The sequence below is a fragment of the Rhamphochromis sp. 'chilingali' genome, assembly GCF_963969265.1.
Source record: "Rhamphochromis sp. 'chilingali' genome assembly, chromosome: 16".
Lineage (NCBI taxonomy): Eukaryota > Metazoa > Chordata > Actinopteri > Cichliformes > Cichlidae > Rhamphochromis > Rhamphochromis sp. 'chilingali'.
Window position 1 is genome coordinate 9129087 of NC_137943.1, and position 70865 is coordinate 9199951.

Sequence of the window (70865 nt, forward strand, 5' to 3'; positions counted from 1 at the left end):
GAGCAAAACAACAACAATATAACATAAAAAGATTATTACAGCACGGTGCATTACCACTGTATTTATCCACAGAGTGTCACTGCATGCGCAAAGTAAGAATTAAAAGAAGTCTTGATGTAATTTAGAGGAGGCTCCCAGTTTATATGAAATTTACTAGCAGAGCCATTTAGAAAACATCTAGCTCTGTTCTAATTATGACCTTTTTTTTTTTTGAGTGCATGTCAGATTTATTGTGTATGAGACAGAGGAGCCTTGCAATAAGATTACATGTCTTTCTATAAGAGAGAAACAGGGAATAACCTTCTTCACATGGGCGGGGAGCATGAAGCTATTTACAGCTCTACCAAAAATGGCGATTGAGGGTGATGGGAGGAAATGTTATGGCCAAGCTTGTGGCATGCATACAGCCTCCTTTGATCTTAAGTGGGCTGAACAAGGAAAAAAAAACCTGTCTGCCACTGTAAAGACGTTTAACTACATATTTAGTCATATTTAATATTAAAAAGTGCAATTTCAACAGTGCATCTCAGTTTTTCTGCACGATGAAGAAATGCTGTAAATGAAAGAAATCTGTCAGCACAAATCAATAAATGAGTAAAATTGCAGAAAAAATTCTGTTAGCTCATTGCCCAGGTGAGTAATTCACATTCATTCACAAAAAACGGAAACAGGAACTTCTCTGTGTTTTAAACATCTTTATTCACCTATTGATTAATTACTTTGGTGCAGTATGAATGGCGGTGGAGGAGGTCTTAATCAGTAACATCCATTGGATTGGATGACTGCCCCCCCCCCCCGGGCGCTATGTTTGACACCCATGGTGTACAGAACCATGAGTGGAGTGAATGATGGACGTGTGAAGAACATGTGAATGATTAGAGCTGAGGATTACATCTGTGTTTGAAGATATTCTAGTCAAGTTTGCTCTCAAGAAGCAGCAACTGTGTATTAATTCAAATTGTGTAAGTACACATCTTGGGGATATGTAAGATTAGTGACAGAGCTAATATGAACCATAATTAAGAACTTTACAAAGTATTACAAAATGTGCCTTGATAGATATAGGAACAAACAGCAAAACTCAGTCTATTTTATTTAAATATTTATTATGTGTGAGCAGGCTATACACAAATAAGATGAACTTATTTTAAATAATTCTAAATGAATCAGTGGTGTGAGTTTCTTGGTCGATTGCTTTTTTTTCTGTTTTCTGTTTGTTTGTGGGGGGGGGGGGGGGGGGGGGGGTTTAAGATAATGAATTTCGCAGCTTTCACTGAACCAGTTTGCACACAAAGGTTTTTACAGGTACATTTTAATGATTTTTGTAGGTTAGGTGTAGTGAACTAGCAGAGCATGAACGCTGCCTGCATTTGATAAGAGACTTGTAACAGAGATAGATTATAGGAAGAAGTTTTAAATGAGGACCGGTTTCTTAACCTAGTCACACAACTTCATACAAAGGCAACTAAGAGTGCTGAATAAATCTAAATGTATGTAATTTGATTAAAATAAAATAAAATAAAATAAAATTGTAAGATTAAAAAGGCAAGATATATGTGACAGTCATTTTGCAGTTTTATCTTTCTTTTAAATGTGAACGAATATTCGTTTAGGATTTTATGTGCTGCTGTCTGTCACTATAGAGGCTTGTTAATATTAATTAGCTATTACCGACAGGAATTTCAAAGTTTTGAAAAGGCGTTGTTTCCTGCCACGTAATGACGCATGCGCATCAGTTCGCTTGTCGTTTGGCGACGTGTACCCGGTGAGTGGAAGTACTAAGGATTCTTAACTCGCTGGGTAACAAGCGGCCTTAAACCAAACTAAAAAGGCCTTAAAAGAGCAAAAGTATGGGTGGTTCGCAGAGTGTGGAGATACCGGGAGGAGGCTCCGAGGGATACCACGTCCTCCGGGTGAGTTTGTAGCTTCTATAGCCTGCTCTTAGCTCTTAGCTTAGCCTCCGGTCTGAGGCGAAGAATTCCCGGTTGTATGTGTTGACTTGAGGCCGGGGATGACTGCCGGGGCCTCCAGTCCAGCAAACCACCACGTCTGGGAAATGTGTAGTTTAAAGCTGTGTCAACCCAACACGCATCTTTAATCACGGTGTCTGTGTATGCCTGCTGCTCAGCTAGTTAAATATGCTTGCTGAAAGCAAAGAAACCGTAGGGCTAGTTGATGCTACGTCGCTAATTTGAATGACAGCTGCCAAGCTAGTTTTAGTAATAGACCCGTTATCAGACACTTATCTTGTGCACAGGGCTTTTTACCCTGTTTACATATGCTTAGCCTTTGATTAATCGACCAGTGAGCTAAAATGAGCGTTTAGTATTTGTCGTCCAGTAGTGGTAACAGTGATATCAAAATGGCAAACACAGAGGCTAGACTTGATAGCATGAGTGTAGGATGAGTAGGATTGACCCCCATCCTGATTATGGTTTTCACACAGTGGTATTTGTATACAGGGTAACTCAGATCAAAGGCTGATTTGACGTCTTTGTATCCTAGAAGTTGCTCATTTGTAAGCCAGTTGAGTCATGACTAGTTTGCATGTTGATCAGCGCGATTTATTTGGAGGAAACTTGAATTTCAATAAAGCATCACAGCCTAGCAGCTGAGGATATCCCTCATTTTCATACAGGTTCAAGAGAATTCGCCTGGGCACCGGGCAGGGCTGGAGCCTTTCTTTGACTTCATCGTCTCCATCAACAACACCAGACTGGTGAGAAAATGCAGCACTTGCAGCTGGCAGGATGAAATAAGAGCCTTATGGAAGGCTACAGTTCACCGTTGCCCCTTTCTCTACTTATGTTTGTTTCATTTTCTGCAGAACAAGGACAACGACACGTTAAAGGACTTGTTGAAAGCCCATGTCGAGAAACCAGTGAAGATGCTAGTTTACTCCTCAAAGACTCTGGAGCTGCGGGAGGCCACGGTGACCCCCAGCAACCTGTGGGGGGGTCAGGGCTTGCTCGGTGTCTCCATTCGCTTCTGCAGCTTTGAGGGAGCCAATGAGAACGTGTGGCATGTCCTGGTAGGTAGCCACAAAGGTTGTGTGTTGCATCATCTCCGTCTGTGTGATACAGCAGTAATTTTTCTATGTCTAATAGGAAGTGGAGCCTAATTCCCCAGCAGCCCTTGCTGGCTTGCGGCCACACACTGACTATATAATTGGAGCCGATACTGTTATGAATGAGGTTGGTTACCCATACTTATCTTGGTTCTTGCTGCTTTCACTCAATGTTACTAGTTCCTGAAGATTTACCTTCTTGTCCTCCTGTTTCTGCAGTCCGAGGACCTCTTTTCTCTAATAGAGAGCCACGAGGGGAAGGGCCTGAAACTGTATGTGTACAACACAGACACTGACAACTGCAGAGAGGTTGTTATTACACCTAACACTGCCTGGGGAGGAGAGGGCAGGTAATACACAGACTCCTGTTGGAATTTGTGTATTTTCAAAATAAGCGTCCTATTTATTTGCATCTGACATGATTAAAAATGGAAATGCATAAATATTATCAGCCAAGTAAGGTCAGCTATTTTTATTAATGATGATGTCCTTGAACAAATGAGCCAAAATGAGAATAAATAAAAAGGCCGATTTAAATCTCTTTTTAAAACATGAGCATAAAGGTGGTAAATTAAAGGTCTCAGACCAGGTGGATGTCAAATGATTTTCACTGGGGAACACTTTAGATTCTCAGTGTTCTTTTCCCCTTCTCTAGCCTTGGCTGTGGGATCGGCTATGGATACCTCCACAGGATTCCCACCCGGCCGTTTGAGGAGGGGAAGAAGATCAGTTTCCCTGGAACTTCTTCCAGTGAGCCTGTCAGTCCACTGAAAGACGGATTTACTGAGGTCAGAATGTACACATTTATTTAAAAAAACAGGGCAGTTTAAAGCTGCTTAAGTATGACTCTGTTGAAACTTTTTGTACCTGTGTCTTGGAGTTTGTGGGGCTATAAATCGATACCCACTATCAATCGCTTAAATTACTTGGTCTATGTGCAGGTACGGCATTGGAAGGGTTTGAGTGTTTGTTTTCATTTAGCATGCACACAGCCTGTTGGAGAGAACAGTTATGTTTTTCAATAGATTCAATGAAAATGTCTACCTTCTGCAGGTGCAACTTTCAGCAGTCACCCCTCCTCCTGCTGCACCTGCAGTTCCCTCTGGCCTTGAAGGGTCACTGTCTGCCCTGTCAATCAGCTCCTCAGCCCCACCCACCATGCCCAGCGAGCTGCAGACAGGTATGTCTGCACTTTCACTCACAGACGTTTGTTAAATCCACCAGTTTTAAGTTTGATACACGGCAGGAATATTCTCATCTAATGTTTAATGTCTCTCTTCTTCCAATTCAGGTTTGCCTACAGTCCCTCTTCTGCCCACCTCCACTAACCCCTCACTCACCCCTCTGCCTCCGCTGAATCCTGCCACTGCCGGCTTGAACCCAGCCACCACGCTACCAGGTGATTTCAGCAAGGTTCACACCCTTCCTCAATAAAGACACAAGTCTTTGTGTACACATTACACACATTCAGTGAATATATTCATGTTGACGTTTCCCACACTCAGAATGACTTTCCTTTACAAAGCCTCATCAACTACCCCCTGCCCTTTCTTCTCCCCTGAGCCTTCTTTTTTTTTGCTCACATCAGTGGCAATGGTGCTTTGTTATTTCTTTTGTTTTTTTAGTTGTGATTTGTGCCTAGTTTTACCTTTTAGAGTGGTTTACTGCATTAAAGCTGCACGCATTCTGAAGAGCAGTGTACATAAGACTGAGGAAGTCTAAGAACATGAATGATTATGGTGGTTGTGTGGATGTGTTTGCATTTCTAGGTCTGATACCCCTCCCAGGTAGCTTAACAGCGCTCCCTAACCTTCCCAACCTGCCAGTCCTAGATCTCAGTGGTGTGTCACTAGCAGGCGGCAGCACCTTACAGCCACCAGCAGGGATGACAGGTGGGTAATGAAGACTTTACTCCAGTCTTTGCTTTTAAGCTTATGGAATAAAGGATCAGTTTAGTTTTTGAAAATGAAATATTATTTAATTACTACCAAACCAGGGAAGAAGTCTTGTGGGTAAACTGCTTCAAGTCTGTTCAGTGAGCAAAACGCACTGTTGCATTTAGGCAGCTGAGTGTGATCAGGAGATGGTTTGTAGTCAGATCGTGATGGTAAAAACATGTTCATGCCAGCGTGTGTTGTGACCCTTTATTTCTCCAAATCTCTACAGAGCAGCTAAAAAGAAGGTGAAGTGAAAATGTTCTGTGTTTGAAAAGTTAACTTGAGTTTAAAAAAAAAAAAAACTAACATGAAGGAGGCACCTCAGTTATCCTCTCTTATCTGTCTTCAACAGTCCCATCTCTGGCTCCACTCCCACCCCTGAACCTTTCAAACCTGGCCACGTTGCCTCCTCTGCCCACCATGCTGCCCTCCCAGCTGCCTCCTGTCCTCTCTCAGGGTTTGACTCCCATGTTGCCAACTTCCACTGCCGCCCCTCCAGCTTCAGTTACTGTCACAGCAGCACACATGATTAATCCAGCCACCGAAGCCACAGCCCCCACAGAGGCAGGATCCACGAGCACCACGGAATCTCCAGCACCTACGGAAACAACACTAACGTCGTCATAACGTGGGAAATATGACTCCACTTCCCGTCAAACTTAAACACACCTGGTTTGGCTTATCCTTCCATCTGTCATTCTCCGTGTTTTCTATTTATTTGGCTAAGAGTGAACAGACGCATCAGTTCAGACACAGAGGTCAGCATGCTCACGGGCAAGGAAGCTTGTGTGGATGCAGAGAACGGAAAGCGCCTGTAGACTGGTCTGACTGCTGTGTCTGTATTCCCTGATGGCCATAACGCAGAGGAACTGTTAGCACTGCAGCTTGCCTAAGCTACTGCTTGCGGAAGATGAAGTCTACTCATTCATTTGTAGTTTACTTTTCACTTCTGCAGTTAGACAAGGCAAAGACCTCTGAGATTTCCGCCTTTCTTGTATGGAAAACCTCTCTGTTTAAGTTTTATATAACAATTTATGTTAATGGATCTGGATGATAAACAGTTTATTGAATTGCCAACATAATAAAGATAAAAACCGGGATTACAGCTGGAAGTAAGATGTTAAATGAATTAGTCCAGTCCAGAATGGAACTCACCATACTGGAAGAAATCAGACCATAAACCCAAGAAAAGAAATGTTTGTGCTGCTGAATAAACAAGTAAACAAATCCTGAGTGTGATCAACCAACAATTTCCTGTATCTTTTTTTTTCTTATTAGTTAATAGAACCACCAGTCAGTAGATTAATTTGAGTCATATGTATTCATTTTTTGTTGCTGTATGTCTCCACCCAATGAATGAATCTGCATTATTTTGCACCACCTTTGTGTTTTAAAATTTATTCCCCTTGTGTGTCTCCTTGTATATCCAAAATCTGTACTTCATACCATCTCAACAACACCGAGAACAGTGAGAGCCCGAAGGCCGTGCCAGAGGATACAGAGGTTTACAGAAACACGAGCTACTGAGTAGAGTGTGCACTTGCTGCTGGATACATTAAACTTGTGAGAGGTTTTTAATGCAGAGCATATCTCCTGGCATGGTCTGAGTGGAGTGGCAGAGCTGCAGTATGGCCACAAGGTGTCACTGTAACAGAACTTTCTGAGAATATCTGCAGTATGTACAGGGCACGCAATAAAGCCAAATTAATTTTAACAGCTGCCTTTGTGTGTCAATTTATGTTGTGCAATGTTTGTTGCTACTAGTGAAAGCTACTTTGCACTTTCAATGTCCCAGATAGACAAAAACAACATGATGAAGATGGCCAAAAAGAAAATACAAGAACAAACAAGGTATTATGGAAAACTGGTGCAGCAGGGCTTGTGTATGGGAAGCTAGAAGATTCAATATTCTGCATCTAAGCAGCATTTCAGAAACCCACAGAATAAATATTTGGGGAACAAAAGAAATTTACATCTGCCTAATAATTCAGTTGTAAAGCAAACATATACGAGGTGCTAAAGATTGCAGTCACCAGAAAACATGTCTTTCAAAATTTGATACACTTTTTCATAATTTTTAGACAACACCACATCGAAACAGTTTTCACATCATACACACAACCTGGAAAAAAACAAACAAAAAAAACACTACTTCTAGTTCATCACACACCTCATCAGAAAATAAAAAATGTGAAGTCTGCTCAGCCTTGTGTGGTCGTGTCACAGTGATCAAACAGTCTTTTTCATATTTCAAAAATGTGAAACATCTGTATACAGTAAACATTAAAGATTCTCCTATTAACACTGTACTCTTTAATAGCAGAAAACGTTATGGTGACCGCTGGGAATCTGATGTGATTGGGTTGTACTTTTTATCCCACTTTTCTCATTTTCATTTGAAAAACAAGACAAAAGCACAGTCCTTCCAGAAGCAAGTCTTACCACTCAGCAACTGTTCTGAAACACCTCTGGACAGTTATGTTGAAGCATGACTTAAATTAGCTTTAATTCAGTTATGGAGACATAAAAACAGAACATTTTTAACAGAGCTCATCGGCAGACCAACATCATCAGGCTATACCAGCTGTTTGCTGATCTATCTGTATCGCCCTTTATAAGCATTTAAAAGTGAAAAGATAAAAAGAAAGGTGTTGATGTTGCACAGTTTGTTCAGTGCAACTGGTATCAGTGTTAAAACTGTATAAGTTGGGCTCTAGTATTAAATCCCCAATCAAAATGCTTAAAAACAAAACACACACAGACACACAAAACTTGCTAATTGCATCAAAATGAAGTTTTAAAAACCTTTTCCACCTTTTTCAAACATCTACTGGTTCAAAATGTTCCTGTAAATTCTTCAAATAGCACCTCTCCTTCTGATAATATACATGTTGAATATGCATTGCATTGCTGGTCTCATAAGACTGCAATCTCATTTGTTTACACATTTTACAGTCTTGTGCAACGTAATTATAAGAATTAAATTTAAAACATCTTTACTAGAGCAATGCATGTGTCTTATAAGACTTGCAAACACTTGGTATTGGGAGGGGAAATGGAAAATTCTTCTAAATGAAAACACGTCTGTGAAAAAAATGGATACATCAACAAGTTACATTTCTGCTGAAATTTTTTAAAAACATCTATAAAACATCCCTCCTCTTAAGTTCTTGATGTTGATCTTCAATTCGCCTTTGAGTCTGTGCGTTCTGATCCAGCTCATACCATCACACCATGAGCCACAAGTGTGAGCAACCTTGATTCATGTGAAAGGAAGAAAAGAAAACATCCGTACTGTAAAAATATTTTGATTCTGCCACCTGTGGTTTCTGTTGTGTATCACAAGTACAAAATGTGTTGCAGTGAGTAAGAATGTGGTTAGTTTTGCAAAAGGAGCACATGAGCGTGGGGAATTGTAAGTAAACAGAGGATAATTATTAAAGGCTTTGCTAAAAGAGAGACTGACTGAATAAATAGGCTCAGGCTACAACATTTCCTATAGATAATGAGAAATTTGTGTTTGAGAAATGCAGAAAAAAGCTTTAATAAAAGCCTGAAAGTGAACAAAAACTCCAAATGTGTGAAAATAATGGCAAAAAAACAAAGTGAATTGAACTTCCTCCAGGTCCTTAATTAGGGGGAAATGACATCAGTGGTTATAGACGCTGCAGATGTATGTATACTGGTATAATACTCATACCTAAAATACTTATATTTTTAATATATATAAGCAATCACATACCCTATTCTTATGTGTAGTGATTACTAAAAACCTATTTTTGGCATTTAAAAGCGACTGTAGTTAGAAGTGACAGTAATTGTGGAGTGGAAAAGAGATCCTGCACATGCTTGAAACTTACCGAGCTGGAGGTTTATAAAAGGCAACGATACACAAACAGAGCTAATAAATCTGATGAAGGACAGCATGTTCTGTCTTTGTGGATACACACACTTTTTAGTTCTGTATGTTCAGTTTTATGCACCTCCCCCACTGATGCTGGGGGCCAAGATTAACCTAAGACATTCTCAAATTAACCTTGTAAAATTCAAACTGATGGCCTTCAAAATAAATTGTATGAATAAAATATCCATATTACTACAATCCTTTCTTCCCTCCATACCTTTTAACCACATTCAGGTGAGATTGTAATTGCACACTGTAACACAAGCCTGCTACAGCATTAAAATACACTCACCGGCCACTGTGTCGGGTACCCCATGTCACCTGCTTCTTTATCGGTTTTCTGCATTTTATCTGGGGGGGGGGGGGGGGGGGGGGGGGGGGAGGAGATCATATTTGATAACTCCAAAATCTTGTATTGTCCTACAATTGAACTGTAGGATTGAAATTTTGAAACAAAACTGAATTGTCAGAGGTCAGAGGATAATGGACAGGCTGCTTTGTGCCGATGAGGAAGTCAGATAACCACAGGTATGCAGAGAAGCGTCTTTAAGCACACAAAACACAGAACCCGGAGGCAGATGAGCTACAGCAGAAGAAGAACACACCAGGTGTCACTCCTGTCAGCTAAGAACAGGAAACTAAAACTTCACACGTGGCTTACCAAAACTGCGAAGCAGAAAACTGCAAACACACTGCCCAGTCAGAAGAGCCTTGATTTCTGTTGCGACGTTCGGATGATAGGCTCTCAATTTGGCATAAAAAACATGAACGCATGGGTCCATCCTGCCTTGTACCAGCAGTTCGGACTCAGTATCGACTGCTGAGTCGATACTTGCCTGTATATCATTACTGACCATGTTCATCCCTTTTATTACCAGTGTATCCATCGTGCCTGTATAACACACATCGCAAAACTCAATCATCTCAAACTGGTTTCTTGAACATGACAAGCTCGCTGTCAGCAGATCTCAATCTGTTTGGGATGTGGTGGAACAGGACATCGTCATCTTGGATTTCAGCCAATAAATCTGCTGCAGCTGTGATGTCATCATGTTAATGTGGACCAGAATCTCTGAGGAATGTTTCCAGCACCTTGTCAAATCCATGCCACAAAGACTTAGGGAAGTTCTTAAGGAAAAACTGTCTCCATTAGTGTAACTAATGAAGTGACTACCAAGTTTTTATATCTATCCATCTATCTATAGCTACGCATACATAAATATAAATATCGCACTTTCTTTGGCAATTACCACATGGGTGTTATCGCCTTCCTCCAGTCTCCATCTTGTTGCACTTCCACCAAAGTTACATAACCCTCCACAGGAAATATGGGTCGCACAGCAGGAACTAGTTCTTGTCAGGCAATCTTTTAACGACGAAGCCTAGCATCAGATTCCAAACATGATATGGCTTTTACTTTACTAATGGATGTATTTCTATTAAAACATGTTTTGCTGTGTGTACCTGATATTTCACACCGTTCTGTTCAGCAGATGAAAACAGAGGGCGGTGTGTTTGTTTCTTTTATTAAACTTGAAACTTGTTATTCCACTTCCTCACTTGCTTTCACTTTCACACAAGCCATGGGAGCTCCTCTCCTGCACTTTAATGCTCTTGTAATGTTTCTGAATTGATGTTGAGTTTCTCTGTTTGTTTTTTACCCATATGACAGCTAACATTTCAACAATCAATTCAGGATAAATGTTTAAATTAAAGCATTATTTTTATCAATCCCCTTATCACTTGCGGCACATAAAATTCTTACCAATCCGGGATCCACGTTGCCTACATTTGTGAGGGCTTAAAAGGCACAAAACCATACAGGTAAGTGTTTTATTTAGACAATGACAACATTTGGATATATCCACTCAAACTCTAGCCGCAGTAAATCTTGCTGCAACCGCAGCCAACCTGGAGCGTGCACACTTCTGCTGGCATGAACATTTCTCACTACACAGCGCACTGGGCCTTTGCTCTATAGGTCTGTCGGACTTTTACATCAAAATAATCAAAAAAAAGTTTTGTGGGTGGGAAATAGACCAAAAAAAACAAAAACACAGAGGCTGAATGTTGGTGGCAGAAGAATGTGTTGCATTCCCTTGAACAGCACAGCGGGCGTCTTATTTTATAAGAACAAACAAAAAATCCTCTTAACACAGTTCAAGTATGCACATATGCGAGGTGAAAATCATTCACAGACGTGTTACAAACTAAAAGCGACACTTATAGCAGCAAACTGAGAACAGCTTTCAGGAGGAGATACAAATTAAATGGAGCTAAGTGGTAGCAAGGAAAAGCCTCAATATTATTGATCTGCTAATGATTGACGTCTCCTGCACGCGAAATCTACAACCAATTCTGCGTCCTGATGACAGCAACAGCTGATCCAGCCCCCCGCCCCCTCTTCTTCAGGAGAGCTGGTGGGCGGGCGGGGGGTACAACATGACGGATTTTTTTTACCTGAACAAAAAACGATTAAGACAGATTCACAGATCCACTTCCTGTAGACCTCAATTATGTTGTAAAGCAACAAAAAGGAGGATAAAAAAAAAAGTAAATGGAAGTGAAATTTGATGAAGCGGGAATAAAGCCCACATTGCAGTGCTAAAAGCCAGCTAGGAGACCAGATGAAGGTAATCTGGATTGGAAACGCAAACTGAATCCAGAAATATGTAATTTTTTTCCTTTTTTTTTGTTTTTAAACATCAAGTCTGATAAAGGTTACGTGGTCACTTCAGAGTCCTCGTCTCAGATCACTTTTTAAGTTAATCCCTGTGGGGTGCAGATAGGAGGCTACAGGTAAAGTCATTCGGGCGTCTCATTAAAATGAATTGCAGGTCGCCTCAAACACCGGTGCCTCCTCTGCGTGTCCGTTAACCCCCATCTTCTGACCCCTGCTGGTCAGCGCCCTCATTAGCATCGAGACTGTAACTGCAGCGTTATGTTGACGTGAGTTTTAGCCACCTCATGAGGTGTTTTATTACGTGCGTGTGTCTACATGTAGATGTATATAGAGCTACGAGAAGGGAGCAGGTCATTTAATGTCTTTTAAGGAGTTAATTCCTTAAACAAATCCTCTAGATTCATCGTCGTCATCTGCTTTCCGCTCTTCTCCCCATCTATTCCTTCGCTTTATACTCCGTCTCCTCTCTCACGTAATTGAGTTCAAGAGCATGATCAGCCTTTACTTCCTCTCATTTTTCCATCTTTTCTCCTGTTCTGTTGCTAATGTATCCATTTTAGCAACAGCTCAGGTGGAGAAAAAGAAAAAACAAAGATCCACATCTACTAATCGATGAACATTCCTGCCTCAAGACTGGCCAGACGGTCCCATCAGAATGTTAGTCAGTAGGTGGGAAGAGATGAGGCGGAGGGCTGCAGAGAGCCGGAGGAGTTTGAGCGTCTCATGTGAGGGAGGAGGTAGGTGTCCGAGCACAGCTGGTGAACGTCGTACCTATCCTCCTTGCGATAGGCCAGACAGCGGCGGATAAACGCCTGCAGAGCACAAAAGAGCACAAATTAAAATGATAGGAGACATATGCTACTCTACCTTTTGTTACTGTTTGCCACTAATTTAGATCCTATTTATGAAAAGGCAATATTATCAGCTGCTTCTCCAGTAAGTCTCTCACAGGTGAACTGCGGGTGGCTGGGTATTCTTATTCTGCTTTTAACATTTCTCCACCAGCTATAGGCTCTCATTTGAGTGTCACTCCAGCTTGCAGCAAATTTTCAGGCCAGAACACAGACTACTGTCAGCTACTTCAGCTCTGAAATTTGTAGTCGGAGTCTAGTGTAGGACGAGATCCTCTCTGGAGAAACAGCTGAATGATATCAGGGTAGGAAACAAGACGTGATAAAGGAAGGGGCGTAGCTAGCAGCTAGCTAAAGAAATACTAAAATGAATCATGTGTGTCTGGCTGTCCCACCCAACTAAAGTCGAGGAATAGGAAACTACTGGTTGCAGCTGACTCAGATGAACGAACATGTGTCAACGTGTCGCTGGACTGCCAAACTAAATCTCTGTTAATTATTAACACATTAGTGTGCAGCTGTAGCCAAAACTGCAACACAAGTCTCACCCTGCTTACGCTTAAAAAAAGAAAAAATCATCTTGAAATGTGAGAAACTAAAACCAGTGAACTTTTCTGATTTCTTTCACACCACAGACAAATAGGTCATTACATTTGTGTTAAAATAATATAGAAGTTTATCTCTTCAACTACACAAGGTTTGCCTCGATTTAATATCTCTAAATTTCGCCAGATGTGATTATTTACTGATGGACTGTTTCATGTCACTTTGGGTTTTACAGGATTTTGCATTACTGTCAAACAGCAGATCCATTTGTCAGGTATTGAATTACCTGCGCCCAAAACAGACGTCCCAGCATGGTTATTAAATCTATGGATATTCCTTTTAGATGGGTGTAAAATATAGAAGATTTTATCCACAGCGCCCTCTATTAACTCACCATTAAGATGCTATGTGGTTAAAGGTCATTAGGAGATGCCATTTACAGGCTACTTTTCAGTCCCGAGTTTCAGCTTTATTGCATTAATGTTGAAATATTGCATCACTATGAACATAATGTTCGTGCAATTTGAGATATCGAGCAACAGGAGTAAAACTAAGCGCAAGCAGCATCCATTTTATAGCAGCTGTATCAATAAAGGTGATGTAAATGCCCTCGTGTGTCTGTAAACGTGTCTGTGTGTGCGTTACCTTTGCCTCTGTGCTGGCCTGTGGTTTCGCTGGGAACTGGACCTCTGTGGCTTTGAGGATGGTGTTTTCCTGGAGGATGTCCTGCTGTGACTGATTGTGACCAAACGGCTGTAAAAACAAAACACAAGATTCAAATTCAAAATGTTCATGTCACTTCATCTGACATTGGATGTTGTGGTGCATGGTGTTACGATGCGGCACCTTGCGTCCATAGAGGCACTGGAAGAAGATCACTCCCACAGACCAGACATCCACCTTGTTGGAGATCTTAGGTGGTTCCTTCCCCACCACAAAGCACTCTGGAGGAAGGTACCTAAATACAAGATTAAGCAAACAGATTTTTAAAAAAAGGACATCGGCTATCAGATTAGAACTATATGACATTATCTTTAAAAAACTGAATTGAGCTGCTTCCATACGCGGGCAGGTCGGTAGAGGTGTGATCTCTCCTGGCACAATCTACACACTCAGACATACCACAACTACACACTTGCATACAGAGCACCAGCTGTTCGACAAGAGGCCAAAATTTGGGGCTTTGTGCATTTTTTTTGTGCTGCAAATTTATTTATAAATAAAACTATACGCTCTGACTTACAGAGGACTAAAAGTGCTAAAATGAATTTTCAATTTGTCTCATTAATCTCGACCAAACCAATTTGCTCAGGAAGACAAAACAGTAAAATCAATAAGACATCACTAGTCAGTTAGAACATAGGATAATTATATAACCATTCACTGAGTGGTGAGGGTCAACAGGGGTTTTGAAAATTGTGTGCCTGGAGCAGGCTTTCCTTAGTGGGTACGATGCATTTTGATCATTCGGTCAGTTAATAGCTGGCTTTCGCAATGCATTCTGGGATACCTGATGGTCCACATCACCACTCCCATCAGTCCATTATTTGAGACATATGCAAGGTAACCAATCAGACGTTGACGAGCTGTAGCGACAGTTTAAACGATTTCATGCTGCACTGCAGCACACGAATCAGGAAATAATTACAGTGAAATACTTCAATGTTTTTAGATAATAAACAAATATTTTCAATAATTATTGATAAATTTATTTATGATCTATTTATTTCCTTACTTTCAATTGAAATTCATTTCTGACACATTTACATAAATAAATACATCTGTGAATAATTATTTCGGCACTTTTAGCCCTCCACTGTTTCCTTCTATGCGATAGCATGCTGCATGTGACATCTTTGTTATTGTTCTTCTCATGTGGGTAAGTTCAGGACTGTAACCTGTGCAGATCCATACTTGACTCTATACCTACCATATTTCAGTCACAATTCACCGTACAGCTTATTAGTAGCGCAGAGACACAATTTATACACGACATACGCCCACAGATTTAGTGCGCTGTCTCTTTCAGGTAATCTGCAATCATGGGTTTAACCTGTCTGTCAGTCTGGGAAGAGTATTAGCGTGTGTGTGTGTGTGTGTGTTACCAGTAGGTGCCCGCTCCCTGTGATGTGAGATCCATGCCGTCAACACCATAGTTGTCATCGTCCATTATCTTGGACAGGCCAAAGTCTGTGATTTTGATTTCTCCACATGCTGTACCATCCACCAGCAAGATGTTACCTAATTGCCACAAACGCAGGAGATTCAGTAAGTGTTTAACAATCAGATATCCTGCTTTAACAGTGAAACACTAAAAATCGTTAGAGGAACAACAATTGACTTTGATTTCATGTCAACCAGGAGACTAACCAGGTTTCAGGTCGTAGTGGATGATGGGGGGTTTGATTTCATTGAGGTAGCGCAACGCGCTGACAATTTGCATGACAATGGAGCGTGCCTCTTTCTCTGACATTAGCTTGTTTTGTTTCAGGTAGAAGTCCAGGTCATTTCCTTCACAGAACTCTAACACCGTGCAGAACCTAACAAAGACACATGCACATGGTTACATACAGAGGAAAACAAACAAAAAAAAACAACAACAAAAAAACCCGATGAACAAACAAGACGAGAACAGTCTTTGCAACTTCAGCTTGTCATCAGTTTAGTGATCCTTAAGTAGCTAGATACACTGATTAACCAGTATACCTTTCTCTCAGGAGATGGAAAGCCTAGAGGCTAAGAAGAGACATTTCCTTCCCCCATATGTAGGTCAGAGGTCAGGGTCAGGACTTTGTGCTATTTAATGAGACCGATCTCAGTTTCCAGCCATGTAAGCGAGCTGCTTAGTTATCCAAGGAACACTTTGCAAAGTCGGTACAATATGAGCAAGAGTAACCTCAGAAATATTTAAACTGTCTTTCTGGACAAACATATAATGCCCTCATTTAGGTATGTGAGACTGGCTGCCACTTCCTTTAAGCACCCTCCGAGTCTGGGTGACTACAGCTCATGTGCTGAGTTAACACCCACAGACAGAAGTTAAACCTTCAAAAAATAACATCCATTGTCAGAGCACGTTAACACTGAATCATACATTCCACTGTGATTTTCTAATCTGATACCACCCTGAACTGGAGCCTCGAGGCACAACACAAACAATTCATGCATTATTTGAATATTTACTGGGTTTGGTCTTTGAGAAGCTTCAACACTAACTAGTGTGCACCATGCTGGTTTACAGCCATTAGAAAAAAAAGTTTTTAACACAGTGCTAAGAGAGGCGCATCCTGAGGATATGTGAACCCAGCAGGGCAGCAGCTGGCAGATGTCACAGGTCACTCACGTGTCAGTATCCAGGGAAAAATAGTCATACAGTTTGACTATTCTGGGATGGTCCAGCTGCTTGTGTATCCGGTACTCCCTGCATGCATGCCTAGAAGGGAAAATGTGTCAAAACAGCATGTGTAAATAGGGAAACATGTTGTCTTTGTGGACCTCAATTATTTTGTGTCTGTGGATGAGACCTACTTGTGGTAGTTCTCCTTTTTCTCCTCTCTCCAGTTCTTGTTGAGCTGGTGGATTTTAACAGCAGCATAGCGCTGCTCAAACAGGTCAAAGGCCTGCACGTGAAAGGAAAGCACACTCAGACATTTTGTCTGTAAACATACATACGCCCAAAGAGAAAACAGGAAAAGCGCAGTCCTTCCACAAAGACAATACCTTATAGACTTCACTGAAGCCGCCCCTGCCCAGCAGGTGCAACAGAAGGTACCTCTCATTCAGGGTGGGATGGTCTTTAAATCTGAGTGAGAAAGATGCTTAGTGAGCAAAAAAAATTAACACAGCATAAAAAAATACTAACCATTCATACATTCAGGATGTGTGAAGTTTCTATTATATCATCTGCCTTGTGATACAGCAAGTTTCGGTGCCAATGAATGAGGAATTAACCTAATGAGTACACAGCTGCTCAAGGCAATCACCAACTTCTTTGTGATTTATATTCATTATGTGACCACTTGATGATTTTATTACACATTAATTTTGTTTTCATTCATCGGCTCTACTAAATGACCACTGTGGAAAATAATACTAACGCTCATCCACAGTCACGTCTTAACTGTCAGTAAACAAGATCCTTCAGCGGGGTTGCCGAGTACACTTACGCTGAGCTGTCCTCGTTGTTTATCCTCTTCAGCTCTCTGATATGAAGGTTCCTCACCCTCTCCAACCGCTCCAGCTCTGCTTGGATCTCTGCCTCCTCCTGGACAACCATGAAATTCAAACATTTTACAGTTTAAAAGCGTTTCACTCATAGTTATGGTCAAATTCTGCTTTTAGCAGAATTTTAACAATGTTTTCACAAACAGTTGGTTTATTAGCTGATGCTTTTTTTCCTTTTTTTTTAACACTCACCTTCTTCAGATGTCCAAGGCGGAGCTTAAAGATTTCCTCCTGCTCGTGGTACTCAGCGAGGGTCAGTCTGCCAAAACACATAGAAATCGAATTTTCCTAATTCCAAATGACACCACTGCTAACCACGGCTTTCAGTAACTTTAAAAAAATAAATATTCAAAAGTGAAAGTTAAAACTACCCATAGAAAACAATGAAGAGAAGTTTAGTATCATTCTCACAGACAGCATATACTTATTTCATTGTACTCACAGCTGGGGCAAGGAGGGTTTCAGGAAGGGGTCAGAATCGTTGCCGTTAACCACCTTCGTTTTGCGCTGCTTGGGCTCAGATGCGGAGGCCACAGAGAGGGAGGGAGCTGCAGGGTTTGGAGGCTTCCTCTTTGCCAGCAGCTTCCTTTGGCGCTCTATGTCCTCTCTCTGCTGGTTGATGCCCTCCTGCTGCCTGTGTAGAAAGAAAGGCACAAACAAGAAATGGATCATACGGCAAACACTAAGGCTGGATATAGACAACTCATCGCTGTTTATATTCTTGGCTGTGAAGTGAAGCTTGCACAGAAAAATCACTTGTGAAAAAAATGGTTTTTTTTCCACAAAGAATCCAAACACAGTCAACTATAAATAATAGTTGACTGTGTTTGATTTAAAAACAAAACAAAAAACAACACATCACTTGATCAGGTTCTGGAATGCGTATCCGTCAGTCCACTGCTCTGTGTAGGATGCTCCGTGTCTGACGGTGGTGAAGTGGCCGAGACGGAGGCGATCCTGCATGCTCTTCTCGCGACATGACTGCTTCTCCTGAGTGCTCTGTGGGCAAAAACAAAAAACACAACAAAAACAGGCAGGCACACAGTTAGAACAATGGCTCTGTTGTTGAAGTATCTTAGCTGAGGCTTGATACGGTTTTCAATTCAAGCTAAGGACTCTAGCAAAATATTCCAGTGATGAACCCTGATCAATTACCATGCAGACTAAAAGCAACGTTTAAATATTATGAAACAACACAACTCTGAACTAAGAGAGGTTGTTTAAACACCAAGTCCTTCCACCACTGTGATACTACATTTATCTCAGTGGAATCCAAATGAGAACAAGTGGCTGGTGAAGATGTTCAAAAACCTACCAACCGAAACACGCTTTTCTTTCTCTCAGCAGCTGTACAACCACAGCAAAGCTAAAACACCAGAGAACACTGGACTAAGAAATGTATTTTTCTTTAATGTCGTCACCTTTGCAAACAATAAGCTTCACGTTTACTCAGTAAACATTAGCTAATACATGGTAACACACTCCTGCATCATCTCCTCTTTCACATGTTAAAGAGAAACGATCAGCTTTAAATGTAGCATGTTGTTTTTTAGCCAAATGTATGTATGTGTATGAAAACACACCTTTTCTATGAGCAGCTTCTTGCTCATGGTGATGCACTTGTTGAGTCTCTCCTTGTATTTCTCCAGGAGTTTTTGCTGTTCATCAATCTGCCGTCGCAGGTCACAGTTAGCCTGTTAAAAAACAAAACAAAGAGGAACACAATGAAAGACTGTTTACATGTAATATAAACCTAGTGTGATTTTGAAAATCTTGGTCCACTACAATCATGCCTACTTGCCAATCAATCAACTGGACATGGCAACAAAAACCTTGACATATGGTCTAGATTATTTAAAATGATGCTAGCCAGCCAGACCAACAAGTTTAGTTTGGATCCATCTTCATGTAAACACTCAGTCAACATAAATGTTTTACAAGTCAGAGCCAGGCACTAAAGGCACTTCCTCTCCTTTGAAAGTAACCCTGAAGATTAAAGCATACTGGCCAACTGACTGATATGGAGACTACAGCCCCATGCGATCTGAACAGCCGTCCATCCTTCATCAACTGCTGATCAACACGGAGATCTAACTCACCCTGAGCAGGTCATCTATTCGCCCTTCTTTCTTTTCCAGGTCCAAACTTTTGTTGCTCTCCAGGGCAGCGAGTTTTAGGCCCGTCAGTTCAGTCTAAAAAAAGCCAAATAAACAGACACCAGTAAGAGACGACAACTGCCTGAATAAAAATTTAAAAAGAAGCAGAAGAAGAAGAAGGAAAAGGAAAAAAGCCTCATCATGTCAGTGTGTAATTCTTACCTGGACACATTTGCTTGAGGAAGCTTTGAGATTGTGCTCTCCAAAGCACAGACTAGTAGGTGAGGAGCTATTCTGCCGGATCTACGCACACAAAAGTTTTGTTATAAATATTAAATTTACAGACGTTTACTTGTACACAATGCCAATAATCGATCAAGTAAGTCTGATCCCTGAGCAAGACTTTTAGAGGACACATGCTTATTTGCTTATCATATTGTTTTCTTAAAGTGTACTAGAGTAGCTTTGGAGAATTCACAGTGCTAAATAATCCTTATTTGGCTGACACTCGACTTTGGTGAAGCCCCAGTTCATCCCTCAAATACTCACGATGGAGCCTGGGGCAGAGTGTGAGTTCTGCGGAGAGCGGCGAACTGATGGGAGACCTCTGACTGGACTGGAACCATTTCCACCCTGGAACTTTGAACAGAGGATAAACTTAAGACTTAAGAAAGAGGTTCGAAATGATAAGAAGAAAGAGCAGTTTTTGTAATACTCACATCAAAATAGTCACTGATCTTGGGCCCACGTGTCGAGGTCTTTCCTGCAAAAACAGAACAAAACAGTTCAAATTCAATGTCAGCCATCAATAACCCCCCCCGAATCATGCTGCTTTAACGCAGACATCCACCATACCTTGACTACTCTCTGAATAGGTATCAGCTTTCCTTTTTCTCCCTCTGGACGACTCAGAGTGCTTCTTCTCCGGAGTCTGTAAATAGATATGAAACAAAAAAGAAAAGCATGAATCCCCTGTGTTTTATCTAACAAGGCAGGATCTTGTGGTGGTGTTCAGCAGGAAAGAGCAGCAGGAAGGAAGAGTACATACTGAGTAGGCAGGAGAGCTCCCTCTTTTCAAATCAGAGTTCTAGAAAGAGAAAAGAGGGAGAGGTGGAGGTAGCAGGAGAGGCAGAAAAGAAAGAGTGGGCAGTGCAAGGAAAACACTGACAATATGGCTATGCTTATAAGCACATATTACTGTGCATCTCTTTATTAAGTGGTGTAATATGCTCTGACTGTATGTGAGTTTCACCTCTGACTCTTTGTCACTAGATGATCCCAGACTTCCATAGCTGTGGTTAGAGGATTCATTAGCCAGACCCTATTCAGAGCAAGAATTCAAACACAGAGAACAAGAGAACAGTCAGCACAAGTCAGCTATTCAAGTTCTATAATGATCACTAAACGTAAACAGCAGTAAAACAAAAGCTGAAGGCAGGCGACGCGGCTGGCTCATCTGACAGGAATCTAGTCTCTGCAGTCCTAAGGTGTGTCACTTGGATCTCTTCCAAATCATGAACATTTCCAGGAACTATGACCTCCTTTTTAGGAAAACAGGAACTTTTTTGCCTGCTTTTCCACTAGCAGGAACACGTGTTTGATTTTTACTTCTGGGATTGTGACGTAGCGCTTTTTGGCAACTTCTGATCATGGTGGGAGTTAGCCATTGCTGCTTTAACTTCCGTAAAGCATGTTTTCTACAGCTAGCAAGTACCAATTGTCAACTAGATTGGATTGGCAGTTTTTTTCCCCCTTACACACTCAAGCTAATTTCTCATGTAGCTCCTACAGTAGGGAAAAACAAAGGCATTTACAGCTCTGTAACGAGTCAAGAAACAAAGACACACAAAGGGAAATTTTCTGAAGAAGTTTTTGTGCACTAGCTAACTGTTTTTGAGCAAGACATATGAAAATGGAGGCTTTATTTATTTATCTCTTCTTCTGTACTGTGTTACCTTAGCACCGCCGCTCATGCTCCCAGTGCTGCCTCCCGTGTTGCCGCTGACAGCTCCTGTAAACCTGGCCTCCAGCAGCTCCTGTCTCCTGGGGTCCAGGCTGTGCAGCTCCTCCATTGGGCCTGGAATGACGACAAAAGCACAATACAGTGAGACGCTTATATTATCACCCATAATCGTGCTATACAGAATTAGAGCAGAACACACTGCTGTGAAAAAAAAAAGAATAAAAATACCCAAAAGGAATAAAAACGAGCGCAGGAAAATACATAAGCCGACAGTATCAGGGATGGGATGAGGAAAAATTAGAAGGAGAATAAAAATAGAAAAATGCATTTCATTCGACTGGGAAGGAGGCAGCCCTTCAAAAGACGTGTTTGCAATATATATGCTGGAAATTACAGCAGCTGAGTGACACTGTAAGTACAAACAGAAAGCATGGAGGTCATTTTACACCTAGAGAAATGGGACGAGAACAGACCGCGCTGGCTTGAGTCTGCCAACACAAAAATTGTCAGCTGGCCCATCTACAGTATTGTTTCTTTAAAAGTTAGCCTGTCACACATCCTCATTGCACTGTCCTCAAGCAGTTTAACATTTCAGGATTTCAGTACTTCTGAACATTTGCAGATGGAGGAAAAATAACAAGTTGCTACATCACTCAAAAAAGAAGCAGACGGCAGCAGTGTGTCTAATTGAAATGCTACACGTGTGCATCAGTTCTCCTCACCCTGTTGAGTAATAAATATATATATATATATATATATATATATATATATATATATATATATATATATATATATATATATATATACATACATACATACACACACACACACACACATATATATCTCACACACGCTCAGTCAGACTGGGCCTAGAACAACCAGTTTCCCAAGTGAGAGGAAGGCTGGTCTTCATACTCCCTGCTGTATGCTGCAAGTGTTTGTTTCCTTATTGGACATTTCCTGGCTGTCATCTTTACACAGCTTCTGGCACAGGGGCAAGCCTTAAAAGGCATAATGGACATTATGAAACCTTTGTGCAGTCAAACTGGGAGCACAACAAAATATCAATAGTGTGTAGGGTTATTTTAGGACAGACAACATTTGGGTTAAGTGATCTATAAAGCTAGACCTTCGTGTTGGGAGAATTATTTTGTCTATTTGGACATTATTGTTATTGGTCTTGCGTAAAAAAAATATTTTAATAAAAAAAATAGTCTTGAACATGTATCCTATATCGGTATGGTACCTATTACGCATATTTTGATACGCATATTCGGACTAACTTCGTAACATCGTCGCTGTCTCAGTAATTTTCCTCTGCCCTATAACTAATGGCCTTAGCTGGAAGAGTCTAAACGATTGCTGATATTTGCCCAGTTTTGTCACATTACATCCAGCAACTCCGAGTCACAAGTAAATAACATCACGTCAACAACATAGCAAAAGACGTGGAACAACAAATGCGCCCAAACTGGTTTAAAAAAGTGCAACCCACGGCCTGTTTGGCAGTTCAAAGTAGCGGGGTCATGCATTACAGCGCATTAATGGATGCATGCATAGCTGCGTTGTTTAATATTCCACTAGAAGCTGTTGACAGGATGTTACAAACTGCTACAAAAACACTGTTTTCGGATCGACGGCGATCGAGTGACAAGAGATCACGAAACATGACAGCGAAACAAAACGAAACAACAAGCTAGCACTGCCTTTGTGCAAACACGATAGCCCGTTGCTACTTAGACTGGCCATCAACTGAACTGACAGCTGACATTTGGCTTCCAATTCACGGCATCACTGAACTTGACATCCATTTTTTTTTACTTGAACAAACGCTAGCTCGACACGGCCAAAATAATCCACTTCTCGGGGGGGAAAGAACGCACTTTGGGGAGAATGCGAGCGGGTCGTGCACTTGGGTGAGCTGGTGTACCTTCCTTGCTCTTTGCGGTCGCCGTTATTTGTGGTTGAGAAATCGTTGGGGACGAGGAGAGCTGCGACCAAGATGGCGTCGCCTCCAAACTTCCACCACCACTTCCACTGTTACTTTGGACACTCATGAAGCCACTTTACCGCCGTGAGGAGCCAGCGTACACACTGCCGTTCGCGGAAATCCCGAACTCGCGTTCATGGTTCTTGACACCTGCCGTCGCCAAACGGGCCGGTAAACGTGAGTAACTCCGTGGCTGTCGGAGTCGCTAGACGTCTCGCATTTTGTGCTCCGTGCGGGTCCTGCGGAGGAGCGGCTTCTTTCGAGACTCGTTGAAACCGATCCAACGTAACCTTTGCATGATGACCGCACGCGCGCCTGTCAGCATCCAGTTCGCGAGCGGAGCTTTGATTCTGGTAGGCGAGGCTATCGCGAGGCTCGCGCGCGCCTAGCTGCGCGGTGGGGGGATGGCGTGACACCGAAACAGACACTGATCTGGGATCATTTTACCCTCCTCCAAAGTAGCCCGAGGTTCACCGGAAGGCGCTGCTCAGCGTCGACCTGAGAACAGCTCCTTGTTTTGGTGAAAACAACAAGCACCCAAAAAAAAAATGGCCGAAAGTTCGTGTCTGCTTAGATAGAAGGAAGGGAAAGATAAACGCGCAGTAGGCTTTATGTACACACATAGTCATACAAACTGACTTTATGTTCGTAGATATGCGCACTACTGTAAGTAGTACGTACAGTGTGCCAGTTTAATTAGGCAGCAGGGAGTGAGCGTGTGGGTCTGTGTGATGACTGAGTAAATGTGTTACAGTAGGCAGGGCTGTGGTCTTGATATACTGTTGTTTCAGTCTTGAACTAAAAGTTGCGGGGAGGAGGAGGGAAGGAAGGTATGGGGGGGTGCAGGTGGTGGGAGGATAGTGATGTGGTCTGGGCTATAAGGTCTTTTGTTCCAAAATTGGTGCAGTGCATCAAAATGCCTTTGCTGTGTTGTAAGGCAGCACACACACACAAAACTCTCTAACATTTAACTGTCTGGCCTACATCTCCCTCGGATTCCTGTCTAATACATTTATGTAACCTCGACATGTGCAGCTGGGAGTCAACGACTGTGCGGGGAAGCTTCCTAATCCCTAATATTTCTAGTGTTTTTAATCTTACGGGTTCAGATAAACATTCAAAGTGATAGTAAACACACCGCAAAACGGATTTTGTGTCTGTCAAACCCAGCTTCCCCTTGCAGTCATATTGCATCAGGCAACAGACGGAGCCACAAATGATCATACTGCACCTCATATGCACCTGCCCATGGTAACCTGATTTTTTTTTTTGTCACATGGTTTCCATGGTAACAGAGCAATCGTCTTGACAGGCAATCAGGAGGTTGTATAAGCAGTGTACTACATTACGCTACACTATGTATGTACACACACACACACACAGAGTCACTCAGCCGTTATGATGTAATTCCAGGTATGAAACTGGAGTTGTGTTATGAGGAAAGGGCTGACGGCAAGCTGATATTCAAGAAGCAGCCACGACATTCCAGGAGCATCAAATGCCTGATGGAAAACCGGGAGTGTTGGCTGACATTTTACAAACTGCCTCCGGCTTGCCTATACTGCACACAGCTAAGGCCTGCAACAATAATGGCCTTTCAGAAAATAAGAAAAGTTTGACAAAGCAGAGGAAGTGAAGCGGAAAAGAAGTAGCCGCACAGTTGCAAAGGTATGACTTTTTATAACAGCTCTGGCATCCAACAGTCCAACTGTTAAAAATAAAAAAAATATAAAACAAACAATTTTCTGTTTAAAGTATTTCAATTATTTTCAAGCATAGAAAAACTCGATCAATTATAAGAAAATAAAGAAACATTTAAAATACCTTGATACACGTTCAAAGTCCAGATAAAAGTAAGACAATTTAGGATGCAGTCCATGCCAACATCCTTCTTTCCTTATATCATTTTATGATATATGAATCAATCCAGTAATAAAAAAGCAGGTAGACTTGGAATAAAAATTAATGTACCTATGTATTGAAAATATTGAAATATAGTATTAGTAAATATATGCATCTGCAGTTATGTAGCATACTGTAGGCGACTACTCAATAAGGCTAAAAGTAGTAACAAATATGCTCATCAGAATATTTACAAGACAATCAAGAATCCTTCTGAAAAGGGAAAAACTTTCAAATCTCGCATCGTATGAAGATGACCATACCTCATGGACTAAAATGATTAGTTTAACTACAGATTCAAGAGACATTAGAAATAGTAAAAAAGTAATAGTAGAATCATATGAATAAAGTTTACTCTATAATACAATCTCAAATGAACAACATCACACAACATTATTATAATGAGTTATTATTTATTTAACATTAAATAAGCCAAAATGCAGTGTGTGGAAACACTAAGCACACCCTTACTGCTTTTATAGGAATTAAGAGGGTAAGTAGCAGCTAAGTGCTGCTAATAAAATGTACTTGATTCCTCAGAAAGTGCTGGCACCTCTGTAGAAAACACCTCATACCAACTGTGATGCACGGTGGAGGAGGGGTGATGATTTGGGCTTTACATCATGAGCTCATCTGTATACCAAAGTATTCTAGAGTCAGATGTGTGGCCTTATGTCCGACATCTAAAGCTTAGCCAAAACTGGGTCACGCAGCAGGACAATGATCCCAAGTATAGCAGCAAATCTACCACAGAACCACCGAAGAAAGAAAAGAATTAAGGTGTAGCAATGGCCCAGTCGAAGTGCAGACCTCAGCCTGATTGAAATGTTGTGGCGGGACTCTGAGGTGTGCATAAATGACTGCTTGAAAACTTTACTGAGCTGAAGTAATGCTTTAAAAAAAGAGTGAAGCAAAGTTCCTCTACAGTGATGTGAAAAACTGATAAAATAATATGGAATACGATTACTTTGGGTTATTAAGTTATTGGTAGTGTTGTTATACAAGTTACTGAATCACAGGCTGTCATAGTTTTTCATGCACTGCTTCTGCATTTAGCTTTTTGTTAAATAATAATAGTAATAATAATGACACAGTATAATATGTCATTATTACCTAACCATACTGACCTAACTTTAAGACCTAGCAAGGACTGAATGTCTCGATCAGTAAAGAATAGTTTATCAGTTAGTTTTTTCCCTCCCTTAACAACAATCTGGTCTATTTTAGGCCACAGGCTTATTATAATGTTCTGGTTTGTTGCATAAAACACTACAAAGCATGTGAAGATTAACAGTTTGTTAACATGAATTTCACATATCCTAAACGTATTAATGAAAATGGAAAATACTTCCATGCACAAGGGTTCCTGTTTGTGAAAAGGGAGCTGCGTTTTAATGCAAGTGCACATATTTCTTGGTGAAAAGTGGGTTTTTAAAAATGTTTTATTTTGAAACTGATGGGAATGTGCGCTAAAAAAAGCTGTGTTTTAAAATGCAAGACATAAGAAGCAGCAGGGAAATGTAATCAGTGTTTTGTGAATTGCAAAATTTACTGTTAAATGTTAATCATTGTAGGAATAGGACACAGTTGGACGTCATAGTTTAATGCCATGACAGTTACATGAATGTCAGAGGAAGTCGTGGACATGCAACCGTTTCTTCACAAAACAGAATTTTACTGCATTTAAGGCGATAACAATGGAAATATTATAGTTTGAATGCTTGTTCATTAGAAAGAATTGTAAATGCTAAAATCTAAATGTACAAATTGATGAGTTTGTATTTTTAAGGATACAAATACATTCCTATAGAGACATTGGGCAGGAGTACATATAATCCACAAAGGTTAAGTCTATACTTCTGCCAGTGAAACCTTAAGAAAATATGCTCTTCCTGTGATTAAGGGGGGCCTGCCTTGCCTTTTCATACATGCTGACGTAGGATCTGAGGAGGTCTTCGATCGTGTGGGCCTGAAAAAGAAAAGAATGATTCTTTTTGTGCAAATCTTTCACATCATATTTTATTCTCCTTAACATTTATTGGCATTCATTCTAAAGGAAATTCTGTGTTTTGTCATGCATCAAAATACATTCAAAGCCCGTCACTCACATTTGGGGTTTCACAGACAAAGGTGATGCCCCTGAACATGGTGCCGATGGTCATCTGGAAGGAGTTGCCTTTGCTGAAATATTCTGTGATGCGGCTGAACTCGTGCATTATCATTGTGTCCTAAAAGAGTTTCAAGTAATGCAATGTTATTTGCAAATAAGCACAAATGACCTTAGGCTACTGTAAAAATATAAATATATTGTGCTTTTTATTGAACATACCTTTGTTTCTGGGTCTACTAAGCGAACCCCTTGCTTATTGATGCCGATCAGAAGTATAGCTGGGTAGCTAGATTCACATGTTTGCTGCAAATGAAACAACGTAACATCAGTTTCCTCAAATTCTTGCGGGCCAGTGTGTCTGTCACTTACTCCAGCTAACTCACTTTAACTTCAAAGAAGGCACAGCCAAAGGTTGGCCAACTTGAAATGATTTTTAGGAAGTCGATTTTGGCTTCGTCCACTGTGATGCCACTCTGCTGCTTGTATGAGGAGATGATGTGCTGCAAGAAAAACAATAAAGCATAAAATAGCCTTACACCGGAGCTCCAATCCCATCTTCTGAGACATGAAATAGACCATTTGGGGGGTGCTTCTGTACAATTTGTTCTTTACCTTCTTCCATTCATCAGGGGACATGATCTTTTGCTGGTCAGCAGGAACCAGGTCCTTCAACATTTTGGGGATCATGACGAACTGTGACATGTCTGATTCTACTTTGACTCTGAATAGGAGCCCACCCAGGGTAATCATGTCTTCTTTGGTGCAGTCGTGGTATCCCCGCAGGTACTTCGATCGTTCCTGCAAAGAAGCAAATTCGAGGTAAGATATCGTGACAATTATTCATCTTAAACATGAAAAGAATCTCAGTGAATAAAGAGAGTGGTTGTAATATAGATACCTGTGGGAAATGGAAAGTGAGATCTGCTTTCACATCTTTCCCCGGGTTCACATTGAACCAGAGCTTCCTCTTAAAGAGCACCAAGGAAGGTAAATTGGTCTGAGTGACTAAAAAAAGTGAGATTTACACTGATTAGATCTGTCAAGGCAAAGACATGCATAAAAAAAAAGTGACCGCAGTTGGTTTACTCCATTACCTTCTTTCCCCTTTTTTCTTTTTTTGGGGACGTCTGAGGTTATCTTTAGACTGTCAAAGAAATATTTATCCTCCTCCATGCTCACCGTCTAAGAATTGAAACCAAAAAAGCTTCGTCACATAAAGGAAAAAGATGTATTTGTTACATATGGACTGTATTGTGATATTGTGCATAGCATTTTTGTCTTTTCTATCAGATCACTGTGCAAGCTAATGTCTGATCGAAAACACTGAACTGACAGTGTTAGGCAACACCACCTTGGTTAGTGTTTTCAGGTACAGGCCGTATCCTTCAGGTGAGTACAGAATGAGCTGAGAGGCGATGCTGATGCACATGTCTCCAATTGTGGTTGTTGATGTCACCTCGACTATCTGCGCCACAGCAAGGACAAGAAATCATGATAACATTAAATCGACATTTAATGGCAAAACTGATTCTTAATCTCTCTCTTATGGTTAATACAACTCCAATGCCAAGAAACCTGTGACACTATGTTAAATGTGTCACAGCATTGATGAGCCAAATGTTTTTAATTTGTAAAAGGTCTGGACATCAGGTAGTTCAGCACCTGGACTCCTCTACTACTAAGCAATCCTGTTGTAAAAGCTTCAGTATGCAATTTTACATTGTCTTGCCGAAATATGCACAGACTTCCTTGGACGACACGTCATCTGGATGGGAGCATATGTTGCTCTAAAACCTGCATTGGTCATTTCTTTTCAGATATGCAAGCTGCCAATTCCCTGTGGCATCAGAGATCCAGGCTTTTTTTTTTTTTTGCCTTAGTCCATTTTAAGAGCGCTTTATCCCAAAGAAAAAGAAGGCAGCATATCTGGAACATGGGATATTTGGTCTTCCCAGTTTTACATTCAGGAATAATATGCTGAAAATTTCCCACAATTTGCAAATGCAATGTTTTGCAGATGGTGAACCTCTCAGCTTTACTTCTGAGAAGCTCCGCCCCTCTAAGATGTTCTTTTTATACCCAGTCATGTTATTGATCTATTGCCACATAACCTAGACAGTGCAATAATATTCCTGCAAAGGTTTCTTTTTAGGTTTTCTAGCCTTTGCCAATTTTTTTGAGCTATGTTGCTTCGATCCAAATCAAAATGACTGAATATATTTCATCAAATAGCAAAATTTAACCCTTTCATGCAGAATTATGACAACCTCGATCAGGATTTTTTATTCATCTTTAGGCTTGAAAAGATGAATAACAATGCTTAAGAAAAAATCATGATCAAGGTTGTCATAATTCATGCATGAAAGGGTTAAATAACAATAATTACAATGAAACACATCATACATCTATAGTAATATTAAACGACCAGTAGGTGGCAGGGTATGGACACATCAGTGTCCAATGTAGTGGTTTATGTGCAAGTATATCATCAACACTGACACAAACTCAAGAAAACAGCATTTGGATAGTTGTCCACTGTAGTGACCACTATGCGTCAAAGGGGTAAACATTCAAGTTTAAACATTCAACATGATTTCATGTTCTATTGTGAATAAAATAGGGATTTATGAGTTGTGCAAATGATTGCATTTTTTAAAATTATCATTAAATCCAAAAATTGATTGAATGCAGGTTCTTACATCAGTTGTATCATCTGGGAAGTGGACTTTCTGGAAGATCTTAGGGCTGTTCTGTTGGATAGCGTCCACTTCTACGAAATGGGGAGGAAGATTCCTGGGCTTCTTACTGAGTATACAAAACAAATGAAGTTACACACACAAAAATATATTTATGTGGAATTTCAGATCACTAAGTTACAATACCGTGGATATGTTTTTTAAAAAAAAAAATTAAACTCAGTAAACTCAGCTGATAAACTGTTTTGTGGTTTCTAAAGTGTGCATTGTGGTAATTTTGGGGGCCAGCATTTACCAGAGAGTAGATTCTGTCAGTTAGATTTTCATCACAATTTAATACCAGTTTTAAAGCAATGCTATTTCTAAAATACGGACAACCACATTTTGAAGTATCAAAATAATCAGTAATTCTAATCTTCTCAGGATTTTTGTTTCTAAATAGTGTTCGTATCGCCAGGCTGACCTGCAGATCTCCTGCAGCCTCTCCAGGCAAAGAGCAGCCAGTGGGTATCTGGGCCGCGACTCCAGGAAGCACTGTGTGTGTTTCAATAAATCCCAGCTGGGCGGGAACAAGCCTGAACACAGCCACATCAGCTGCCACCCACGCTCCATACTCAAACTGAAGTGAGGGGAAGAAAGAGAAAACGATATGATGGAAATGGATTTTTTGTGATTATTGTTTTGGTGTCTTTCCGACACAGTGAAGCACACTGGAGAACCTGTTGCTGTTGGCGGTCATCTGTCTCATGATCTGGCAGTAAATTTCATCGCGCAGTTCTTCATGCTTTGTGGCTGGACCAAAGATCTGGTCGGTCAACTCTACGGGACTGCGGACATGTTTGATGGGGTAGTCGCCCATGTACTTCAGGATGGGTAGAGGCTAACGTTAAGGACTCACTCAAACGACATTAAAATTAGACATGGCTCTTTCCTCTTTAGATTACAGACAAACTGCTGAAGAATTTGGTACCATACTTTCAAATATCTGCCTATGTGAACCAACAGTATGGATGCTAGTTAAACTGTGGTTTAGTCATAAGAAAACATCTCAGCAATCCATAAATGCAGGTACCAGTTCATGTGTTTTTTAAAAGGATATCAGTGAAGGCACTGCAGGCCAGGTTGCTGAGCTCAGAGTTGTTGACCAGCACCTTCAGGAGTGGTTGCTTGAGAGCCTCTCTGGAAATGACCCACAGTTTCTCTCTGTTGCCTCCTTTGTATCCTTGCCGACCGCCACTCACAGATCTGCGAGGGACAAAGAGCTTAAATATCGTCTGCACGAGTGCTGTTCGATTTGCCAAATGAAGAGTCAAACATGAATGCCACATTTTTGAGAAGTGGCGTTTAGCTAAAAATACAAGAGCCTCAGTATTACCTGAAATTCTCAAGGGCAAACTCTTTCAAAGAGACAGGGGCCACTGTTTCTTCTCCTTGAACGGGGTTAAGAACTAGTGAAGCTCTCCTCTTATCCTGCTTTGGATTGAGTTGTTCCTGAAGGGTCAGAAGCAATTTGCCAGATAAACTACAAGAGGGCGTTATGTGATGTGAACTAACAGAACTTGTGCATCTCTCACTGCATAGACTTAGAAGCGCACGATGAAAAATCTTCATGTCTGTAAAGATTTTCTGTTCTTTAGTAAAGTCTTTACCATTAAAACACCATTAAAAATGAAATCAGTGATTTGCCTATACCTGAGCTCTGATAAACTAGTCATAACTACTCAACATGTAAGGTAAAGTCAACTTTACCAGCATTTCACTAGTCGGCTCGGTAAGAGTTGGCAGGAACAGCAATATTTTCTTATAGACTGCACCAGAGCTGCCAGTGCGCTTGTTGGTGGCGATGAAACAGCTCTCATTAGGGGCACTTTTTTCTTTGTCTACTTGCAGGAGGTCACCTCGCTTACAAACCAGAAACAGCGGGTCATCTGCAGAAGCGTACAGAGACAGACAGACGTGAGTGTTTTGGTGTGCGTGACTGTATTTATGGATACTGAACATGCTGTAGACTCTTACCTGATTTGCTAGAGTCCTGCTGAGCGGTTGCAAACACTGAGCGCTGTCTCAGCCCTTCCACATTGTTCTCTATCAGTGTTACAATTTTCTCAGCTTCAGGAGACTTCAGGACATACTCTCCTGTGATCGTGATCAAGCTAATGGTCTGGGCACTGTCACTAAATGGGTCATAATCATCAGTGTCAGTTTTATTAGATTCTTTTAAAGGCACAATTTAAAAATCTTTTTAAGAAAGTAAATAGAGCAAATTTACATACACACAGACATAAAAATGTGAGACCGTACCTCTTCTCCTGGACTTTCCTAACTGCTATGTAAGGAATTTCATGAAGTTGCCTATTTCTCTCGTCCATGAAGAAGATGCCAGTCCAGTTTATAGCCACAATAAATCTGCTTTTGGGCAAAGGTGGTCCTGTGGACAGATATGGTGTTGCAGATTTTAAGTAGTGAATTGGAATTCATAAATGCTAGTTAGCAGAAGTAAAGTTTGCAATACAAATGTGTAACACGGCAACATTCACTTGTAAAAGGATTGTATATCCCAGCCTCTGTGTGAAAAAAGCTGTGCGCAGACTCACCTGACATCATTGTGACTTCAAAAAACTTTGAAAAGTGGATTGCCCACTTCTTGCGTGCGATGTCCACCAGTTCTCCTTTTACCTCATCCGAGTTTTGCCTCCCACTGACATAAGGACCCTACATGAGGTAACGACGATTGTGAGGGTGCCTTTATGAGGCGTTATGTTTTAAAACAATCCATGCTGACCATACATAAAATAGACTGATTTACCTCTTTGTGTGCTGAGCTGATGAACTGGGTCCATCTTGTTTTAGACTTGCTTTCAATAAGCTGGGTGGTGATGCACTCATTAACCACTTTGGTGACGTTCTCAACGCTATACTCGGAGCCAAACGTGATGTAATAGTGCATTATTGCCAGCTGGATATAATCATCATCCTGAGTAGATAAAGTACAACTTTATTAGATACAGTTGACAAAATGTTTGGAGAACATCATGATAAAATTTATAGTAGAATAAAAAGTGGACAAATAAGAAATAGTTGACCTCACTAAGTAACTTATTTGAGCTGCAAAATATTTGAAAACTACAAAATGCCTGCTGATATACTGTTTAGCACCACAGTATAGTAAATTTTACATTTACAGTTATCTAGTTTCTTACTCTTAATTTGTTCATTTAAGAATCACAATTATTGCATTTACTCTAAAAACACAATGGATGAAAAAAAAATAAATAAAACTTTACTGATAGATTTTCTTGTTTTCCAAATCCTTCCTTGTTCTTTAGTGAGACACAGGCAATAGAAACTAGCCGTGAACAAACATCTACAAATTTCAGGCTAAGCTAGTAGGAAATGGTTGCCCGTCTATGCGTCTGACAGCCACAAAGCAATGTAAGCAGTCAGCTATTCCATTTAAATTAACATCGGCTTTCACTTTCCTAGTCGTTATATTTTTCCAACTCTTTGGCCGTTACATACATCCCACCATGTATCCAAGCTAGTTGTTCACTTTCTTCTTCTGTCTGCCATTTGCTTAAACGTTAGCTAAGCTAAAGCCAAGCTAAGATGTCTTATAAGGCTTACAGGAGCTGCAAGATTGAATGAGAGGTTTCTGTGGGTTTGTCAGTTGTTCTATTGTTACAATATAAATCCTGATTAAAGAAGGATATTAAAATAATTATTCATGAGTTACTTCTCAGACTGCAGCAGTTTTACTGGCTTTAACTGTTTTACGTGATAAGGCAGCTAGCTTATCACTGGAAGAGACTGCAGTCCTTTACAAAACCTTGCCATGAAAAGGAAGGCATTTTTATTTTATTTTGAAAGGGGAGTGCCTTGGAGGCTTTTTTATATTTAAGGTCTTTTAAGCGTTGGCCCAGCAACAATTAGTGCCCCTTTTGTGCTTTATTTTGTACATAAGATGAAAATACACCAGAAAAGTAGATGTGCATACTGCGATTTTGGAACTTAATAGCCTGAGTGTCATGAGCGGTGACTGTAAATAAAATGTATTATTATTATTATTATTACACACTGTTTTCTGTAATATTTCAGGAAAAAAGAAAAAGCCTTACCTTATCAGCAACGTACTCTCCTGCCTTGATTCCTTTGATGATCTGCCTGTAGATAAGATCTGTGCTGACTTCATCTAGTTTACTTTCGTGCCAGGGTGTGAACAGTTCCTTGCGGAGGGACAGCGACCATGGGGTATCCTTCTCCAGTCTGCCTTGCCTCCTCATCTCTTCCTCACACTGAGATATTGCATCTAGCACGTGTGCCCCAGAGTTCCCCAGAGACCACATCTGGTGACGAGAAGTCAGCAGAGTTTGAATGAGTGTGGCAAACTGCAAATCTTTCTGCACTGGACTAGTCTGAACCTACAGTCAGAAGATACAGAGTACCCAAGCCTTGATGTAGAATCAGAAGCTTTCACTGACCTTGTCATAGAGCCTAATGTACAGGGAGAATCCGTAGGTGTCTTTGAGACCGATGTCATTGGCCACATCTTGGCAGACTTCCTCAGATGTGGAGGACGAGTTCAGTTGTATTTCAATATTTCGACCATCCTGTATTGCCACAGTCGTATCAATGGGTTTCCTGGTCCTGGCAGCCTTTCAGTGCAGGGTAAGAAAGAAGAAAAAAAACAGTTGTTTCCAACCACAATTCAAATTTTGCTGCTGCTGGCCAAAAGTTAAAACTAAATAAACAGTGACCTCAGCACCATATTGGAGCACCTTCTGCTTTTTACCTGTAGCTCTATCCAGCAGGGCAACTCTTTTCTTGGTCCATTGGCTATGATACGTTTCAGGCGCTCAATGCAATACCCCCTGTAGTCATATGGCCCTCTGCGGAGAAAGTTCTCTAAATACTGTGAAGCACAGAACAGGACACAGTAAGCAACACGATAATACCTCGGCTAAATTCAACTAAAGTGGCATGACAAGGATTAACATGAAGTTTGAGGCAGGATTAATAAAATGACTTCATGTAGACTGACCTTCCTAAAGAGGTCTGTTGGAGGGAAAATCCCCAGACAGATGGAGAGGAGAATCCACCCTTGCATACGATTCCTCCTGTCATTGTTTTTCAACAGCTGTTTACAGATCTGACAATAGATCTCATCCCTGCACAGAGAGAGAACCAAAAAAATGAAAAAAGTAGGTAACATCTTAAAATACAGCCCATAACCACAGTTCCCTGTAATTAAATGGAATTGTAGTTATTATAATCGAAATGACAATGTAATCATATTTATCTACAAATACTTACATTTAAGTACTGCATATGTAATTTTAATTGATGTCTAAGTAATTTTAGGCAGCCTGTGTAAATCCCAGAAAGTTGACTCGTTTTCAGTGGGAGAAACCTTTCATCACACATCCAAGTAAATATGGCCCACAGCCCAAAAACTATAGCCCGTCTAGTAAGATGAGAAAATTATTGTTTTTCTGCAAAATTAGCATACAATTTCACACTACTTAAAATTACTTACACACATTTACCTACAGTTATTTACAGATATATCATATTGTTCATTCTTCAAAATACTTGTAAGGCAGCATTTACCATATGCCGTGTTTTGACAGAGCATAGCCGATGATGATGTGAATTTTTTCCAAGTCTGAAAGTGGCCTTTGCAGCGTGGTACCCTCTCCAATCATAACATCCTCTTCTCCTGTCAAGTTTTCTGGCTGGTTACGATGACAATAATACAAATAACAGTGATAATAATAACAATTGCCACAGAGTTTGTGTTATGAACCAGTGACAGAAAAAAAAGACAGAATGAAGAGTATTATAATCACCTCCTCGGGGATAGAAGAGGCTCTTCTGTCAAACTTTTTCTTGTTCTTCCTCAGTATTTTCTGTCCGAGAATGACATCATTACTAGAGGTTAAATAGTTAGATTGTTTTTTTTTTTCAGTGTAATAATAAGATATATGTAATAGTTTACCTGGTCCAGTCCCACCAAGTTGCTCAGCCTCCTGCCCTGCCTGCTGGGTGGAGCCTGGGGCGTGTTGCTTGATGCCACTGATATGGCATCTGAGGATTTGGGTTCTGGTATATCCCCCATGAAGCGCAAAATGATCCACCATATAGTCAGACATGCCTGGAGGTGAGGAGAGGAATGAGAAACTGTTTGTGAGGAGAGAAATCTCTTGGGTTAATAGTGATACGGCTGTGACTCGTTCCCGTCTGACTTCTCACCAGTGTGTCACCCTCATCGTCGTGATGCAGAAGAGACTTCTTGAGTCGGTAGGGTATGTGCGTGTGGCTGGCGCTGTCCTGGAAGTAACGCTGGCTGAACCTGTAGAATGAAAACTCATCACCGTCGTCCTCAAAGTCATCGGTCTCCTCCTCCTTATCTTCATCCACCGAAGGGGTCGGGGATATCGAGTTTGATGGTGGGGTGACTATCAACTCTGGCTCCAAGAGCTCAGAGATTATCTTTACAGGCTCTGGACTGCTGTGACTCGTCTTTGGAGGGAAAAGAGAATTTATACCAGATCTTAAACGCACACACTCAGTGAAGAAAAAGTAGGACATGTTAACATGACAGAATTAGAATCAGCTAACCTCAGATTCTGAAGTTTCTTCGTCTGCTACATTGACTGAAGGCGTGACGGGAAGATCTTCGTCGTCTGAATCGTGCTCTGACTCTGACTTGGTTTCATTGTCCAGTATCTGTGAGACCTCCTCCAGCTGTTTTAAAACTAAAGCCTTCGAGACAAAAGAGACAAAAAGGTTTGAAAGTAGGCTCCTTTTCAGAGTGCAACTTGTGCAACTTTACCTTCCAAGATGCTGAGCACTCACCGTGTTCATCATGGACTCAACTTCCCTTCTGGCCAGCACTCCTCGCCTTTGCGCCTGCAGCCGTGTGACTGCCTCTCTCTTTTTCTTCAAGTCCTTCCTCGCCACATAGCCTCGTACCTAAACCCGATCAATCAGTGCAATTTAAAGCAAATTATTTAAGAAATAACAAAAATATCAGTAATTAATTAAATACACAACAACCGATATGTAACGTAGATTTTGATAAGATTTGATAAAATATCCTAATTTCACTATAAAATGCTTAAAATTTGATCAAATACAGCGATATTTTCCAATATTCCAAACAATAAAAAACAACTACTTGTAACATATTGCACTAAACAGTTCCTACATGAGAGTACATGCCTGTGCTTGTATGACGACTGCTGCTTCTCGCTGCTTTTGGTACTTTGCCTGGAGTTTCCGGCTACGGATTAGTGCTGCCAGCCGCTCAAAGCCGCGCTGAACCTGGTCAGACCGAAAGAGGGAAGCAAACCTGAGGTGAGTCCTCCCTAAACATCAAGGCAGCTACAAGCTCTGACTTCTATAAAAAGTTATTGAACCTTTGTTTTCATGTAGGCTCTCCAGGACCGCTGTAGCACCACGGCTGCCGAACGCTTCCTCAGAAAAGACTTTCTAAAAGAGATTTGAAGCAAAGAACTTAAGTTATTAAAAAGGTGTATTTTTAAGCCTTCATATGTGCAGTCCTTTCCTCTTATGTGTCCCCTCTGCACTGGATATGAATGTGTAGGATATCCTGCACCTGTCTCTCTGTCCAAGCATGACTCTCTGGATCACCAAAGCTACCCTGCTGAGCTCTTGTTCCCGCCGCTTTTCAAGAATAGAATCGTGAACATCCTGAAATAAAGAGAATTTCTTTTAAAAGACTTTCTGATATTGAAGAAAACTTCAATTGTTAATCATATTTCAAAAATGAATCCACATTAATGTGAATCCACATTAATGTAGATTCATTTTCTGCAATCATTCAAGAGAGATGTAATGTCTCTTTGATTTAGTGTTTCACTATGTCATGGCCACGATCATCTAAGGGGCAATCGTGGCTCAAGAGTTTGCAGTTCGTCTTGTAATCGGAAGGTTGCCGGTTCGAGTCCCGGCTCGGACAGTCTTGGTCGTTGTGTCCTTGGGTAAGACACTTCACCCATTGCCTACTGGTGGTGGTCAGAGGACCCGGTGGCGCCAGTGTCCGGCAGCCTCGCCTCTGTCAGTGCGCCCCAGGCTACATTGTAGCTGTAGTTACAATGTAGCTTGCCATCACCAGTGTGTGAATGTGTGGATGACTGAATGTGTAAAGCACTTTGGGGTCCTTAGGGACTAGTAAAGTGCTATACAAATACAGGCCATTTACCATCTTGTGCCTTGAGAAAAAGCTACAATACAACATGGTTAGAAGTTTTCGGCACCTTTAGGAAAACTTTGGTATTGCCTATTTTCCATTCGCCCTCCCTTTCAATCACCGCCTCACAGATGGCTTTACAACAGGCCGCAGCAGACTCCTGGAGAGACAGTAAAGAATATATCAGTTAAGAACTGATGAGAGAACCCAATAAAAGACTCATTTTCACATCTTGGGTTCCAAAAACAGGATGCATCATGACTTAACGGTATTGGGGTTGCAGACGGTCGTCTTCAGGAGCACCCTGTAGCGCTTTAAGAAGTCGTCGAACGTGTGTCGAATGGGAAATCCCAGCTTCCGAATACGGATGGTGTCGATCATGCCGGAGTATCTCAGCTGACGCATACACAGCTCTCTGTCAAACACCTAGAAGAGAACAAATTAAAGTGGTGATGAATATTCTCTTAACACAACAACTATCCAACCTTTTTATTTTTCAGGCTGGACTATGGGGTGATTTCCACATCTACAGTAAATGTCAGCAGTTCATTACTCTAAGCTTGATTTGAGTGTGTACCCAATCAAATGATCATCCAAGCCGAATTTGGCACATGTGAATATATCCGTGTGCCAGATTTTGATTCTATCAAATTTCAAATCTACCCAATGTTTATTCTCACTGTTTTATTTTTTACAACAGCTATTAACCTCAGAGAGGCTGGAAGAAAAGTAAAATACCTCTGAGGTATTCCATCTCAAAAATGTTTTCAAATTTTATTTTAACATTTTTTATGGTCCCGAGTTTGAACATATATGATGATTGCTGTGAAATTTTTTGCTCAAATACTTTTCAAGATCTATTTTTTTGAAAAATGGCCCGTCGACCCACCGGATATTTTTTTCACACTTTGAAATATGTGGTAATTTTTGAACATGAATATCTAAAAATCTATTGAAGATAAAACCCTGGAAAATTCAGTGCTTTTTTCATAGCAATCCTTACATATGCTCAAACTTTGGCTCATTAGAATTTTAGGTAAATTAGGGAAGGTCAAGCAGAAAATGTACAAAGCATTTGCTGATTTGAGACTTAATGACCCATTTGAATTTGAAGTGGTCCTGTGTGGACCACGATCACCAAGTAAGTGCCAGTCCTGCCAGCAGGTGCTTGGATTTCACAGGAGAACTGTGACACGTGGCACTGTGGACTAACAACGCTTTGCCACAATATTGGTCAGGGAGTTCAGAATGTGTGAACTTTTCGTGACTTCTAGTCTAAATCCAAAGGGTGAGAAAAGCTCAACAGATACTAGCGCAGCATTGTACTTTACTCTCTGTGATACCAGGTGATATTTAACAGGAAATTGGCTCCGTTGGTTTATGGCACAAAACAGAATGATCTCTATTGCAAATGGTGGCAGTAAACATAAAAAAACAAAACAAAACAAAAAACACAGCAACATCCTTATTATTTCGGGAAATGACAGGATTTAAAGGAAATGTCTTAATTTCAGCAAACATTAGTTTGAACATATATTGCTGCCAAACATTAGTTTGCTGAAATACACTAGTTTGTCACAAGCTTCCCCCTCATTTCCCTTTCTTAGCATACATGATTGCTCAGTTTACACAGCAACTGTATGGTGTTGCCATGGCGGCAGAAGCAGTTGCACATTCACCTCAGATTGCTTGCCATTGTTGGGTTTGAAACAGCGGATGAAGAAAGGCTGGCAGGCAGACAGAGCCTTCATTAGGGAGTCCAGAGACTGCCGGAATTGGCCGCTCAGTGTCGGCACTTGTTTGCGAGTGTCAGCCAATCCCTGTGAGGATGACATGTGACAGAAGGAAAAACTCAAAAATGAAGTCCTTGATACACCTGATCAAATAAACATTGGCAGCGTTATGAAACTAAATGACACAGGAACATTTATTGCAGTTTGCCCAAGGATCAGACATGACTTTATCCTTTCATACCCGCAGAGAGTTGCTTGGGGTCATGATGAACTTTTTATTTTTAACAGCCTTAATCCCATTGGTTGACAGTTCAGACTCAAATATGTCACGCAGTAGCTTATTGGCAGACATGTCAAGCATCTTAATGATGTCCGAACTGACAGCATCCCTGTTCTTTTCCAAGAAACCTGAGGAAGGAGAAAAAAGGCAACAACAAAGTATTACTGCGCTCATGAGCACCTTGCGTTGGCTGAGGTTTTAATATTTGCTGTTTGCTTGCCTACCATTGGAGTCGTACTGAACCAGGCCAGCGAAGTGACAAATCCCAAAGTTTGTGTCACGTTCACTCCTGGAGGCGATGTAGTTCTTGTGTCCTTTGTGGTGCTGGTTCAACTTCTCTAGCATCGTAGCGTCTGTACCCTAAGGCCAACCAAGTGATTCTTTTGAATAAAAAAGCTTCTGCAGCAGGGCAGAACCTTAAATAAGAAACCTCAGCAGAAGCATACCTTTGGAAAGTGGCTCTCTTCATCAACAAGAGCCAGCACATTACATTGCATTCCAGCTAGAAGGTCGAGAATCTTCTGATTGTCGCTAAAGTTGATGTTATCCCACATGACGCCCTGCTTCATGTACTCCTTCTGCTCGAGCTTGAAGATGTGGGCCACGAAGAACTGCTGCAGCTTCTCGTTGGCAAAGTTAATGCAAAGCTGCTCAAAACTGTAAAATAAACGATGGCTTGTAAATAGTGATAACTGTGAAAATTAGATGCCTTAGTATACCACGAAATGTCTGATCGTCTAATGTTTCATAAATATGTCAGGGCGGCAGTGCAACGGCTGTGAAAGCTTAAAGATATCTGAGAAATACGTTTGACTCAACTAATCGAATGGATAAAAATGAAGATACTGGTAATGTACACTCACAGGCCACTTTATTATGTACTTTATTAGGTTCAGCTGCTTGTTTCCTTAAATATCTAATCTATGCTGCTTTGCATCAACAGTTCAGGCTAAGGTTATTGTAGCTGAACAATGCTAAAGTGAAAAAGAGTGCTAGACTTTTTAGTTAACTAAATTAAAAAGATAAACTAGAGTTTAGAAAAAATCAAACTGAAATGATTTTGTGAAAATAAAAAATATATTCTTGTTATCATAACTTGTCTATTAAGGCTTTGACAAAAATGTTTATTGAGACTTTGGAAGTTTATGAGCCTGTGAGTCACCTGCTATCAATTTTTTTTTGTTTCTTAAATTGCAATGTCAGTACTGATTTTGTAAAACCTTGCTTTTGGCATACGCCCTAACTACAATAATAGCTATAAAGAGTAAAACCAACACTGAAACTAATAAAAATTTATAACAACAATAAAAACTAAACTAACATAAACTAAACTTAATTCAAGATGAAAAGTCAAAATGAAAAAAATATCTGATGAAGTACAAAACAGGAATAACAGAAAAAAACCCTCCTGACCTGTTAGTGTTGAAGTTCTCGAAGCCAAAGATGTCAAGCAGGCCGACGGACAGGTAGGCTGATTTGGAGTTGCTGGTCAGCTTCTTGTAGATGACACTGTTGATTTTCTTAACAATCCATATGAACAGCTTATTGTAGATCGCCTGAGAGAACAGAAACCCAGCAGAGTTACATTTTAGTGGAGTTCTGAAACACGCAAACTGTTTATTCTTTTCTATATTTAATTGTTTCTTTTGAGCTCTGCACCTGACCCACATGTTGGTGACGATGCGTGTGGATTTTTACACGTCTTGTACCTTACAATCATAAGAAATCAGTCAATCTACACTGAAGCTCATCAAGGAAAAGTAAGACGAGAGTTTTCTAAAACATGCCGAGTAACTGTAGCAACGCTGTAAGCACCAGTCAAAGGTTGGAAACCATCTGCTCTATCACAGTGAAACTGGAACGCTTCCTCATAAAGTACAGCGTGCAGCATTTACAGGGCCCAGGTTTCTTTCATCCTAAGCCAGGAACCAATAAGGAAGCAGTGATTTAAAATTGCTGGCTCTCCCTCATTACCTTCACAAAGGCGTCTCTGCAGTCAGCTGCCTGTTCACAGCTCAGAGGTTTAGTCACCATTTCGCGGTTGGTCTTAAAGGATCGATGAGTCAGATTGGTCGCCAGGGTGGGCTTCTCCACCTTTAAGCACAAGAAACAGAAAAAAAAACCTTTACTAGTGCTATTTAATAGCAAAGTAGATCTTACCTGCTAATAGAGAAGGAGACCCACCTCCAGTAGTGATGCCGCCACATTGAAATGTTCTGATTTGCTGACTTCACTGGTTTCCAGGTTATTTTGAGTGTTGGCTGATGGAAACACAAATTCACACATAAGACACAAACAGCACAATAACAGCTGTAAGGAGTAATCCTGTGAAATGAGGTCAGTGTGAGTTTTAAAAGATATTACAACCAGTCAGGAGATTTAACCAAACCACTTCCAACTACACAAGTACAAGTCACAAATGTATCTAGCTTGGAACATAAAATAATGCTAATGCACAAATCCAACAGATGCATCTAGGGACCAAAAGCTGATGGTGAAATTAATATTCTTTTGGTTCTCTGGTGTCAGTGAAACAAAGAAACTTTCATTCATTCCAAAACAGCTGTTCCAAAGTTCTAACCATCCATTCGCTTCCGCTTATCCTTTTCAGGGTCGCTGGAGCCTATCCCAGCTGTCATAGGCCAAGAGGCGGGGTACACCCCGGACAGGTCGCCAGTCTGTCGCAGGGCTAACACACAGGGACAGACAACCATTTGCACTCACATTCACACCTAGTGGTAATTTGGATTATCCAATTAACCTATCCCCACAAGCTGCATGTCTTTGGACGGTGGGAGGAAGCCGGAGTACCCGGGGAGAATCAACGCAAACACATGCAAACTCCACACAAAAAGACCCCGGCCTGATGGTGGAATAGAACTTAGGACCTTCTTGCTGTGCGGCAACAGTGCTAACCACCGTGCTGCCAAAGTTATATGTAAAAAATCATGACACTATCTCTCAACTTTGTTTGGGAAACGGTGACATGAGCCAAACCAATAAACCAATAAATCAACTTCTCCATTTAAAAAAAAAAAAAAAAATTTCATTGACAAATTCAAAGTGTAGAAATGATTTAGTCTTATGTAATTCAGGTGCTCACTGCTATTCAGTTTCACTGTTGTATAACTAGCTGCCTGTTTATGGAACAATAAATCCGTTCACTCATTTAATAATAGATCTGAACAGACTGCAATCTGCCATAGGTATCATCAGGCCTACTGATGCTCTTATTTATTATATGCTTGTTTTTTGGCACTGAATCAAAATCTAGCATTGATAAAATTAGGAATGGAGATATGTTTGATTAAACGTTAGGCAACACTTGAATAGCTGTTCTGCTGAAATCTGATAGGGAAATGATTTTAAAGATAAACTAAGCTCCATTATGTGCAGGCTAAAATCTTTACATAGTTTCTAACTCTGTATCCTCACCCTCAAAGCAGACGTTTCCCAGGTGTAGTACGGCCGCCAGGAGCTTGAAGATTTCATGACAGTCTTTTCCTGAGAAATTCAGCGTTTTTAGGGCGGAATTAATACGACTGTAGTCTTTGGCATCGTCTCGTCCTCCACAAGCAATGCAGTTGCCCTGAAGAGTGAGAGACAAGATTTAGAATAGCTAGGAGAAAGCAGGGGTGTCAAACATAAGGCCTCGGGGCCAGAACAGGCCTTGCAAAGACTCCAATCTGGCCCACAGGACAGCTTTGGAAAATGTGAAGGGGTGCGTAGATTTAAAACTTTTCATTGTATTTTCATAAGTTTTACAGCTTTGCCAATTAATAATTAACAATACTGCAATTTATACTACACACTAAAGTAAATGACTAATAGATTACATGACATACAATTTCTTATTTTTCTACTATCTAGTGTAGAAATGTCTGTTTTGTTTTGTTTTTTACAAAAAAGAAAAAGAAAACTTGCTGTGAATTAATAAAACCTTTAAAACTACAGGACAGTCTGGGCAATGAACTAGCAGAATTTTTTCCATAAATTACACGACATCACAATAACTTCACCAGCAATGCGGGCAGTCACAGCCTTCCTTATTGCAATACCTTGGTAAGGAATTTGTATTCCTTGGCATTCCCGAGGCTCAGGCGTTTTTTCTCCTCTGCTGAGATTCCTGCCAGCAGGCAATAAAATATGTGGTAATTTCGCTCCTCCAGAGCCTGAGGTTGCAGAGGAAAAAATTAATCATTAGTGTTACAAAATGATAAGCTCACGCAAGTTTTTATGCGGGCTGGGTGGGAACATGTTTACTTTAGCTTCACTCCTCTTGTTGATGGTACTGATAGTGACAATGGCAACAGCAGCACACGAGATTAAGCCAACAACAGCACATCGACTGAAACAAACTCTTCAGACGTAGCGTGTTGTGTTTTTACTGGTTTACCGCACATTCCCGCCCCGTGGAGAGATAACAAAGGTTGTCTTAACAGAGCTTACTCACCTGACGACAGACACGAGACTTTTCCAGAAGATACTGCTCCACGCGTGCACCCTCAATCACTCCATCCTTGTTGAAGAAGATTTCCAAATATTTCCCAAAGCGGCTGGAGTTGTCATTGCGGATTGTTTTAGCGTTTCCAAAAGCTGAAATGCAAAAAGAAAAAAAAAGTTGTTGTTGTTCATCCATGCCATAAAGACAACATTTAATAATGACTGTGCACTCTTTGGCTGGTGTTTTCTACCTTCTAGAATCGGGTTGGACTCCAGGATCTGCTTCTCAATCCGCTGCTCAGAGAGCTCACCGCTGACGGCTGCCAGGTACTGCAGGATCAGTTTAGTGCTCTCGGTCTTCCCTGCTCCAGACTCCCCACTTACAGAGATGGATCAAATCAATGAGCAGTTGTAAAGAATCAAATTCAGATATTAAAGATCCTCAGTGATATAACAGACGCTGACCTGATGATGCAGCACTGGTTTTTTTGATGGCGAGTCATGTTAAAGTAACAGGCCTCAGCGATGGAAAAGATGTGGGGCGGGAGCTCTCCCAGTTTTCGCTTATGGTATAACCTCACCTGGAGACAAAAACGAGGGTACGCGTGTGAAGTAGATCACTGCGATATTACAGTGAAGTCATCAGCTGCGCATATCCTTACCTGCTCTTCTGTGTATATTGGAAAATCTTTGTATGGATTCACGGCCACCAGCACCGAGCCCGTGTAGGTCTACACAATCATAGAAATGTTGCATTAGAAAAGAATCTCCTTCAACTTTCTCCACTTACTACGTGTTTATACACAGTCAATAGTTATTATTAATCTCTGGCTCTATTCCACAACATCTCCCTGAATCTGAGAGTTTTTCCTTCCCACTTTCAAAGTGTTTGCTTATGGGGGTCATCTGATTGTTGGGGGCTTTCTCTGTTTTCTGTGTATTATTGTAGGGTCTTTACCTTACAAAATAAAGTGTCTTGAGGCTGTTGTTGTGATTTGGTGCAATATAAATAAACTGAATTGAACTGAATTGAAAATTTAACCAAAATGATGTTAAGGGTACATCCTGTGTGTGGAGTGACAAGATACTTAATGTTGCTCTTGTCAAATGATCCAATGCTATTTTCAATCACGGCTAAAAACAGAGCAGTTATTAAAGTTATTAGAATGCTTACTTATATCTGCTACTTATGTCTATTCATATCCATCTCATTATGTCAGACACTAAATAAAAAGGTAAGAGTATGAACATTTAGAAAGTTTGTCCACCGGACCTGTAAAATGATAAATGTTACAGCGTCTGTGTTTTTATTTGCGACTCAGTAAATGTTTGTTTTTTTTAACTCTTGAATAAAAAATGTACTGTCGCTAGTAAAAGATAGTGAAAATTAAATGTTCGACAGTGAAGTTTGTGCAAATTTGGAGTCTGCCTGGAGATTTAAAATGTTCTATTGTTCTGATTTGCCACAATTGAATCAAAGTTGATTAAAAGAAAGAAATCCCAGCGAGAGAAAGCTGAACAGCTCATGTGAGGCTGGAATCAAACATCAAGGGAAGATGTTTTAAGGTGTTCTGGGAGAAACGAACCGTTACAAATTAAAGGAATATTTCCTATAATCCATTATCAGGCCATCCAATTGTTCTTAACCACTTATCCAAATCAGGTTTGCAGATCCCTGCTGTCTTTGGGCAAAAGCGTTAAGTGTCTATATCAGGTCATTCACAGCGCGCTGGCCTCATGATGTGTAGATATTTTGAAAATTGAGTTGAATGAACCAAATCCATTTTACTTTTAATCTGCTTTTTATCCTCAGCAACTGTCTTCTCTGTCTCGTAATATATTTTTTCTATATTTGGCTCTGGGAGACGCTTTGCTGTGTCATGTTTATACAATGACAGTAAAGATAAAGATACTTGACTTAAAGTACAAGTGTCCAAAGCATGTAGGAACACTGGCGACAAAAATCATTTTTTCCTTCAGTGTGTTGCTCACATAGATGATGCCTTGTCTGTGTCTGAGCAGGAGGTTCCTGAGGAGACCGGCCTCCGTCATGTCCCCGAGTTTGATCATGTCGTCCACCCCCTCCACCGATGTAGGGTGCATGATCTTGAGGGAGGCTTCCTGCTCCGGTGACAACCTGCGCTCCTGAGGAAGGGTGAAAACGGGAATACACTCAGCAACATAACACCAACTGTTGCCGTTTTGGGATGTTTGACTTTTACCCTGTGAGAGTGCAAAAGCACTGTTTACCTTTCCCTCATCGTCCACCAGCAACCGCTGACCCGACGGTGTTACTTTGACCCTTGCTCCGATGGGCACCCCTATGCTCGAGTCCACCCAAACCCATTCCCCCTGAAAGCAAAAGACAGAAAGATTTCACGTTGTCCTTCAGGGACACGGGACTAGGTTTCAGTTTACGGGAACACAAAGTGACACTCGGTGGGGCGGCAGTTCTCTCAATAAAACTCACATCTCCAAAGTTATTATCTCGAGTTTGTTTCAGCCTTACCTTTCTCAACATCACAAGTTTCTTTTATTTCTAGTCCCTGGAGAGAAAAAGAAATCCATACAATGAGTTGCAATTACCAAAGTACTGACGATTTAAAGGGTTTCTTTTGGCTTTTTTAATCTGAACTGTTGTGTTCAATGTCAGCGCTCAAGGTGTGCAGCGGTAAAACAAATCACAGAGCACTGTTAATGTCACCGTTAAAATGAAAACGGTCTACCCGATGATCCTTTGGTGTGGGATCTTCATTAATTCCCGTCTCGTTCCTCGTCTTTGCGTCTTATAGAATCCGTCTCCGTATGAGGAAGGATAAAACTCAGCGTGCCTATGAGTGACAGAGGTTTTATGACGCTTTGACTTTGGACTGACTGTAAGAGGAGGAAGAGAAATGGATCGCTTACTCAGAAGTGAATAAGGAACTTGTCACAGTGGAGTGATGTGTGTCTTTCTGGGCAATTTAGGGGAGCCCATCCAAATGTTTTTCACCTTGAACTTGCAGTATTCCTACTGAAGCTTATATCAGGTTACATCCACTACTACTACTGTACAGGACCAAATCTTAAAATGCACAACCTGCTGAAATCAACAAATCGTGCATCAGCGTGGTCATGCAGGTCACGTTGTTTAAATAAGAAGTTAAATAAGAAGATAATACATTTATTAAAGGAGATTTTACATAAATGTCCTTGGTGGTGGATTTACCAGGATCATATTGGATGGATGTTTATTGAGACTTTGGACCCTGCCTGTGTAAATTGTAGGAGACACAGCTGAGCATCTCCCTGCTGCTGCAATAAAAATGTAAATATGAGATTAGACTAGAGAGGGATCAGATTTCTGCCACAACAGTGTTATTATCAGCATTCTTGTTATCAATTAAGCCCTATTGTACGCAACAGGGTGTGGGGAGTCCACCATTGTGGCTGTGCTGGGTCTTCAAGAGGCTAATCTTTCCTGACAGTCAGAAGTTGTTCCTTAAATCATCAGGAAATCGCTATTAAAGTTTCATGGGTTTAAAGTCATGACAGTATACTTGGCTGATTGCTCACAGGCGTCAGCCCGTTCAGCTCTGATAAGGAATTCCCTGCTAACCAGTCACAGTTAAGAATGGAAAGCCTTGTAAAAGCTTCATCACGACAGTGCTGCATGGCTCTGGGTAACCTCCCACAGATGGGCAGTGCAGCAATGCTTATGTAATTTAATGGGGTGTGGTTTAATTGTCTTCAAACCTGGCTGCTTATGACGTCAGAAAGAAAGGTGAACTTCTGGTCTCTAGTCATCAGCCTGATCTTTGACTATTTTCCTAATGACACGATGGAACTGACGCACTGAGACGATCATATCAGGAAGGTTTCATTTTAAATGAAAATCTGTTCCTCATACATATAAAATAAAGGTGGGGTTTTTAACTATAAAATGCCTTGAGTCTAGGTTTTTATTGCTGCTGTGGTTCGGTATTTGCACTGGTTTGTGGTGACTTTGACTTTGTTTGCAGACTATTTGCATTTACTGCAATGACATTATGGTCCTGAGGCTATGGGGCAAAAGGTAGAGGTGCTGTAGGTCAAAGATGGCAGTGTGCATGTGTGAAAAAGAGCCCAGCAACAATATCAAGAGAAATAGATTTTTCAGACCTATTTAAGCCTGATATTTGTTTTTCTTTCTGTCCTCGTGGTGACGAGTTAGGAAGGTGTTTAACCTTTACATACTGTTCATACTTCATGCTTTCACAGTATTGGCCAAGAACTCCTTCACAGACACTCCCTCAGTGCTGACCCGTAAATCTGACCTACAGATTTCTTAGAATGTATAAATAGTCTGACATAAATGAATGGATGATTAATTTAAGTTTCAGAGAGAATACAGGGTGGATTTTCTAGGATTTATAACACTCATTTTTCTGTGAATAACATCCATTTTCACACAATTTCATGCCCCGTTTAAAACATAAAAACATACAAGAAAGGATTTAAAATAAATTCTATTAAAAGGAAAAAGTGTTGGGATTTAATAGACACCCATGTATAACCCTCTCATTAGCCGCTGTCTTCATTGTTAAAGGATAGAAAGCCCACATTTATTATCAACATTACCAGCTAGTCTACAAACTACTAGCACTTTCCAAGCAGTAGTGAGGAAACCTTGTGTGTCAAAACAACTCAAATGTGATCCAAACAGGACACAAAGGTTAACGTGGAACGATCATAAAGATTTCAGACTATATTTACATAGAAGCGGATTCCACTAAAGCGGCTTTGCATGATCTATAATTCAAAATAATCCTTGACTTTTTATTGGGCCCTCTCAGGTCATTCTCTCTCTCATGTTTGGTCTCTGCCCCCTTCCTTCAAGCCAAGTTTCTTCTGAGTAAAATAAAAGTAAATCATATAGATGTCATCCTGCCATACCTGCCTAGATCCCCTTCAAGTTATTCACAGATCCCGCACTGTCCCGCTGTCACCCTTTGTCACATTTAGTGTTTTTATATTTTTTATTTATTATTACTCTAATTATCATCACTAATACAGGATTTTTCTCTCGGAAACTCACTCCGAGTCAAGCTTTCATTTTCTTTCCAGTGTTTCAGGGAAATATGCAAATTTGAACAAATGTTACACTTACCACGAGCATGTTGTCTATTTTACCTCATGGAACACATTTAAACGTTAAAACAAACAAACAAAAAAGCCCACAACCCCCCTCAGTTTCATAAAGGCCATATTCAACCCAAGGAAAGGGTGTGGGCTATACACTATCAGTAGTTTATGAAGGCAGGGTAATCAATTGTTGCATGGTGGTGAACTACAGTGGACAAAATCTTATCTTTGAGCTGTTGCAGTACGTTTATCACAAATTAAGACACTCCTTGGCAATTAAAAAAAAAAAAAAAAATAAAATAAAAAAATAAAAAAAATCTGTGTCGTTTGCTGTATAAACTAAACAGAAGCAGGCAGTGCCTGTGTGCTAATGGTGATATATTAATGGACCCTAAAATAGCAGCTGATTAATGTCTGACTAGAAGTTCCTTTCCTTAGTTACAACCATTAATTTAAAAAAAAAAAAAAAAAAAAAAAAAGCAGGCATGATAAAAGTAATTTACAGACAACAAAACACAGTTTAGAGTTCATGTCTGTATTTTCCTAAACAGAATCAAATATATTGCACTGGAGGAAGTACAGAGCATATCATCACTGCACAGTGAATACTGACCAGACGTTACATGTGACAATATAACCAGAGACCCAAATAAACTGGATTTTAATGTTTGCCTCATTTAAATGTGACAAGAAACTTTGTCAGACATCTTACTTCTTCAACACAGTGGCTTGTACTGGCTTTGTACCCATGGATTTAAAATTAAAGTACTGTCTGTACATGTAAAACTAAACACTTCTATTTAAAAAGACAGCTGTTAGATCTGTCAAAAAAAAAAAAAATGGATTTGACAGACGAGAAAGTGTGCAGATACAGCAGCTAATCACACAGTTCAATCAAAATCAGGTGTGAGAACTAAATTGAGGCACAAGGACTGAGTCAAAGAAAAAGTGGGGCCACACTCCATTTAAAAATGTGCAGTTGCTCCAGAGTTCAGTCCCAGTTCGATCAAATTAAATTGAGCGGATAAAAGGAAGGCTGACATTCTTAAATATCAATGAGGTACATTAATCATTTGTGCTGACCAAATCAAATGTCAGCATAAAAACACAACCACACATGAGCAAACATATAATTCATTAAGACCTCGAGGCAGTCAACATCTTTAGCAGCAATTCACACGTGGGTCATCCCTGTGTTTTGCAGTAAAAACAAAGAGTTGGTAAGCTTTGGCCTGACTAAAGAAAAGCTTAGTCTAATCATATCGCTCCAGTCCAAAAACCAAAAACAACAAGAACTTTCTTTGGATTGGAGCAATACGTTTGCTCCTATTTCACAAAGTAGAGCAAAGAAAAGTCCTGTGAGCTTTACTTAATGACTGAGACATTACACAACATCAGAAGAATCCAAAGAAAACTTCTCAGCTTTTCTTTTTTTTGTTGTTACATGTGAATATTAGTGTACATGTTCTGATAATATGAATTAATCAAGGTGTCACACCTTGCTATCACAGCTGCATTTGACCTGTGAAGCTTCACTGTGGCAACAAGTTAAAACAACCAGAGCAGGTCACAAGTCACTGGTGTGGTAAATCTAATGCCTAGCAAAACACAAACCATCGTTTCTTCTCAAACATCAGGAAGCCGCTCATCAACATTCAAATAAAAATGGTTAAAAATCAGATTTCTCATATTAGAATGGTGTGACTATAACTGCTATACACAAACCATCAACAGCAAAATAGAACTCACTGCTGCCTTGATTCTTTCAGCGTCAGACCTGAGTCAGAGCTCAATTTGGAATCTTAAATTGCAAAAAATAATATTGAATTAATTCAGATTTAAAGCCACGTAGTATGTCTACCATAGATTTTGAACTTCTTCCATTGATTCCACAAAGGAACGGAGCCACAGGACAGCTGTAAGCAAAGTCCCGTATGACAACAGGTTAAAAATATTACATCCTATAACATAGACCACATGCATACATTCAAGGTATTTGCATTAAGTTTGCAAAAGTATGGGGGGGGGGAAAAAAAAAAAAAAAAAAAAAAAAAAAAAAAAAAAACACAACTGGAGAAGATTGAAATTAAAATCGCACTCAGATCTGACTGAATTATTGCTTCCACGTTACACTCTATAAAATGTTATTCCTAGCAACCAACAGAAGAAAATGTTCCTGACTTCCATTCAAGTGTTTGTACGTTTATGATGCGCTGTCTTCGGGTCTCTTGAGCACTGCGCTGTATTTCAGAGGCGCATCATCCGACTTGAGCTGCACCTCCACTAAAGTGAAGACGGAAATGACCTGAACAGACAAGAAATTCTGATTTATTCATTCCACTCCGTCAACTGGCTTCAAAGACATTTTGTAATCATGCAAACCAAAATTTGTTACACTACTCTACTAGTCTACAAAAACAAATAAATGTGGGGTGCTTAACAGTGCTTTGGCATTTATTCTCCTGAGTACACAAAGTCACAGGCTCATGTTTGTGGCTCTCACCTGCTCTACAGGCGGATCCTCCGGGGACTCTGCAGTCCACAGCAGTGTCAGCTCGGATTTCTTCCCCACCTTACGATGGCGGAATGCGTCCAAGCCAGTGATAGACTAAAGTTGGAAACAAACAGTTCTCAGCTGTTTCTAATAAAGTAATAAAGTGACAGTTCTGTTTTGCTCTGTCTCTCATACGACAGTCTCATTTCTTTCTCCCGAGTGAGATATGAGTGTTGAGCAAAGGCATGGTAAGAACTGCAAAGAACTGAAAGTTATATACAGTCAAAAGCATAATCTCTTAATTACTAAAAAGTAAAAAATTAAGACTTGGGAATAAATTGGTATCTTTGATGAAAAACAAAAAACAAAATCACATTGTAAAACCCATTGTTGGAGCTGACCTTGCAATAGATGCGTTTCTGAACTCCATATCGGAGCACCAGCACATCAAAGGACTGATCCAGCACCCCCATCACCATGGCCTCAGAGTCCAGTGGGCCAGACTCCTGCAAAAACATGTGTGGTGGATGCAAATACAAAGAATCTTTAGCCTAAGAAACTAGCCTTAAGAAAATAAGTCTCAACTCGTTTCACATTTTAGGAATCTAGCTGAAGACAGGTAATTAAAAAAAAACAAAAAAAACCCAAAAAAAAAAACCCAAACATTTGGAAATAAACACTGGTTTGGGTTATGGTTTACTACTTTTTTTTCCTGTTAAGATGTTAAAAATCTACAACACTTCTTGCCTCCACCAGGACAGATATATAAAGATATGTAATGAACTCTGCTCTAAATCTGCTCCTGTGTTGTGATGTTCTTATCTTTGACCTTTTGAATTTGAGCAGTAATGGTGAATGGGCTGGTTTCTAGCCTTCATACATCATGCCTCATTTATACAAGCACTTGTTTTCTATTCTGAGTGCTTGCCAATATTCACACACCTTCACTTTCCAATAAACACACTGGGAACAACTCAGAATTCAGCATCTTGTCCAAGGAACCAAACCACCAACCCAGCTCTACTTCCTGAGCCAAGCAAGCCCCTTTATCATTTCATTTTGCTGTGGTCCCTCGTTTATCGAGGGAGTTGCATTCTAAAAATAACCTGCGATAGGTGAAATCTGCGAAGTAGCCAGCTTTAGTTTTTACAGTTATTAGAGATGTTTTAAGGCTGTAAAACCCCCCACGACACACTTTACACACTTTTCTTAGACAGGCATAAACATTTTCACACGTTTCTTTTTTAAAACACTCTCGTAGTTCAAACCTTCGTATAAAAATAAGTCCAGTATTATAGAATGAAACCAAAGATCAAACCCTGTTTTCAGGTCCAGAACATGGGAATAGAGCAGCTGCGAGAGAATTCAACATTAATGAATCAATGGTACCGAAGTGGAGGAAGCAAGAAGAATGAGTTGAGTAAAGTTTGACTTATCTGACTGTTTTATTTCACTTAATGCGTCTTATAATCTTAAAAAAATACAGTAATTTCTACCTTCCTTTAGCATATCCAGAAGTTCAACTTTTTGTGCGATGGTTAGCATCTTCCTCTGCCTTTGACGGTGCATAACATTTTATCTACATTGTTGTGTTTGTCGGGGAGAAAACTTACAAACATACAGTACAGCACTTCAGAGTCACACTGCTAGCGATCGAAGATTTATGTAAATTTGACAAGCTGATAGCATAGCAAGCATGCAAAATTGCACACCAAAAAAAAAAAAAAATCTGAAAAACAGCGAGGCCGCGAAAGGTGAACCCCATTATAGCGAGGGACCGTTGTATACTGTTGAACACTTTTGTGAATTTCTTTTTTCATAACTGATGTTTACGCCTATAATCTTGATACTGTGTTTATTAGAGTTGGAAAAAACACCAATAGAGTTGTGATCTGGTTACTCACCTTCACAAAGACTCCAAAGAAGAGCTCTGAGCTGAGCTCCTGGACTTTCTTGGACAAAGCCTTCTTGTCGTTACAGTGTGACGCTTGTTTCTCTACCTCCGCTGTTGACAGGCTGATTCGAGGCCCACATTCTGTATACAAATATTCAGCGGAGACATGAGTATCAGAATTAATGGACACAAATTTAAGTGACACTGATTTTCTCGCTCAGTGCAATTACATGCTCGTGTGTATAGAGATATACATGCTTTGTTACAGCACTTTAATCAATGAAAGGTGTTTAAATGTGCTTTATAAATACATTTTACTTATTTAGTAAAAAAACCAAAAGGAAAGAACAAACAATACATTGACTGAGAGCGATGTTTGAGGCTCTTTTGTGCCTTTCTCCTCACTGTCAACCAGAAATGTCACACAATAGAAATTCTGTCATTTGTCTGAAAGAGCCTTTTGTGGAAAAGAGACAGACTTAGTGAAGAAGCCAGCAGCCGGTGCACGATGATGTCAGCATAGCGCCTGATGGGTGATGTGAAGTGTGTGTAGAGAGGAACGTTGAGGGCATAGTGCTTAAAATTCTGCTCCTCCTTCACGACTCCTGTACAAAAGTACAACGCCATCTGGGATAGACAAATGAACCAGGTTAAAGATAAACACTACAAAACTAATACAAACAGGGTTTTTTTTTTTACTGCTCTAAATCATACTAGTACTAACTATGAGTACTAACTTGCATTGGTCTGGAGCACATGTGGGTGAGGACTTCTTTTCTGGCACTTGTGTACTCGTCATCACCAAAAGCAGTATTGAGACTCTTCTGCATGTTAAACAAGAAGAAAGAAGGTTTTCAATTTACTCCAACCGAACTTCAAACCCTGAATGCAATTGGATACCAATGCATTATGAGTACTGACGTGTAATAATCCGGCAGAAGTCAGGTCGATTTTGATTCCCAGCTGGTCACACAACTCTTGCAGCTCATCCATCATCTTGGCTTTGGGTGGAGGGTGGCGCCTGAGCAAGGCCAACTCGGGGAATTTGCGGTAAATGTGGTTGGCTGTGGCAATGTTAGCAAGCAGCATGAACTCCTCCACCAACCTGGAGAACAGGTTTTATTAATGAGAGATTAACAGTCAAAGGAGGAGAAAAGTCTGTGATAGGACTGAGATTTTAAAACAGCACAGAGACAAAAAAACAAAACCCCAACAAAACCCATCTGTCATTAAATTTACTGACAGATTATTCAGGCACTGATTAAAAAGAAAAGTCCTTTTTACTCACTTGTTACTGTCTCTGTATTGGTAAATATAACAACCTTGAGGCATCATTGTCTCTTTGTCCAGAGTGAAAGAAAGCTTCAGCTGAAACCATTAAACATAAAATACACTTCAGTACAAGAAACTGCAGTAATTTAAGATTGAAGCCAGTTCCTTTGGTCCAGAATAAAACATTGTATATACACAAACATATTTTCCAAACATCCACTAAGCGTAACAGTAAGGACAACAGTATTTCCTCTCATAATCCAAAGAACAAACCAACACTAACCTGATCGAGTCTGAGCGCTCCTCCTAAGAAACGTTGAGCTCTGAGGTTCTTGGCAATAGTGTGAAGGTTGAGCACTGCTTGGTGGACCTCATCAATAGGGTGCATGGGGTCCACGGGTGGCAGCTCCTCAGCAGAGAACATCTTCTCAGGGGCCTTGATCATGCTCTGAGCATGGTCGTAACTCAGCTTCACACAAGAGCGGATGATTGAGCGGCCAAACCACTCATTCAAAATCTGACAAGTAAGGCGGAAACAAACAGATGGGCCAATGGAAAAAAAACATAACAAAAAAAACAACACAACATCAGATGCATTTATATCAGTTTATATACCTTTCCCTCGGGTGTGAGCGTCCAAATAACGGAGAAAGTGAGTCGGTCGACGAGAGGGTTCAAGCTGCACAACTCCTCACACAGCAACCGAGGCAACATGGGGATCACCTGGAGAGTGACGAGACAGACACTGAGGGCTGAGAACTTAAAAAAGTTACAGTTTAAATGAACCCCTGACAACTGAGAATTAATGACACGGGGAAAAAAGCCTCGGGGAGTACTTACCTTCTGAACCAGGTAGACACTAGTTGCTCTCTGGCTGGCAATGACATCCAAAGAGTTTCCTTCCTCCACAAAATAACTCACATCAGCAATGTGAACTCCCACCTCAAAGTTGCCTGCCACAGACAGAAAAATTAGGACAACAGACTGTATAATAGAAGGTGCACGTAGTTATTGTACGGTTTCAATTCAATGTATTATTACAATGCTTGTTCACAAAAGAACACCTATGTCAAGTTGTACTATACTGTAAAAATAAAGATCTTACAATATCAAAGAGATTTCCAATGAGCAAGCACTTGACAGTTGGAAAAACTCCCTTCTAACAGGAGAAGACCTCCTAAAGTACCAGGCTCAGGGTGTGTAAGTCATCTGCTGTAACTGGTTGGAGGTGAGAAGGAAGGTCACAGAAATACACAGTCCCCATTGTATACCAGTGACAAACTTCAGTCAGAAGTTTGGCCCACCATAAAACCTTGCTTTATCCACCTTCTTTATTTAAATGGGGACCATATTTACTAAAATAATAGTTTCTATTAAAGTTATTTTTTTAATTATTTATTTAAAAAAAATAAAAATAATCTGGTTGGAAGCAAAGGAACCGCCGCCTAGTGGCCATTAGCAAGAATGCAGGTTTAAGGCATTTCTGGATTGGCTTCCCTTTTCAGAGGCAGAAGCTACATCCATCTTTTATGTACAGGTTATGGATAGAATAGGATACTTATGACCAATGATAATCACTGACCATCGTTTTTTTTCTTATTTAGCGCTTTTCTACTTAGAGGACTCAAAGCGATTTATACAACTTGCCTCATTCACACAAGCACTTTTTTCTATGGTTTTCCTATGAAAGTGCTTTCTATTTAACATTCATACTCCAATGAATGCATCACAGAGCAACTGTTTTAGTATCTTGCCCAAAGATATTTGGCATGCAGACTGGAGCAGCCACCAACCTTCCAATTAGTAGATGACCTGCTCTACCTTCTGAGCTATATCCACCCCTGTCAGACATCATCACTCTCACTGAGCATTAGCAATTTACCATCTGGCAGCTGTTTACAGGACAGGGCATCATCCAGATCTCTGGCAGTTGCTGGGTCAATTGTGAAGATGCACTCATTCCTAAACATCACAAACATTGAATTATGAAATAATCAGCAAAAGGCTGACAGAAAAACAGATGCAGATGCATAAAATACAGAAAGAAAAAAAGAAAAAAGAAAAACGACAAATGTATTTGGGCTTCAAAGTCTTACCTCAGGTCTCTTCTCTTTCTCATCTCTTCAGGTGGGATGGTCCAGGGCAGATTCTTGGGAAGACAGTCCAACACCTCGTCTGAGAACTCAGAAAAATCAACCTCATACTCTATCAAGATGCCTTCCGTCTCCGGCTCAATTTCTCCAGCCTGTCCCAGTGACTTGGCTAGTCGACTGTAGGAAAAGATTTAGTGTGTCAGCAGAGTTCTCAAACCAGAGTTAACAGTTCCCCGGGTTATTCGACTATAGCACTTACCCCTCTGCAAAATTGCTGTCCGCTGCCCAGTCTGTGATCCGACAGATGAACAAGGTGTTCTTGTAGTCACCCGGACGGGAACTAAAATCTTCAGGGCAATCAGCAAGGGGAACATTAATCCGTGGCACCCGGTGGTCCACAGGGGAGAACAAGGCAAAGGGCTTGTCTGGCAAGTGCTTCAGGAAGCCAGTGGCAGCTCTTGAGTGTTTCTTTTCAACAATGTAAACCACCTAGTAGAAAGATTGCAAGGGAAGCGATCGCTTTGAAAGCGGTCCTTTACTTGAGAAGTGACAAATCACTGCTAAAGGAAAACTAGAACTTATGGCCCATTTAGAATATTGTTACTGCAGTAACTTAGCATAGGATTGGAGTAGCTTTAGAAAAGATTTACACGAGTTAGGCAAATGATACAATTCTGGTGGAAACTTGTAACTCATACAACGTAGTCCTGTAGAGCCCTGTAATTGCTTTATCTCAAGCAGGAGGAAAAAAAAAAAAAAAAAAAAAAAAAAAAAAACTGCATTAAGATGATTTTTTCCCCCTTTTAAATGTTTTGTTTGTGAAAAGGAAGAGAAATTGTTAGTTTAAAAATTCAATGCAACAGATGTGATGGAAACTCACTTTAGCTGTCTTTTGGAGTATCTCCCCATTGGAACGTGGTGTTGATGGTTCTCCCAGACGTTCTCCTAATTCCATCACATCAAGAGAAATATTAACAGGTATTAGTTGTACTTTACAGACTTTTGTTGTTATACACAAACTCAATTTAGACCAATAAATAATGGTCTAACTTGGGTTTCACGTCGAGGTCTCGTTTTTCTGCTTTTTGAATGCTACGCTCCATTTGATCCTGCCTTTGAAGTAATAAATAATCTTACTAATGTCATGTAGGGTAAGCGTTGGTGTGTTGTAGAAGTTATGTGCAACCACTCCATGCATGAATGCAAATACAGACAAATGAGAAGGGTTGGTTCATGAATGCAACAAGCTGCTGGAAATCTACTGATATGTTAGCAATTATGTCAACATGAAAGCATGGCTCCATCCTTCCCTCACTTCAGGCTACTGGTGGTGGTGGTGGTGTAACGGCAGGGGGAGCATTTTTTCGGCGCTTTTTTGGAGACTGTAGTGAAACCCGAGCATGTTTTAATTGCCTCAGCCTACATGAGTATTGTTGGTGACCGTGTCCATCTCTTTATAACCTCAGTTTATCCATCTTCTATGTAATGAAGCTCAAATTGAGTCGAACCTGGTATAAATAAGGTGGAACTTATGACGTGTACAGTTGAATTGCTTTGCAACAGAATAAGTGCAATGTGTGATACAGCAGCTATTAATTATAATTATTTGCAGTGACCAGTGTATTTATACTACCTGATATATTCTGATATTTGTTGTTTTGTTCATCCCGGTCGCTGCACTGCTCTTCCACACTAACAGCAGAACTGGGAGTGCTCTTTGTCTTCTTTGCAGCTGTTTGCACAGTGGGTGTGTCTGACTCGCTGGCACCCTCACAGTCAGTATCTGACCTCACAACCTTCCAAAAAACAAACAAAAAAACCCCTCAAACAAACAGACAAACCCGCCCCCCAAAACCCCCCCAACCCATAAATAAAAACATGCAAAATAAAAAAATATTAAAACTTAGTACAAGTGTGTATAAAACAAAGTCTGTTATTGGATACCTTTAAAAACTGAGTTAATGCAAACATATAACGTATAAAGACAGTACATATTCAGACCCCGCCCACACCAGTAGAACAACAATTCAATACTTGACTTCATTTTGTTCAAAGATGCTTCTCTCTCAATTATGTCTGCCACCAAAAAACTTTCGCTGAAAAGCATCAACAAAAGTTTTTATGTACCTCCTAAAATCTGAGTGTTTCATAAGAAAAAAAAAAAAACTTGAATTCTGCACATATACGTCACCAGAAATATTATTCGTTTACCTTCCACTGCTCCCGAGGCAGTACTTGCACAACTACTATGTCTCCATTCAGTGCTCGGTTGCGAGCAACAATTCCATCTAAGAATATATCCCGTGTATCATCCTGTGAACAGAAAAAGAAATATTTTGAATTAAACAAGGTCACTGAGGCAGCAAAACATGATGTGTCAAATTCATTCTGTTTGATGGGAGACCACGCCAACTTACAGGAGACGGAATGAAAGCTTCATTGTACTTCTTGGGGTTTATTCTGAGCTGACCCTAAAGACAAAGAAAAAAATAACCAAACCATTTTTTTCAGATAACCACTGCTTCAACAATGTCATTTCTGCACTGAGCATTTGATTTAGGAACCTGATCAAAATGCATTCATAAAATTGAAAATAAAATGATGAAACTTCTGTCTGTATCACTTGACTATTACCGAGTAAGATCATCAATACTGAAAGAAATTAACTTCCAACTCATGCTTATACCTGAATAAGTTCTCCTCTTTTAAGACCATGGGAAACCTCCTCAGAGGTCATGTAAGCATCAAACACTTGCTTCTTTGATCCTCTGCCTCCTTTGTTCTTACCCTTGTCAGCAGGAGAATTGGCATTTGAAGCTGAAAAACAAACAGTTCTGTAATTAAAGCCACTATTAATTTAAATGATCATAAAGCACAATCCCTACAATGGTAAGCCACAACTCACCTCTGGGCTGCTTTATGTTTTTATCACGACCATGAGGAGGCTTGGGACTTAACATCTGAACATCAACTCCACACTTTGATGTTCCTTCTCTAATCTTCTCATCTTCTGGGTGCTTTGGCAGATTTTTTTTCTTTGACTTCTTAGGAGACTGAAGACGTCCACCAGGCTGATCGGCCTCTTTTGAGACGACATCTCTGTTCGAATCCTTGTTTTTTCGCTGTTGCTTCTGGTGTTTCTTTGCATCATTTGGTTTTAAAGAACCCAGCTCCTCCCCAGACTCAACGTCTCCGTCGTGGCTTGTGGCGGTATCTCTTCTCTGCCCCCTCCGCTGCCCATCAAACACACCTTGCCTCCTCTCGCAGTCTTGCTGAACATTGCGAGTGTTTAGTTTCTCCATGTACAAAGACAATGAACTCTCTCCTCCTTTACTTTTCACAGAGGAAGGGGAGAAGTCACTTGAGTCAGAGAAATCATTAAACACTTGGTCCCTTTGTCGTGCTGGTATGCTGACCCTGTCACTTTGGGCTTTGAGCTGTGGGCTTGGCCCGTTGTCTTCTCTCTGAGAGGACGAATCCTTTGCATATTGTTCTAGATACAAACTGAACTTGCTGCTGCGGTGCTGACTAAGAAGCCTGGCATAGGCATCTTTCTGAGGAGGCCTGCTTGACTGATTCTGGCTGTGCTTTGGCTCTCGATTCACGTTAACCTTCTTAGCCTTCCGAGGGGAATCCATCAGTCCCTGTAAATAAAGAAAAGTACACACTGAAGCCAACACACACGCTCACAACGCAGCTTTTATTAGAGAACAACCATCGGTATAATTCAAAGTGTGACTAAAAGAGGAGGTTGTTATACAACGACAGACTCCCCAACTCGGTAGTTGTTTTGGAGTCCATATATAATGAATTAACTTTATACAGTTACTTTATCGTTAATATTAATACGCTATAAACAGTGTTACAAACAGAGACACGGCTGGAAATTAAACAAATAATGTTAGTTAACCATAATAAGCTAGAAACATCTGTATTCTGCCACTGTCTTCGGTATTTACGTGTTGATAATCTCTGCCCTAAGCAAACCTAAACAAGCCCATAACAGTTGACTCACGCTAGCTAACAGTTGTTGACGCCGCCTGGTTAGCATCAGCTAGCTCGCGACTTCCAACGGCAGGTGTCGGTTTAAGCGCTTTTTAGTGGGACCGACCGCGACAGTTATCACGACAAACGAGTGGGACATGGACATAAAGAGTGTCAAACTGGAAATCTTAAACATTACCTCTTTCACCACGACGAAATCAATGTAACGTCTCCCAAAGCAAAAGGCTAATTGATACGTTCACGTCCGCGCTCGTTATCAATGGTTATTCTCACGCTGCCTTTGAGGGCTGTGGGAAATTTTGCTATTTGGGTCATTGTTAGCGAGTCTACGGGGGAATTTACAACAGCAAAAAAAAGAAAGAAAAAAGAAAAAAATTGTGGTAGCAATATAACCTTCAGGGGAAAGCTTTTTTAAAGCGTTGTTTTTGGGCAGAGTAGGTAAACTGTTACATTATTTGTTTATTAGTTCATTTTAAAGCAGTGATCAATGATTGTATGTAGGCACCTCAGTTTATGTCCCCTGAAATGAATGCTAATTCAGACAGGCAACAGACAAGTTCAATAAAATGGCTGCCAAGTACTGAGACTTATAGTGATGGGATTTCCGGCTCTTTTTAGAGATCCGGCTCTTTCGGTTCGGCTCACTAAAAAGAGCCGGCTCTTTCGGCTCCGAACCGGCTCTTCAGGTTGTTTTGTTGCTTTAATTAATTTATTATTAACAATAATATAAAATTATGCACAAAAGGAATTACTAACGTAAAAACAAGTGGTTTTATTTATATATGTTTATATATAAATATATGCGGTGGCCCCTAGAGACAAAACACGTATAAACTCCAAAACACATTTCTAGCATGAACTGAACTTCCAAAGCAGAGCTACTAGATCACTTAAATCACACAATTGAAAGCATGTGTGTATTGTTTGTGTATTTATACACAGGCACTCATATATATATTCAAATAATTTAAAAAAAAAGTTCATTTACCTGTTATTACCACACACCAAATCCGGTCGTTGGTACTTGCTGGCTTGTGTAGCCACAAGATAACAAAGGCTCAACACTGTGCCCAGCATCCTGGAGCACTTCTGTTGTCTTTTGTACGTGTTTTGAGTTTTTATGTGCTTCTGAGCTTTTATATGCTTCTGAGTTTTTACGTGCTTCGGAGTTTGTACGTGTTTTTACGTGTTTTGGAGTTTTTACGTGTTTTGGAGTTTGTACGTGTTTTTACGTGTTTTGGAGTTTGTACATGCTTCAGAGTTCGTACGTGATTTGAAGTTTGTATGTGCTTTGTCTCTAGGGGCCACCGTAAATATACTTTTATTTATTCACTCCACATAAAATGTAATAAATAAATCATCTAATACAAAAATCAACTATTCACATTTCAAGTTTTAACTATTTAAATTTTCAGCTTTTTCCTTTCACAAATTTAAAGTGAAAAGAACACAAAACACTGCAAACCACAACACAATTAAATATAAATTATAATATGAAAACTAAAAGAACATGCATATTCTCTGTCATATGGACCTGCATGAATAAACTTTCTCAATCCTTTATCATCTGCAACCGAAAATAGTTGTGGATGATTACTATACCTTTCTAATGTTGTTGTCCCTGCCTCTCTTTCTCTCTCTCTGGCTCTGTTCCTGTGCTACGGAGTGTAACTACCGCCCCTCCCCCCTCTGCCCAGCGTAAAGCACAAGGCTCGCGTGCAGAGTGAAGCGGAAAAAAAGTGCGAGAGAGAGGCTGAGAGAAAGAAAAAAAAAAAAACCCACGTGACGGCTCGCGATAAGGAGCCGGCTCGCATCGTTCACGTCAAAGAGTCGGCTCTAAGAGCCATTTCGTTCGCGAACGACCCATCACTAGAGACTTAGTTATAAGAGTCTGCTGCAAATGGAATGATACTGAGGAAAAGGTGTGTACAAAATGTCCCATTTTTGTGCTAAGTAATAAGCTCAGCATATGTAGAAGTAATCCCCATGAGTCAAAGGTACAGTCCAAAAATAAAAACTTGTAACTTTAGGCCCAGTTTTATTTTTTAATTTGTCTTTTGGATTGGTGGAGTAAGTCAGGCCTGGAGCTGAATGTGAAAAAGACCGGGCAGATGGTCTGGACCTTTTCTAACACATAGGGGGAACTGGCTGAGGTGGTCATTTAGATTCACGAGGGAACCTGCTGGTAGATGAGTACGAGTATTAGGGATCAGCCTTTGGTAAATAACTGAAATTCAACAGCAAAGCAGTCAGCAGTGGCTGAATCTCCTGGGAAAGCTCAATTATTTTTAACAAATCACCCTCGCTATATTCTGCTCCTCCTTCATAGAGAGCATTAGAAGGTTCTCCTTTATGTGTTGGTTGCACTCCCATCAGTCTTTATTACATGCATCAGTTGTAGAACACTGTCAAGGCCTGCTCTAAAACCACTGGACTCTCCAGTCAGTGTGAGCAGCAGATTATATGGCAGACCCCTCATGTACCCTGTGGCCTGTATTTAAGTGGCTCCCTTATGGGTGCTGTCTTCACTACTCACGCTGTAGGAGGGCAACCTTTGTTCCTGGGGCTGTCCAGCTCCTTAAGTCTTACTTATTGCTCACCTGCTCCTCATCCTCTTTCTTTACACACACACACTAACACATATATGATTACATATCTGGTACTTTACATGAAAATACATGTGCGTTTTCTTTCTAATTCTTTTTTACTCAATGATCAGAGAGATACATTTGAACTTCAGCCGGTTGTCTTGACCATGTCTGCATGTGTGTCATTCACTGAGCTGCTCTTGTGTGATTGGCTGATTAGATATTTGCAGTCATACGAACAGGCTGAAATGTTAAACAGTTAATTCTGGGAGAAGAAATCTAAGCGGGAGAGTTCAGCTCTCTCAATAGAAAACGTGGATGAAGCTGCACCTCCAGATGGCAGCAAAGACAAAACTTTACTGCCCAACCAAACAGGATCTGTGTGACAGTTGTGTAAACAAGTTAGATTGTGTAATGAAGATGACAAGGAAAAAAACAAAAAGTAAACCAAATTGTCAGGCACGTTTATGTGCATGTGAGTGTGTGTAATTTTACTGGATCACAGATCCAAGTAAGCTAAACTAAAGGCTGGAGAGTCTCTTCTTTCTCCCGACAAACTGATTTTCACACTTGTCTGTTCGCACTCGCTTTGCTTCCATAGTACAAGACAACTTATGAATGCTTTTTCCGAGTGCACGCACATACAATGTCCCTCAGCACAATTCCTCTAGGAGAGCATGTGGCTGCATCTTTTTGAGAAAACACAAGCTGGTGTGTGTGTGTATGTGTGTGTGTGCAGTTGGATGAGGCTTTCAGACGTCTGTGGGTAACAAGTAAATGAGGCTGTCATTTCTCAGCTTGATTTTTGCAGCACCTATACACGCTTCATCCTCAGTCCTGGATGCAGTTGAATCACTTTGGAGCGATGTGTGAGATCAGAGTATCTCTGACATATTTAAATGACGTTAGCAGAGCAGGGGTTACATCAAAAATGATATTTGTGCACAGCTTGGTTGCTTTTAACCTCACCCATAGCAGGCTTTATTGACAACATCACAATGCACACAATTTCTCACACACGCTTCTGGAAACATCTGGCCTGAAATCTGTGCACTATTGTGTTGATGGTGTGATATGAATTAATTAGGTTTCACCTTCTGCTGCACTGATAGACACAGTCAGGGGGTTTGAACAGGAACTTTAGTGCTGGATTTAATCTGCACAACACATAAAAAATAATACATAATAGTAGTGATAATAACACAACACTGCACCGATATGAGCAAAGGACCTCAGATGCATACACACATGCTCAAGAAGAGAGGCAACGTAATGAGCCTTGAGGAACGAAAGACATGCTGCATTTACCAACATCAACAGTGATGAACTGTTGGCAGACTCTTTCTTGTAACCTGCATTATTGTGTGTCTGATAAAAAAAACTGGAAAAACAAACACAGACATTATTTTACATTTTGTAAGACACAGTTTCACTACAAGATCGGGCCATTCATCTGGAACTTTGCACTGATATTTGCAGATGAAAATGGCTTCTTTCTTTCCCCCCCATCAGCATCACTTGAGAAATGGCAGCTTGTACCATGGGAAATTAATACAGTAGCACTTTTGGGCAGCCTTTTTCATCTTTATCAGGGAACCGCAGTTGATTTGGCAGCCAGAGTGGTGGCATTTAACTGTGACTGATTGTACTGAGCTGGAAGGGGATTCTGTACATGTATTATTTTAAGAGTGGACCTCTATTTGCCTAATTTCAATTTTAATGGCCAATTTTTTTTACACAGAGCCACTTGATTTTGGCAGAATTTTCTTTCCGATGGGCAGCAGAGCTCGACCCGCTTCACATAAAACCAAACACTGAAAGCAGTGGGAGTTTGTTTTCTTCTCTACACAAGTTCATCCTCATCACCCTGTGCTTTCACTATACCTCCACATGAGCTGAGGTCTCAAACCGTTTCCAATTTATAGAGTTTGTGACGTTCTCGACAGCTTCTACAGATACATCAGCACAGATGGAGAGATGTGACTGAAGGTGGAGCCTTAAATAGCAGGTGATGCTGGTGTGATAGCTAACTGCATCAGTGAAAGTACATCATTCACGCATACAGATTAGAATTATATGTAAACATGCCAGAGGCAGATCAGAACAGATGACTTGATATCATTTCAGAACAAATATCAGAAAACTCACTCCTTGTCGATAAACTCCTCTGTGATTCATGGGATAAATCCACACACTGTGTGAGTAACGCCTATCATGTCTTTTCCTTCAGTGCCCTCTCCAGCCTTTCATCACAGGCTTACATTTAAACTCTCCCTTAAAAGGTCACAGCTTCTGCCAAACCCCGGCCAGCACCTTGCAACCTCAGTAGTTTGAGTTCAAATGCAGCTGGCTGCATGGGTGTGGCAGAAAGAAACAGACTCCTGAGTGCAGGAAGAAAAACAAGCAGCAGAGGAAGCACCCGCAATTTTTATTTATTTATTTATTTATTTTGTTCCTGAGCCTTTTATCCTCCTTTGCTCTCTTGTGAGAAAATCTAAAGGAACCTCTGGGAGAACAGAGGAAGCGTGGGTGAGAGCGCACGGCTGGTACAGCAGCCGCTACCGTGTTGCGGTTGTATGGACCCTAAGTTGTAAAGCATGCAGATGAAGCAGCAAATGCCTATCAAATATTTATCAGAACAGGGGAGCCAGTGCAGCTTGTAAGAGAAGATGAAATAGTGGGGGCAGGAGCAGTCACTCTGTACGGTCTCTTTCGCCCAGATTCTCTCTCTGTCTCTCTGTCTCTCGACTTCGCCGTTCATTCGCCATGCCTGCCACAAACACACCTTTTCTTTTTGACTTACACGCACTCTCTTGTGAGCATCACCGGTTATACGTCTGCCCGTGAAGGTCTGTTTTTCATGTTTTCATCTGGCTGATTGGCGGTGAGCGGTGAGGTGGTGGTGAGTTCGTACAGTAGTTGTAGCTGTAGATTGTGTAAAACCAGACAGGCCGCAGTCCACATCACTCGCTGCAGCGGACAGCATGGGGGAGATCTCTGCCTCGTCACCTTCCACTGCCACGGCAACGGCCTGCGAGTCACCCCGGGCGAGGTGTACTCTGCACCACCCATTTACAGTCCCGGGATGACTCCCGATCAGCCCCGTGGACACGTGCGCACGCACTCGTGAACATAAACGTGTCCCCAGATGGACTCATAAAGTGTCTAAACACAGGAAAGTAGCACAAAGAGGAATGCCCACTCTCTTATTTACTCACTGCTGCGTGGGACAAAATATGATGCAGCGATGTATCACACCGGCTTCCTCTTGCAATATGTTATCAGCACTGGTTCCAAATATAAACCCTTGAATTAAAACGTGTGGGAGTTAAATAAGTTGATGAAGGAGAACTCGTAAGGGAGGGACCAAGCCATAGGGGTAAATGATTGCACTGTTACATTATTTATCCGTAATAACAAAAACAGTAACACACAAAAACCGACACAACAATCCAGAGGATAAGCAGATCATCCCAGACTTTACCCTCTGTTTTAACGGGTAGACATGCTAAAGTCTCCTTCAGTTACAAATTGTCTTGCAATGTATCACATGGCAGAATCACTGTGTGGTGGTACCACTGTCATTGTGGGTAATGTACCGTGACAGAATCGTGAGTGAGGCCCGGATTATGCGCGCTTGGACGCGCACAGATGCGCACTCGGGCCTATTATAGTTCTATCAAGTCCCCCTGAAGGATTTGAAATTAGCGCATTAGGCTATACTGTAATGTCTCAGTGCCTCTAAGGCTCGAAAAAAAGTAAAAAAATTGGCAGGCATCTGGACATCTGCAGACACACCGTGTCGTTTGCCCTCTCTTCACGAAATTTACGTGACTCGGACCCAAGAAAGCGTGGATCTGCGATTCCCAGCCGCACACACAGTATATTAGAACACACCTGGCTAATATACATGATGCTGCTTGGGTTGATGATTAGAAATGTAACCCTTGAGAAAAAATGTGGCTGTAATGTGTGTGATGTTCTACTTTATACACAGTTTTGGACATTTTGTCTATATATAATTAATCACAGTTTAAACTATATGTGAGCCCCCCTCCCCCGCCCCTCTTTCTCTCACTCACTCACGCAGTCGTTTTTCTTTCTTTTTTTCATTTGCAAAGTAAATCTAGTTGCCAGATTGCTCCTTCGTCTTCATTACTCAGGGCTCCTCTTCATCACCACAGCCTCCCTCGCTTTTCTTCCTACGGGCGCTACTTTCAGCACCGGACAGCTCTCGTCGTTCCCACGCTCCGCCCACCTCAGACAGACCGGCAATGAGAAACCAGCACACACGCCGGTGGGCGACTCTCGAGGTGGCCTATTAGGGTTTTATTGGGAGGGACGGAACTTCGAGTACAATTTGCTCTCTCCCTTGTCATTCTTCTCCTGGATTTCTCCGAGCGGGAGTAAAAACAGAAGGAGAACCCGAGCACTCCCCTGGATTGCGGGCTGGTGAGGAGTCCGTGTGGTTTTCTCATGAGTTAGGAAGCTGGTTCGTGTCTGTGCAGCTGTTTAGATCACACTGTGTGTTTTTTTTTAACAGAAGAGAGGAAAAGTGTGCTCTCTCTGAAAGATGCAAAGATGACAAGAGGAAATCGTTTGCCGTTTTATGCTTGGTCGTAGGTATGAAATCCAGGACATCCTCGGGCGTGTGTTTGAAAGTGTTTCTGATCTCCTGAAGCGGCAGAAGATATAGAGTGGCTTTGGTGATGCTCGCCACACTTTGCCAAGTCCACGCGGTGTCTGCTCTGTGCCTGTGACAACGAACCATGGCTCTCCTAGTCGTCCCGTTGCTCCTGCAAACAGGGCTCGTTTGGGGTTCAAACTACGGTTATGTGGAGTGGTCTGACAATGACCGCGACGATAAGAGCCCACCAGTCTTCAGCACCCAAAATATCAACAGGGAGCCACCCCACCATCCGACCTATTACCCAGTACCAGCCACCGAGCGCACGGTGGTGGCGCACAAAATCGAGGAGGACCTGCCCAGGGTGGTGACCGCTTTCTTGCACACCGGGGACTCTTCGGCGCTTAGACAGGTCAACTGTTCGCGGAGGTACGAGCTGAGCAGCCTGCGAGGCGGCCTCCACGTCGCCTCCCACTATTCCCTCCACAGCATTCTGGACACTGTAGCGCACGCCACAAACTTCCTGAATATGATCCTGCAAGCCAACAGGTCCCGGGAGCAAACCCTGCGGAGGGACATCCACTGGTACCACGCGCTGGTTCAAAGCATCCTCGAAGGGGATCCTAAAATCCACAGGGCAGTGGTGACCTTGCACACGGATGCGCTGACGCCAGGGCCCCACGTTTTCCTCCAGGCGACGAGAACCGAGAATGAAGTGGTACTACAGGACCTATCCGGCTCTGCGCACCGTCACCTCAAGGGCAGGAGTCCGGAGACTGACTGGTTTAATGAGTTCAGGGACGGCAGGAGACCACACATGCACAGAAGAATCACGGAGGCATCGGGCTCCAAGAGTAGCACTTATCTCCTGGACAAAAACCAAATTAAGTGGTCTGCGCCATACCTGGAGTGTGAACACGGAACGTTTGTGCCCTATTGGCTGCTCACCCTGTCTGCAGCCTTCTATGGACTTAAGAGCAACTCAGCGCCAGAGTTCAGGTGAGACTGAAAAGTGTCACTTTTTTGTCCTTAAAATGTAGAAAAATATGTTTTAATGTTCTATTACAGCTCACACATGTTAAAGTATCTATTTCTTTATATTTTATTAATAATTAAAGTTAATCAGATAATCAGCGTCAGCTATTGAAATGCTTTAACAGCATTTAATTGACAATAACCTCTGTGAGACTTCATGTAAATATGGATCCACCTACTGCTGTAATAGAAGCAGACAGTTAAAAAGAACCTTGACAGATCTATCTAGACATTTCACTCACCTGTCAAGGCACAGGCATGCAGCCCTGCTGCAGTCAGCACTCTAATGAATTCTGCAGGCTTTACGCAGTGCTCGTAAGTGAGGATATCTATAGAAGTGTGCACGCGTGCGTGTTTGTGGGTAACATTTAGGTGCATCAAAACACCTAAAGCTCTCGTATTTCAAGGCTGCGGTCCAAGAGTGTCCTGAGAAGATCAATGAAGCCATGAATAAACAATGAAATCTCTACTACAAGATGAAACCACTCAGAGGTCCAGGTGCACTTCACCCTTACATCAGTCTAAGTTGCAGTGCATAAGTCAGTGTATCACTCACACACTCAGTGTCGCTAATGTGAGATAACATGTGAGAAAAAAATACAATTAAAGATGATAAATATCTTTTAAGAGAGGAAAAAAAGAACGTTTACAACAAGGGTAAGCTTGGGGTAAACACACACACATCCAACTCTTACTCTTACTTACTTACTTAGTTTTGTACTAACTCTAGCTTTGCATTTTTATTTTGGACTCTAGCTTTCCATGATTCACAGTTCAAAATAATCCTTATTTATCCTGTTCTGGGCTTTGGTGAAGCCCTTTAGTTCATCTGCTTCCTTTCTTCTGATAGGTTTTCCCTCATGAACAGAAGGTTTGAAAACCAGGTGGATGGTTGCTGTAACTTAGCAAGATCTTTGTCCCTGAGATGCCTGTGTTAAGGACATCGTCTTGGACTGATGTCATTCAAGGTGAAGAGTAGGGAGAAAAACTCCCCAAAAAGGTGTTCAGTCGACCTGAAGCCTGAGCTTTTGGCTCACAGGCATTGGTGTTATATCCGCTGACATCATCACATGAAACTTCTGCCATCTTCAATATAAAGATCCACAAGTGTATATGC

At 40.9% G+C, this 70865-nt stretch overlaps 5 protein-coding genes across 6 annotated transcripts in view; 2 read left to right on the forward strand and 3 right to left on the reverse strand.

The window, feature by feature from the left end:
* The first annotated feature begins 1726 nt into the window (after positions 1–1726).
* LOC308413114 (Golgi reassembly-stacking protein 2-like) lies at positions 1727–6718 on the forward strand. Its single transcript, XM_080907909.1, has 10 exons — positions 1727–1913; positions 2639–2719; positions 2828–3031; positions 3108–3194; positions 3287–3417; positions 3723–3855; positions 4121–4247; positions 4359–4466; positions 4837–4959; positions 5357–6718. Exons 1-10 carry the CDS (start codon positions 1851–1853, stop codon positions 5629–5631), a joined length of 1332 nt encoding a protein of 443 aa, XP_080764035.1. The 5' UTR covers positions 1727–1850; the 3' UTR covers positions 5632–6718.
* A 4009-nt stretch (positions 6719–10727) lies between these two features.
* LOC308383437 (serine/threonine-protein kinase tousled-like 1-B) lies at positions 10728–23681 on the reverse strand. 2 transcript variants are annotated; one of them, XM_080861390.1, is made up of 22 exons: positions 23202–23681; positions 21264–21385; positions 20561–20629; positions 20357–20395; positions 20164–20239; positions 20028–20071; positions 19858–19947; positions 19531–19611; positions 19312–19404; positions 18796–18906; positions 18075–18211; positions 17655–17846; positions 17405–17471; positions 17155–17252; positions 16709–16790; positions 16517–16608; positions 16332–16421; positions 15359–15528; positions 15094–15229; positions 13835–13946; positions 13634–13741; positions 10728–12403 (listed from the first exon to the last, which is right to left on the reverse strand). In XM_080861390.1, the coding sequence occupies exons 1-22, from the start codon at positions 23326–23328 to the stop codon at positions 12254–12256; spliced, it is 2286 nt and encodes a 761-aa protein (XP_080717516.1). In that variant the 5' UTR covers positions 23329–23681; the 3' UTR covers positions 10728–12253. The 2 variants fall into 2 exon arrangements, with proteins under 2 accessions (XP_080717516.1, XP_080717517.1); XM_080861391.1 differs by lacking the exon at positions 20357–20395 and having other exon boundaries at positions 23202–23680.
* Positions 23682–26687: 3006 nt separating this feature from the next.
* LOC308383251 (unconventional myosin-VIIa-like) lies at positions 26688–46740 on the reverse strand (the record flags this gene model as incomplete). Its single annotated transcript, XM_080861112.1, has 47 exons — positions 26688–27132; positions 27272–27391; positions 27493–27576; positions 27657–27773; positions 27886–28071; positions 28172–28278; positions 28368–28455; positions 28625–28738; positions 29973–30078; positions 30433–30588; positions 30689–30842; positions 31069–31214; positions 31345–31460; positions 31719–31897; positions 31986–32143; positions 32271–32397; positions 32564–32681; positions 32776–32943; positions 34085–34312; positions 34448–34621; positions 34759–34878; positions 35008–35134; positions 35577–35701; positions 35816–35875; positions 35965–36120; positions 36219–36488; positions 36588–36731; positions 36825–36941; positions 37191–37292; positions 37388–37460; positions 37588–37682; positions 38249–38341; positions 38449–38607; positions 39861–40001; positions 40156–40322; positions 40419–40554; positions 40641–40851; positions 41608–41750; positions 42169–42288; positions 42379–42455; positions 43630–43783; positions 44253–44366; positions 44648–44790; positions 44889–45016; positions 45103–45218; positions 45300–45368; positions 46630–46740. 47 exons carry the CDS (start codon positions 46738–46740, stop codon positions 27037–27039), a joined length of 6213 nt encoding a protein of 2070 aa, XP_080717238.1. The 3' UTR covers positions 26688–27036.
* A 3519-nt stretch (positions 46741–50259) lies between these two features.
* Positions 50260–61820, reverse strand: dis3l2 (DIS3 like 3'-5' exoribonuclease 2). Its single transcript, XM_080906610.1, has 21 exons — positions 61677–61820; positions 60399–61137; positions 60180–60310; positions 59911–59964; positions 59705–59806; positions 59127–59289; positions 58374–58438; positions 57753–57982; positions 57497–57670; positions 57283–57362; positions 56241–56353; positions 56016–56123; positions 55684–55917; positions 55417–55496; positions 55050–55233; positions 54866–54952; positions 54608–54755; positions 54139–54269; positions 52636–52740; positions 52244–52348; positions 50260–52045 (listed from the first exon to the last, which is right to left on the reverse strand). Exons 2-21 carry the CDS (start codon positions 61129–61131, stop codon positions 51944–51946), a joined length of 3129 nt encoding a protein of 1042 aa, XP_080762736.1. The 5' UTR covers positions 61132–61137; positions 61677–61820; the 3' UTR covers positions 50260–51943.
* A 6616-nt stretch (positions 61821–68436) lies between these two features.
* Positions 68437–70865, forward strand: part of LOC308412703 (metabotropic glycine receptor-like) — a 112243-nt gene continuing 109814 nt past the window's right edge. Inside the window, exon 1 of the mRNA XM_080907230.1 lies at positions 68437–69712. Within this exon, the coding sequence (XP_080763356.1) occupies positions 68856–69712 (857 nt within the window). The 5' untranslated portion in view covers positions 68437–68855. The remainder of the gene's footprint in view (positions 69713–70865) is intronic.

Excerpts from the sequence above, each read along its gene's own strand:
- LOC308383437 (XM_080861390.1), bottom strand. The coding sequence starts at position 23,328 with ATGAGTGTCCAAAGTAACAGTGGAAGTGGTGGTGGAAGTTTGGAGGCG. Across the intron at positions 17,253-17,404 it reads GCCTTGGACATCTGAAGAAG|GAGGAGGCAGAGATCCAAGC; the intron begins GTGAGTGTTAAA and ends ATGGTTGTCCAG. Across the intron at positions 12,404-13,633 it reads AGGCCAGCACAGAGGCAAAG|GCGTTTATCCGCCGCTGTCT; the intron begins GTAACGCACACA and ends TGTGCTCTGCAG.
- LOC308413114 (XM_080907909.1), top strand. The coding sequence starts at position 1,851 with ATGGGTGGTTCGCAGAGTGTGGAGATACCGGGAGGAGGCTCCGAGGGA. Across the intron at positions 3,418-3,722 it reads GCCTGGGGAGGAGAGGGCAG|CCTTGGCTGTGGGATCGGCT; the intron begins GTAATACACAGA and ends CCCCTTCTCTAG. Across the intron at positions 3,856-4,120 it reads TGAAAGACGGATTTACTGAG|GTGCAACTTTCAGCAGTCAC; the intron begins GTCAGAATGTAC and ends TACCTTCTGCAG.
- dis3l2 (XM_080906610.1), bottom strand. The coding sequence starts at position 61,131 with ATGGATTCCCCTCGGAAGGCTAAGAAGGTTAACGTGAATCGAGAGCCA. Across the intron at positions 59,965-60,179 it reads AAAGAGGAGAACTTATTCAG|GGTCAGCTCAGAATAAACCC; the intron begins GTATAAGCATGA and ends CTTTGTCTTTAG. Across the intron at positions 56,354-57,282 it reads CTGTAAACAGCTGCCAGATG|GCAACTTTGAGGTGGGAGTT; the intron begins GTAAATTGCTAA and ends TGTCTGTGGCAG.